At 46.3% G+C, this 71,695-nt stretch overlaps 1 protein-coding gene and 1 long non-coding RNA gene across 2 annotated transcripts; one reads left to right on the top strand and one right to left on the bottom strand.

Moving 5' to 3' along the window:
- Positions 1–38,043: 38,043 nt before the first annotated feature.
- CIMAP1C (ciliary microtubule associated protein 1C) lies at positions 38,044–52,781 on the bottom strand. The gene is made up of 5 exons (XM_081887774.1): positions 52,533–52,781; positions 44,112–44,281; positions 42,618–42,728; positions 41,866–41,979; positions 38,044–39,176 (listed from the first exon to the last, which is right to left on the bottom strand). Exons 1-5 carry the CDS (start codon positions 52,724–52,726, stop codon positions 38,692–38,694), a joined length of 1,074 nt encoding a protein of 357 aa, XP_081743900.1. The 5' UTR covers positions 52,727–52,781; the 3' UTR covers positions 38,044–38,691.
- Positions 41,059–44,342, top strand: LOC309356384. Its single transcript, XR_014162746.1, has 2 exons — positions 41,059–41,775; positions 44,107–44,342. It is a non-coding gene; the product is annotated as an uncharacterized lncRNA (long non-coding RNA).
- Positions 52,782–71,695: the final 18,914 nt, after the last annotated feature.

The raw sequence follows: 71,695 nt of genomic DNA, 5'->3' as shown, positions 1-71,695 counted from the left end.
TTGTTTAAACCTGCGGAGAGAGAGTAAAGAAAGATAAATTTCCACCGTCTCAAACCTGGGAACGGGGTGTCAGAGACAGAAACTTTTTGGGGAGCCCATCAACTGTGAATGGAATGTTCTTTGACAGATAGTTAAAGAAGAGAAACAAATTGATTCCAAAGTTACCTTTTGCATTTAAAAGAAACAAAAATTTGAAAAATGAAAGTAACTTTCTTTTGCTGGACTTGCCTTCAAAAGATGGATACAAATGGAAATTGTTCCCTCTAGAGGGAGCTTGTTAAATTGTTGCTGGAGTCGATCTGGGGATTTCACAGCTGTGGAGATTAGGATCGTGAGACCAGACTCTGACCTTGAACAAAAATGGATATAGAAGAAGCTTTGGTGCTTGCTTTTTGCAAGACAAACGCTTTGCTGGAGCAGATGCATGAGAAGATAAATTTGATGACTGTGGCAGTTCAAAATTTTGGACAAACAGTGAATACTTATATAGAAACCACTCAGGACCCAACCCAGGAACCTGTTTTGACAGGGCAAGTGCAAATGCAGAAGACAAAGGAGGAGGTTGCTGCTGAACCTCAAGCAACACAAATGGATAGAACCGAGGCCCTGCAGGAGCATAAGCCGCTGTTTTTGAAGATTGAACCTGGAGTGGGCCAGGGGGGGTCTGGAGTTGTGGGGGTCCTTAATTTTGGAGGGAATTTGAAACATGCATTTAAACATTTTCTGGACTACCCGGCTGACTGTGGGGAATGGGCTGATCTGTTGAGGGGAGATGGAGATATTTTTGGGTTGGAGTTTCCCCGAGACCTACTCCTCAATGAGAAAGGAAAGAAATTAAGAAAGAGACCAACAAAAGACAAGGCAAAGTGCTGGTATAAACAAGAAGAAGAACCGCAGAAGAGACATGGAAAAGACTTAAGAGCCTCGGACATAAGACTACCAGGTTGATGGACTAGATGGAATGGACAGTAAGGTCTGACATAACCCGGGACCAGGAAGAAGAGACGTTGGAAGAAGATTGGAAGAAAGCTTAAAAAAATTTTTTTGGGGGGGGAATTAGGGTAAGATTTACTTTGGGAATTAGGACAAATGGTGGAATGAAATCATTTGGCTTTAGTAGAAATGATTTTAGGAGTTATGTATAAATAAGTATTAAGTTCTAGGATTTAAGGTATTTTATCGTAAGATAAGGTTAAAATAAATTAAGGTAAATTGAATGACAGAATTTTGTGAAAAATGAAAAGGATATGCAGAGTTAATTGATAGGTTAGACTGTTAAGATAAATTATCCAATAAAAATTGAGTAAGATGGAATTTGCTGAAACAAATAACTAAACTAGAATACAAAAAGGGAGGTGTGAGGAGGTCGATGAAACAAGTAAATGAAAGACAAAGAGATGGAATATTAGATGTGTGTTTTATTTTTTATTTTTTCATTGTTATTGCTGTATTTTTCTTTTTCTTTTTTTCTTTTTTCTGTCTATTTTTTATATATTGTAATGTATATGTTGTTAATTTTTTTGCTGTTTGTTTTCTTTTTCTCTTTTTGTAATCTCTAAATTCTTAATAAACATCATTTTTTTAAAAAAAGACAAACTGGAACGTGTCCAGAGGAGGGCAACCAAAATGGTCAAAGGCCTGGAAACGATGCCTTATGAGGAACGGCTAAGGGAGCTGGGCATGTTTAGCCTGGAGAAGAGGAGGTTAAGGGGTGATATGATAGCCATGTTCAAATATATAAAAGGATGTCACATAGAGGAGGGAGAAAGGTTGTTTTCTGCTGCTCCAGAGAAGCGGACACGGAGCAATGGATCCAAACTACAAGAAAAAAGATTCCACATTAGGAAGAACTTCCTGACAGCAAGAGCTGTTCGACAGTGGAATTTGCTGCCAAGGAGTGTGGTGGAGTCTCCTTCTTTGGAGGTCTTAAAGCAGAGGCTTGACAACCATATGTCAGGAGTGCTCTGATGGTGTTTCCTGCTTGGCAGGGGGTTGGACACGATGGCCCTTGTGGTCTCTTCCAACTCTATGATTCTATTCTATGATTCTATCCCATGGTGACTGGGGCTGATGGGAGTTGGAGTCCAACAAGCTCTTGGGATGTTGGTTACCCTGGCCTAGGGGCATGCCCTTAAATCACACAAACAAGCAGCAATCTCCATTCTTTTAGCACTTATGGTCCTTATGTGGCCAAAACAGCACCATCTGTGCAAGATGGAGGGCTCAGCAAGCCTGGAGAAAACGGCAAGGTTTGAAGGTAGGATAGGATAGGATCCCTCAGAGGAGAACACTCCCCCCTCCCCAAATAGCCCAATGTGAACTTAGCATACTTAGTGGAAATTGAATACTGTTTGGGGTGGGGTAGAACGGAGTAGCTGGAACCCTGAGCTGCAACACTCCATGGTGCAACATTTTATTGCAGGTTGGACTTGCATTCATTCATTTACTTTCATTCCCCAGAGCACTGGTGACACATACGACTCCCCACTGCAGTGGGCACACTCCAATGCTAACTTCAAGAACCAAAGGTGCAGCTCAGCCTGTTAGTTGTCTTTCTGGTATCTCTAAGCATCCAGCCAGAGTGCCGGCCATCAAGAAGCAGTATGCGTCCATCAGTGCCAAGTATAAAGGTGAGCTGTGGGAATAGATAGGGCAAGAGAGAGAAGGAGATCAGGAATACAGAGGTACCCATATCTTTGCCAATCTGGATGTGTTCAGCAGCATTGTTGAAAGACCCTCTGGCATCTGGTTAGCCCCTGTGAGAACAGGATGCTGGACTCGGTGGCTGACTGGCTCGATCCTTCAGGGTTCCTTTTTTGTTCTTGTGGAAACCAAAGGAGGAAACTGATCTACGTTTCTCAGTCACCATCAGAACTTTCTTCCAAGAGTACTGCTAGCATGCGAGACAGTGCATATTTCCTTGTTAATAAATAATAATAAATAATAAATTTTATATATATCCTGCCCTCCCCAGCCGAAGCTGGGCTCAGGGCAGCTAACAACAATAAAATAATATAACATTCTAAAATCATTTCATTATAAAATTAATTCAAATCAAATTTATGGCAACCATTGGGCTAGAGTTCTGTGAAGATTGCCAAAGGAGGGAGTCAGGCTAATAATAATATTCCCCCCCCCTTTTGTTTTCCTTTTCCTGTGGCTGGTATGTCACCACTGCTGTTGTCCTACCAGGGTAACGCTTGTTTAAAGGGGATGAAGGAAGGGGGTTGGGAGATTACAGGCAGAGCATAGGGAGTTGAGTAAAATGGGAAATCTTCTCTGGCTTGAATTATAATCCGAGCCACAGAAGAATTCAGGTGCCTTGTAATGCTCACTTCCTATTGCAATGCAAATATCCTGGCCCAAGGCTAGCGAGATTTTACCAGAGGGAGAAGAAAAGTATGTTGTGGGACTTCCATCAGCCCCAGCCAGTCTGGTTCAATGGTCAGAGATGATGGGAGTTGCAGTGCAGCAACACCTGGAGAGCTGTAGCTCCACAACCCAATATATTATTCAATATATTATTCAACACAATATATTATTCCATTTTGCCCTTTTACTATTACCCAGTGTGGCAGCTCATAATCTGCAAATGCTAATGGTTCCGGAAATCTATGATTCTATGATTCTAATGCCGTAGAAGAAAGAACTGGGATTCAAAATGACCTTAACAGATTAGAGAACGGGGCCCGGGCTAACAAAATGAATTTCAATAGGTACAAATGTAAGGTTCTCCACTTAGGCAGGAAGAACCAGATGCATAAATGGGGGTCACATGGCTTACTAGCAGTAAATGTGAAAGGAGCTTAACATGTGTGATGCAGCTGCAAAAAAGAAAGAAAGCTAATGTCATCGTAGGCTTCATCAACAGTAGAGTGTCCCCATCAAGGGAAGTAATAGTCCCATTCTATTCTGCCTTGGTGAGACCACACCTGGAATACTGTGTCCCATTCTGGGCACCACAATTTAAGAAGGACATTGACAAGCTGGAAAGTGTGCAGAGGCGGGCAACCAAGATGATCAAGGGTCTGGAAACCAAGCCTTATGAGGAATGGTTGAAGGAGCTGGGTATTCTTAACCTAGAAAAGAGGAGACAGAGATTTCATAGCCATCTTCAAATATCTCAAGGGCTGTCTCATGGAAGATGGAGCAAGCTTGTTTTCTCCTACTCTGGAGGGTAGGACTCAAACCAATGCCTTCAAGTTACATTAAAGGAGATTCCAACTAAACATCAGGAAGAACTTTCTGACAGAAGAGCTGTTCAACACTGGAATGTTCTTCCTTGGCAGGTAGTGGACTCTTCTTCCTTGGAGGTTTTTAAATAGAGGTTGGATGGTCATCTGGATGGTCATCTGTCATGGATGCTTTAGCTGAGATTCCTGCATTGCAGGGGGTTGGACTAGAGGACCCTTGGGGCTCCCTTCCAACTCTCCAGTTCTGTGATTCTATGTCTGAACAGGCCAGTGTCAGTTGCAGATTTGGAGAATTCAAGTTTCAGTTGGTGTCAGGCTGCCAGGCGAGGCTTACCTTCCCCCTCTCTGTGGATAACAGCATGAAGCGAAAGCAGTCTTTTGCCACAGTAGAGAGGTTTATTGAACACAGCACAAACATTCAGCGTCCATTCTCATTGTGCAGGTGCTCCCAATTAAGTTCCTCCCACTTCCCTCTAGTTACTTCCGTCTCCCTGTCTCCTCACCACGTGATCCCTTCACCATTGAGCCTTCTGAGAGGCTGCCCTATCTGGAGGCATGGCTCTAGGGCTCATGGGAAGCACACTTTCCAGCTGTTGGCGCTTGCCGGGGTACCTTCCCTTGCGAGGAGATACTCAACCCCCTCTTCCCCCCATCTCGAGTCTAAAATCTCTGTGACCTCATTGATAGGCTCCCCCCTTGGTGACCCCCCCCTCTGTGGGCGTTTCCCTGAGCGGGTCTGGTGCCGTCCCTGGCGCCTGAAACCTGTGAGGTGCCTTGTAGGGCGTGAGCACTGATCTATGAAAGACCGGGTGCATTCTGGATCCCTCCGGAAGTGTCAACCGGAAGGCCACTGGATTGATCCGTGCCTCGACTTGGTAAGGCCCTAGCTGCTTATGTCCTAGCTTCTTCTTCGCTAATGATCTGGCCGGCACTGCCTGGGCTGCTAACCAAACCCAGTCTCCCACCTGTATGTCCTCCCCAACCCTTCTGTGTCTGTCAGCCTGCAGCTTGTATGCGTGTTTCGCTAGTTCTAACTGCCTTCGGAGCTGTTCGTGGACCTCCTGCAACTCCGACGCGAAGGCGTCCGCTGCCTGTGGCTCCCCCTCCTCTACTCTCTCTAATCCCGGGAAGGTTCTGGGATGCCTCCCATTGTTGGCGAAGAACGGTGTCATCCCCGTGGACACGTGCTTCGTGTTGTTGTAGGCGAACTCGGCGAGCGGCAGGTAGTCCACCCATGTCGCAGGCTGCTGATTCGCGTAGCATCTCAGGTACTGCTGCATGATGGCGTTGACCCTCTCCGCTTGTCCGTTGGTCTGCGGGTGTCTCGCCGACGCTAGGTTGATCTTGACGTTCAGGATGCCCATCAGCTTCTGCCAGAAGTTTGAGATGAACTGGCGCCCCCGGTCGGACAGGATAGACCGTGGTAGACCGTGAACCTTGAACACGTGGTCTATGAACAGCTTTGCGGTCTTTTCCGCTGTGGCCACCTTCGCGCACAGAATGAGGTGGGCCATTTTGGTGAACATGTCCACCACCACAAGAACTGCTGTTTTGCCCCACGAACTGGGTAGATCCGTGACAAAGTCCAGGGCCACCCTCTCCCACGGTTCGAGCGGGGTCTGCAGCGGTTCCAGCAGTCCCGCCGGCAGTCTGTGCACTGGCTTGGCCCTTTGGCATGTGTCGCACCTCGTGACGTAATCCGCGACTTCCCCCCGCATCTTGGGCCACCAAAAGTCTCTGGCTACTAATTCTACAGTCTTCTCCTTGCCAAAGTGCCCGGCGCTGGTTGCGTCGTGCAACTGCTGCAGTACCTTGGCGCGGAGGTCGTCTCCCAGTACATAGAGGGCCCCTTTGCGGATGAGCAGTCCGTCGCGTATCTGGAACTCGTCGTCCTTCGCTGTGCCACTGCGCACCTCCTCCATCTTGGCTCGTGCGAAGGAGTCCACCTGCAGCGCGCGACGTACGGCGTCCAGGTCCACAGTGGCTGAAGCGCACGCCCACGCTTTCGGTGCGAAAATGTGCTTGGCCACCGCCGGTGCTGCTTCCTCGAGATACTGCGGTTTCCTGGACAGTGCATCCGCCATGACATTGTTGCCTCCCGGGATGTACTCAATCCTGAAGTCGAAGTCCGCAAAGAACTCCGCCCAGCGTATGTGCCTCTGGTTCAGGAACCTTGCCGTGCGCCAGTACTCCAGGTTCTTATGGTCCGTGCGGACCTGCACTGTGTGTTTGGCTCCGACGAGGAAGTGCCGCCACGCCTTGAATGCTGCATGAATGGCCAGCAACTCCCTGTCCCAGATGGTGTAGTTCTGCTCCGACTTGCTGAGTTTCCTGGAGTAGAAAGCGCACGGCCTCCAGTCCCCTTGCGGATCTTGCTGCAACAGGACCGCTCCCACGGCTCTGTCTGAGGCGTCCGTTTCAACCCTCATCGGTTTGCTGGGGTTCACATGCAGTAGCTGCTCTTCGGACGCGAAGAGACGCTTGAGTTTCTGGAATGACTGCTCCTCCTGCTCCGTCCAGATGAACTTCTTCTTCTTGGAGCTGAGAGTGTCGGTAATGGCCGCCGTCTGCATAGCGAACCCCTTGATGAACTTGCGATAAAAGTTGGCAAAGCCGGCGAACCTCTGGACCTCCTTCCGATTACGCGGGCTCTTCCAGTCCAACACTGAGCGGACCTTGGCGCTGTCCATGGCGAGCCCCTTGTCGGACAACTTGTAGCCCAGGAAATCCACCTCCGTCATGTCGAACTGGCACTTCTCCAGTTTGGCGTAAAGTCTGTGCTCCCGCAGTCTCTGCAGAACTTCCTTGACGTCCCTCTCGTGAGCCTCCTGCGAGTCTGAGAATATCAGGATGTCGTCCAGGAAGCAGACGCACTTTTTGTAGAGGAGTCCCGCTAACACGTGATGCATGAAGGCTTGGAAACAGTGGGAGCCATTTTGTAATCCAAACGGCATAACTCTGTATTCATAGGTGCCCAGGGGCGTGAACATGGCCGTCTTCCACTCGTCGCCCTCCCGTATGCGAATAAGGTTGTACGCCCCTCGCAGATCCAACTTGGTGAAAACGCGTCCTTTTCTCACCGTCGCGAGCAGGTCGTCGATTTTGGGCATGGGGAAGGCCGTGGGCTTGGTTTTCGAATTTAAAATTCTATAATCAACCACAAGCCTCTTTTGGGGCGTGTCTTTTTTCTTCACGAAGAATACGGGACTGCCCCCCACTGCTTTGGACTCCCGGATGAAACCGCACTTCAAGTTGTGATCTATGAACTCCCTGAGTTCCTGCAGTTCGTCTTCAGACATGGAATATAGTTTCCCGGTCGGTAGCGTCGCCCCCGGCAGGAGGTCAATCTTGCAGTCATAGGACCTGTGGGGAGGTAGCTTGTCCGCTTCCTTCTCGCAGAAAACCTCCAAAAATGCTGCGTACTTGTGGGGCACTGCTTGCAGCGTGCCTAATCTTAGCTGCGGGTCATCCTCTTCCCCTTCCGGGCTAGTCAGGATGCAGTGTTCTGCGCAGTAGGAGGAGCCGAAAGTCAGTTGGCGCTGGTACCATGCCAATGCCGGGCTGTGCCTGTGCAGCCAACTCATGCCCAATACTACAGGCGTGTCCGACAGGTGGGTGACATTGAAGCTGATGACTTCCCTGTGATTTCCAATTTGCATCACCATCGGCGGCGTTTGCTTGACCACCTGCCCCCCCAGCAATTCTCTTCCATCGACCGTGACAACTTTCAGGGGCAGCGTGGTTGGCAGGAGCGCTATGCTGTGTTGCTTGATGAAATCCAGTCCTATAAAGTCTGCATTACTACCAGAGTCAATGGTAATGGGCACTTCCATAGTAAGTCCATCGGGTAGCTGGAGCGATGCAGTCAGTTGCACCACTGGTTTGGGCGGGAGTGGGTCTGTGGGCTGCAAAATCTCTGGGGACTGCTTCACTGACTTGTCTGGCTGGGCCCCAGTGCTTATGATTCCAGCCAGACTTCGTCGTTTCCCTGCTGTGGTTCTCTTTGCTGAGTTGCTTCTGTTACTGTTGCGGAGGCTGCAGTGTGCTTGTGGAGCCTCTGGGGACACTCTTTCGCCATGGGCTGAGCACTGTCGCAGATGTAACACTTCCTGTTCCCTCTAGGAGGCTTCGCTTTGACTGCTCCCGGTGTTAGGGCTCTGGTTGCTGACTGAGCCCTGGCGCCTCCTATCTCCATCGGTTCCTCTCCTCCTCCCAGCGGAGGCGTGGATTGAGCGCCCGCTGCGTCCCTGGGAAAGAAGGGAGGTGCTCTCGCCAGCGTGCGTCCCCAACGCCCTTCGTCTTTGCTCCATGGACGTTCTTCCAGACACACCCCAACCGTCAGCGCCCTCTGGACAACTTCCTGAGTGCTCTGGGGTCGTTCCCCCCTTGCAATTTCGTCTTTCACAGCTCCATTCAACCCTTCCCAGAAAAGGTCTCTGACTGCAGCTGAATCTTTCTCCCATCCCAGCGCATTGACCAATGCAAAAAAGCGGGAATGATACTGCCTTACAGTGGCTCTCCCTTGTTTCAGTCCATGTACCTCTTTTCTGGCGATATCTATGTCTATTGTTGATAAAAAACACGCATCCATCGCTTTAATGAAGGCATCCGCACTTTGGAGCGCGGGATCCTTATCTCTCCACAGATTGTGCAGCCACGCTTTAGCTTCTCCATGGAGATGAGTTAAAATAAAGCCCACTTTCTCCTGCTCATCTCTAAAGTCTTTCTCCAGCAACTGCAGCGCAAACACCACGTCTGCTCGGAAGTTAGGGTACTGCTGCAGACTCCCATCGAAATGAGACACCAGGCTGCCTCCTCTCTTTCCCAATCCCCTCTGGTTTGGGTCCCGGTAGCCCCTGCTTAGTCAGCATTTCTAACCTGGCTTGCAGATCCCTGCAGGTAGCAGCAGTATCTTCTTCCCTCTTCCTGGATGCTAGTATCTCCGCGTTAAGTTGTGTCACTGCATTTTGCAGGGCTACCATTCGTTCTTCGGTTGTCATCCTGTCCTGCTTTTGTGAGCTCGCGAAGCACCAATCTTCGCCCCTCGCTGCGTCCACTCACGTTGCGAGGTGTATTGGAGACGGAGCTTACTGTCAGAGCTGCCTCCAGGTCCCAGCTCACAGAGGACCAACGCTAGCCGGTTGTAATGTACAAAAGTCTTTATTGAAGTTCAGTTTCCATTTACAAGCCGCAGCGTGCAGCTCTACGTCTAGAACCTAGACCGGCGAAGCTCCGTCTGAGTCTCCGCCCCCTGTACACCAGTTTAAGACTCTAGCCTTACTCCACCTCTTCCGTTGTTCTTTCCTCCTCTGGGTCCTTCTGCCCCCCGGGGTCTCCTCCTTTCTGGACTCTTCTGACGCTGACCCCCCTGACTCTTGTCCCTCCTTCCGGCGGGCTTTAGGACCTGGCTCCCTATCCGGGCTACCTGCTGTGTCGCTCGCCTGTACATTTGAACTTGGCGCGCGCGCCCAGCCTCCAACCTTCCTCTCGACCGTTTCCGCGCTCTCCGATGGAGGCGTGGTCAATCCTGACTCATCTCCTCTTGCTGGTGGTGAGCAGCCTGATCCCGATACCTGGGACTCATCCCCCCCACTGCCCTCTGGTGGGGAAGCTGGTCCTGATTTCCAACTGCTGCTCTCTGAGTCCCCTCTGGCCCCTTCTTTCTGGGGTGTCCCCCTAGGCACCCCCTTGCTCTGGCCATGGGCGCCCCCTTCTGTGAATCTTCCGATTCGCTGGAGAGACTCAGGGAATTCCTTTGAATGAAGGATGGTTAAAAAATGATATTTTAAAACTAAGGATGCAGTGAAGGGGAGGTTTGGGGAAGTCACATTATGTGTTAGTTTGTCTTGTTCAGTTGTTTTTGTCTTGTGTGTTTTGTTATGTTTGTGAAAACTAATAAAAAATATTTTAAAAAAAAAGAGACTCAGGGAATTCCTCGGACCACTGTCATCGCTTACGCTCCCCTCGGATTCCTCCCCCTCGCTCTCCATTTCCTCCCTCTCCTGTGCCTCTGCTCCTGAGCCCCTGACATTAGCGTATTTAGTAATTTAGTATTTAGCAATGAGCATATTTTGTCATATTTGGACGCGGGTGGCGCTGTGGGTAAAACCTCAGTGCCTAGGACTTGCTGATCGTATGGTCGGCGGTTCGAATCCCCGCGGTGGGGTGAGCTCCCGTCTTTTGGTCCCAGCTCCTGCCCACCTAGCAGTTCGAAAGCACTCTTAAGTGCAAGTAGATAAATAGGGACCGCTTTATAGCGGGAAGGTAAACGGCGTTCCATGTGCTGCTCTGGTGCTGGTTTGCCAGAGCAGCTTCGTCATGCTGGCCACGTGACCCGGAAGTGTCTTCGGACAACGTTGGCTCCCGGCCTCTTGAGCGAGATGAGCGCGCAACCCTACAGTCGGAAATGACTGGCCCGTACGGGCAGGGGTACCTTTACCTTTATATTTTGTCTCCTCAAATAGTCTTGCCACTTGTAATGCTTTTATTGGGAGGAGGAATAAGGAATTGCACCTCCTCCCAGCTGCTTAGCCCAGCCATACTGAATTCTGTCTGTTGATCACACTCAAACACAACAAGGGACTAGGGATGGAGGAGAAATGTGATTAAATTTGCATTTGAAGGCAAACCTACTTAATTTGCACTTCCCAAAACAAAATGAGTACTGAAGTGCAGCCATTGTTTGAAATCCACACTTGTTGAATTTTGCAAGGTTTTCCTCCAATCAAGCCATGTGTCCAGAAATGCATGTATTAGGGAAATAACATACAAAAATGTATTACATTAATTTGTTTTACAAAAATACATTAGGCAAATTATACATACAAACTATGTGCATGTTATGAGAAATTTGCACTAAAAATGCTGGTGATTTTTTCTTTAAATTGCAAACTGATGTGGGAATGTGGCAAAATATTTTTAAGGTGACATGGAAATGAGGAGAGCTAAACTTAAGACATGGGTATAGCCAAGGAGGGGCAGATCCACAAATATTATTGAAAAGCATTGAAAGTACTCCATTATCTGAGGTTCTGCTCCCCCTCAGCAGAAGCCTGGCCCCCACAATGTCTTATTTATGGTGTATTTTTGTCTGTGACTTAAGAAACTGAAACTGAAAGATTCTACCATCCTTATAAGGGAAGTAACCTAGGAACTATCTCTCATTCAGTTCTGTACCTTGGGGGTTCCTTCTACTGGAACCTTCGCCAACCTGGGGCTGGAAGCTGCAGGAGGGGAGGAGAGGGCTCTTGAGCTTGGGTCCTGCTTATGGGTTTCCCTTTGGGGCATTCACTGTGGGAGCAGGATCCTGAATTAGATGGGTCATTGGCCTGGCCCAGCAGGTTTTTCTTAGTTTCCTATGTTCACATGCTGGTTTAAGAATAATCAATGTAGGTGATGTATTTTGGAGAGGTTCTGGCCCTGTCGGGTTCTTTTTAAGGGTGCTTTGTATGCTGCCATTCTTTCTGAAGGCACCTTGGTATCTCTGGTCCCAACCCATGCCCTCATGCCATAGACCTGGCTGTTCCTTTCTCTCCTTGCAGGCTGAAGAGAAGCAGAAGGCCTCAGCTGCATTTGCTCAGCTCCAGGCTGCCATGGAGATCCTGGGAATTGTGGTGGAGGAGCAGAAGGCCATCTGGCGAGTCTTGGCCGCCATCTACCACCTGGGTGCTGCAGGGGCTTGCAAAGGTAAGACCAATGGCTGGCAAAGGTGGCATTTTGGGCTGGGTGGTTCTACAAGGAGACTGCTGTGCTGGATCCATCTGCTGCAGCCTGAGAAAGGAGATGATGGAGATGTCCCTGTCTCTCATCTCTGCTTTGCAGGCTACATGGTGCAGCATTTCAGAAAATCAAGCCATCTGCTTGGGCTCATTTGTCTGAATTCCCTGCCCCCTTTTAGCCTATCCTTCTAGGAGCATTACAGAAAATCAATGGATCTCAGTTCAGCCTCTCTGCTTGAGACGCTGCTGTTTTCATATAATGCTGGTCTTGCACAAGGCCTGCTCTTGGAGATCCCTGGAGTGGGAGGAGAGCCAGAGAAAGTGCAAGACCCTCCAATATGTGTTCTGTCTGAGCCAGCAAGCAGAGTGTGCCACCCACTGCACAGTTGGCAAAATGTTAAGCCACTTGATATCTTACATAGAACCATAGAATTGTAAAGGGCTACCTCATGGAAACAAGCCTGTTTTTTGCTGCTCCAGAGAGTGGTACCCGAACCAACAGATTCAAATAACAAAAGAGGACATTCTGATTAAACTGGGAAGAACGTTCTGAAGATAAGAGCCATTTAACGGTGGAACAGACTCCTTGGAGGCTTTTAAACAGAGGTTGGATGGCCATCTGTCATGGATACTTCAGTTGAGATTCCTGCATTGCAGGGGGTTGGACTAGATGACCCTTGGGGAGGCCCTTCCAACTTTACAATGCTATGATTTCCTCAACACCCCTCAGCCTCCCGGGCTGCTCACACTTCTTGATCTGAATATGCCTCCCAGTAGGAGTTCCCTTATTGTGCCTTTCCCTGGGCTTTGAAGAGTGGTTGCCTAGGAAAGCTGCAGAATGCAAATCCCTGGGGTGATAATTTTAGAATGAGATAAGGGACTCTCACAGCCACACCTTGGCTCCCTTAAAATTAAAATGTGGGCTAAATATTCAGCACAACAGTAGTCCAAGAGGATAGCAAAATCATACAAGGATCATGAAAGTGTATTATCAGAGATGGCTACAAGCAATGCTTCTGTTCCAGAGGCAGAGTCATGTGCTGCCTATGCACTGGTGGAGGAAGAGGGGACGGGGGGAGCGCACCGCCCCCAGCAGCACAATCCCAGTGGGGTTCCAGCGTGGCTGCCCCCCCGCCCGCGCTGGGCACCCCACCCCCACTGGCGGCATACCGCGCCCCCAGGACGTGTGCCAACCCTGCCCCCGCCTGCTCTCTGCCCCCAGTGCCGGAGCATGAAGCTCTGCCACTGTGCCTATGCACTTGTTTATCCATCTGGCTCCATTTTGAATTTGCACCCTCAGCCTTCATTACCATTTTATTATGGTAATGAACAGAGTCGAGTCTGACACTGCTGGCTCCTCTATCAGCTCCTACCCATCAGTCTCCCAGGTGCCATCAACTCTGCCTGGCCTTGCAACTGTATTTTATTTTCTTCTGATTATGATTTGGTGTTGCTGTGTCTGAATTATAGCAAGAAGAATCTTCAGTGGAAGTCATGCTTGTGAAGACTTTATTTAAATGCAGAGAAAGTGAGAGTGGGGAGGGCATTAAGGAGGGAGAGGGTGGTGCTCTTCATACTTTTTTTTAAGATGTGCTCTAACCTAAAGGCAGCTCCTGGTGATTTATGTACTTTGGATTCTAAGCACTTTGGGACTGCGGTGTTGTGAAATCAGCTGGGGGGGGCATTTATATACATCTCTGTAGCATGTCACAGCACCATTAATCAACTATAATTATTTTAAAATTAGGAAAGTTCACTGCTTAGGATGATGTCCTTCACCTGCCAAATGCTTAATACCAGAGTTTCCTGTAGATAGTATGAAATATCCAGGAATTTTCTGAGGCTCTGGGTTCAGTTCTGGAATCAAGCCTTTGATACCCTGTCTAAGGCAACATCCCTCCCTTTTGACAGCAGTGGCTTGTTGATTTCTAAACAGAGGATCACTTCATTGCCCTGTAATGCTTCATTACAGATTTTTGAAGATTACTTGGGAATTGCAAAGAGTGTGATTGCATCCCCATGTTCCTGCTTTTTTATTGCTGCAATTGTCACATGATAGTTTGGTGATTACGGGTGACACACTGCATGGAGATTTCCCTTGCATTTTGAATAGTTGGAGCTTTGTTTCCAATAGTAAAATTACCACTAAAGTTCATGGGTTATTACTAAGGTGGTGGTTGCTGCTGTGGCTTCTGCTTCTTCTCCAGCTCATTGCACACAGCTCTTTACAGCAAAAGGGAAATGTCTTATTAGTGGCCATCAGTTGAATGCAACCTGCCCATTCTGTCCATGGCCAACGCTTAGGCCACATTCAAGTCATACCTTTAAAGCACTATGATACCTCTTTAAACAGTCATGTTTTCCCCAAAGGATTATGGGTGCTGAGCATTGTCAGGAGCCCCCTATACCCCTCCCAGAACTACAGTTCTCAGAGTTTCCTGGGAAGAGGGATTGATTATATAGCTACTCTGGGAACTGTAGCTCTGGGAGGGTAGGGGAGGAAGTTTCAGACATACGTAGGTGAGTTCATCTCTGTTATAATCTTTTCCAGCAAGGTCACATCAGGAAAAGTTTGATTCTCATGAAAGTAGCTTGACTAGGCCAGATACTTCCTAGTTTATATCTTCACCGTATTGCGGGCAATGGAAGGGTGTTGTCTCTGCAAACTAATGAAGTTCTATGAGGGGGATATGAATCTCCTGACAGCTCTCAGCATCCTCAACAAACTACAGCTCCCAGGAAGCCATGACTGTCTGGAGTGGTGTCATAGTGCTTTAAGTGTATGCTGTGGGCACAGGAGCTGAGTAGACCTTTGCTCCCCAAAATATGCCTTGTGATGGTGCCTTCTGGCAGCCAAGCAAGTACCTTGTTGCAGCTCTGAGCTTCCCATCAGGGTCCACTGCCATCTCCTGAGGTCCGGAGAGGGAGTATCAGGGATCAAGAGGGGGCTCAGAATGTGGTCGGGGCGGTTTTCGGTGGTGGTAAGAACAGCCAAGGTGGTTCAGGCTGCCTTGTGGGGCTTCTGAAGGTTCTTCCAGGTCCTCATTTGTTCTCTGTGGGGTTTCTTGCCTCTTTCATACAGGAGGTCTCCATGAGATCTGGACTAGGCAGAATCTTGGCCTGTTTGGAAGAACTGAATACCAGGCTGCTTCAAGACCAGCTATTTAGTGAGGCACATCCTGCTTCATTCAATCACTTTACAGGGCATCCACATGTCTGCACAAAATCTGACATTTTTCAGGGGTTTGGGAGTGGAAAAATAAATAGCTCTTGTCTTTCAGCAGCTCACTCTTTGCTCCAAAAAATGATTCTGTTGCCAAAGGGAATCAAAGGACACACAGATTTAAAAATGGATCAAAGCAAAATAGAAGTAGACTAAGAGAGAAAAGATGAATTAGTTCCTATAACTCCAGTCCTTTGCTCTTCCTGCATTCAGTGGTCCTGAATTGTCAGGGACTTTTTTTTATTAATGTATTTGTTGTTGTTTTTTGTTGTTTTTGTTTATTAAACTTATATCCCAAAGTTGCCCAAGGCAGCAAACGTGATAAAATGATAAAACCTCTTAAAAACAGACCATTCCAGTAGAGATGCAGACTGGGAAATATCTAATCTTAAAAGGCTTCAAGGAAGGTCTTCAACTGGTACCAAAAAGAGGTGGCACTTCTCCAGTCATAGAATCACAAAATTGTAGAGTCGTCTAGTCCAAGCTCCTGCTAAATGTAATATTCAAGGGAAGGGCATTCCAAAGGCCAGGTGCCACAAAACTAAAGGTCCGACTCCTGTATTTTGCAGAACAGACCTCTTAATAAGAGGGTATCTGCAGGAGGCCTTCTCCTGCAGAGCACAGTGATTGACAGTTGGGGGGGGTCTAAAACCCTAGGTGCCTAGGGTCAAAACGATCCCTTTGAGTAGTTGTCGAAGCCAGCCTAACTTGGGTAGCCAACCCCAAAGATCAAAGTCTGACAGTCCTTCATGTTGACTGTCACTGAGCCTCCCTGCCAATTTGTGTATGTTATTTAAGTGTCCAGTGATGTTCAAGGATTGGTCAGTCACATATGTGCAACATTCGGCGCCTATCAAAGCACAGGTCCCCCCTTGACTTGACAATAAAAAGTCTGTAGAAATCCTCGTTTGTAACCTACCTCAGAGAGTTCAGATAATTGCTGCTGCTGCTGCTTGCGTGAGTGTTGGGAAGACCGCTCCCTCTCCTGCCAACTCCATCCGGCCTAGGGGGCGGGGCCTGCACTCACTGCCACAGCATAAGAGGCCTGAGAGAGGCTTCCGGGACACGACTGCTGCTGCTGCTGCTGCTGCTGCTTGCGTGAGTGTTGGGAAGACCGCTCCCTCTCCTGCCAACTCCATCCGGCCTAGGGGGCGGGGCCTGCACTCACTGCCACAGCATAAGAGGCCTGAGGGAGGCTTCCGGGACACGACTGCTGCTGCTGCTGCTGCTGCTGCTTGCGTGAGTGTTGGGAAGACCGCTCCCTCTCTTGCCAACTCCATCCGGCCGAGGGGGCGGGGCCTGCACTACCACTACAGTTTAGAAGCCTGAGCAGCTACCGGCAGCAATGGACAGAATGGTTTTAAATGTTTTAATCGCTTTTAATTTGCAGCATTTTAAATGGTGGTTGTTGTTTTTTAGAATATTATATTATTCCATTATTTTATTTTTGCTTGGGGTGGGATAAGCACTGAGTCAGCACTATTGTTCCTTGCTTTGTTTTGTTTTGTTCTGTTTTGTTTTATTAATATTATTATTCTGTTAAATTATTATATAGTTTGTATTTTGCCTTTTAAGGGGAGGGGTCGTGGCTGCCTGGGAGTGGGCCTCAGCCAATAGATTGGGTGGGGCAGGTTCCACGGGGGGGATGTATTGGGACACCCGATCTCAGTGATCACGGGCAGGAGGAGGAGTTATGCTAAGACCAGACCATGTCATTACCGAGGAGGCAGGTTTAGTCGTTGTTTGAGGACTATCCCTGCCTCCAGGTCTGGTCCTGACCGGAAGGATACAGTAATCAGCAAGGGAAACCCACATGACCTGAAAGTGTTGCTGTGCAATGCCAGGTCAATGATGAATAAAACCACTGCCATCCACGACCTGGTTGTGGATGGAGGATTTGACCTGGCATGTGTGACAGAGACCTGGTTGGATGAAGCAGATGGGCCTGTCCTTGCCGCTGCTTGCCCACCAGGTTTCTCTTACGCACAGCAACCCAGGTCATGTGGGCGGGGAGGGGGGGTTGCAGTGATTTTTAGGAAGTCATTAGTCTGCACCAGGCGTCCTATTGGGAAGACCCAGTTTTCTGAGTGCATGTTCTGGAAGTTGGGCAATAGGGGCAGTACAGGATTCCTACTGGTGTACCGACCTCCCCGCTGCACCAAGGATTCCCTGCCCGAGCTGCTTCAGGTCATGGCGGATATGCTCCTGGAGACACCTAGCTTGGTTGTCCTGGGGGATTTTAACATCCATGCCGACACGACCTTACAAGGAGCCGCTCGGGACTTCGTGGAAAGCATGGCCTCCATGGGGCTGTCCCTGAATAAGTCTGGCCCAACTCATAGCCACGGACATGCCTTAGACTTGGTGTTTACCTCTACGGATGTTGGTGATCTGACATTAACTAAAAGTGAAACAAAAGAAGTGCCATGGTCAGATCACTTCCTGGTGCAACTGGACTTCTCCGCAACCCTTCCCCTCCGCAGGGAGGTGGGACCGATTCGGATGGTCCGCCCCCGCCACTTAATGGATCCAATTGGCTTCCAGAGAGTGGTAGGGGATGCTTTATCCCAAGTTGATGGCCTTTCAGCTGATTCCCTGGTGGCCCGCTGGAATGCAGAGTTAACCAGGGCAATTGACTGTCTGGCTCCGAAGCGCCCTCTCCGATTGCATGGAGCCCGGACAACCCCGTGGTTTTCCCCGGAGCTGAGGGTGATGAAACAATCGTTGAGACGGCTAGAGCGCCGGTGGCGGAAAACTCATTCTGAATCAGACCGGACACGGGTTAGAGCTCAACGTCGAGCCTACCAAGTGGCAATGGCGACGGCGAAGAGGGCCTTCTTCGCCGCCTCCATTGCATCTGCAGAAAACAGCAGCAGGAGACTTTTTCAGGTGGTTCGCAGTTTATCGGAACCACCTGTACCACCGGGGCCGGGTAGGGACCCCAAGATCTCCTGCAATGCTTTTGCAAAGTTTTTTGCAGATAAAATCGCTCAGATTCAGAAGGAGGTAGACTCCACCGTGGGAGCAGGGCCAGGGCGGGAGAGTGCTAGAGTTCTGTCTGGTCCTGTTATATGGGATCAATTCCAATCTGTTACCTCCGAGGATGTGGACAGGCTGCTTGGACGAGTGAAACCGACCACCTGTCTCCTTGATCCTTGCCCATCCTGGCTGATAAAAGCGAGCCGGGAAGCGCTGGGCGATGGGCTCTGCAGGGTGGTGAATGCTTCCCTCTGTGAGGGAGCCTTCCCAGACCCGCTGAAAGAGGCGGTCATTAAACCGCTTCTTAAAAAAACATCTTTAGACCCGGCCAATTTGGCCAACTATCGCCCAGTCTCAAATCTGCCATTCTTGGGCAAGGTGATCGAGCGGGTGGTTGCTGAACAACTCCAAGCACGCCTGGAGGAAACGGACCATTTGGATCCCTTCCAATCGGGATTCAGGCCTCACCATGGGACTGAAACTGCCTTGGTCGCGCTGGTTGATGATCTCCGGCGGGCTAGGGACAAAGGTGAGAGCTGTTTCCTAGTTCTGCTGGATCTCTCAGCGGCCTTTGACACCATCGACCATAACATCCTTCTGGACCGTCTAGAGGGGCTGGGAGCTGGGGGCACTGTCATACAGTGGTTCCGCTCCTTCCTCCTGGGCCGTGTCCAGAAAGTGGTGGTGGGGGGTGAGTGTTCAGACCCCTGGGCTCTCACTTGTGGGGTGCCTCAGGGTTCTGTCCTCTCCCCCATGCTTTTTAATATCTATATGAAGCCGCTGGGAGAGATCATCAGGGGGTTTGGACTGGGTGTTCATCAATATGCAGATGACACCCAGCTCTACCTCTCCTTTAAATCAGAACCAGTGAAGGCGGTGAAGGTCCTGTGTGAGTGCCTGGAGGCGGTTGGAGGTTGGATGGCGGCTAACAGATTGAGGTTGAATCCTGACAAGACAGAAGTACTGTTTTTGGGGGACAGGAGGCGGGCAGGTGTGGAGGATTCCCTGGTCCTGAATGGGGTAACTGTGCCCCTGAAGGACCAGGTGCGCAGCCTGGGAGTCATTTTGGACTCACAGCTGTCCATGGAGGCGCAGGTTAACTCTGTGTCCAGGGCAGCTGTCTACCAGCTCCACCTGGTACGCAGGCTAAGACCCTACCTCCCCGCGGACTGTCTCGCCAGAGTGGTGCATGCTCTAGTTATCTCACGCTTGGACTACTGCAACGCGCTCTACGTGGGGCTACCTTTGAAGGTGACCCGGAAACTGCAATTAATCCAGAATGCGGCAGCTAGACTGGTGACTGGGAGTGGCCGCCGGGACCACATAACACCGGTTCTGAGAGATCTGCACTGGCTCCCAGTACGTTTCCGAGCACGATTCAAAGTGTTGGTGCTGACCTTTAAAGCCCTAAACGGCCTCGGTCCTGTATACCTGAAGGAGCGTCTCCACCCCCATCGTTCAGCCCGGACACTGAGATCCAGTGCCGAGGGCCTTCTGGCGGTTCCGTCATTGCGAGAAGTGAGGCTACAGGGAACCAGACAGAGGGCCTTCTCGGTAGTGGCGCCCGCCCTGTGGAACGCCCTCCCATCAGATGTCAAAGAGATAAAGAATTACCTGACATTCAGAAAACATCTTAAGGCAGCCCTGTTCAGGGAAGTTTTTAATATGTAATGCTGTACTGTTTTTAACACTGATTGGGAGCCGCCCAGAGTGGCTGGGGAAACTCAGCCAGATGGGCGGGGTATAAATAATAAATTATTATTATTATTATATTATTATTATAGATACCAAAGAGTCTGTTATCTGAGTGGCTTCTTGCATGAACTTCAGGAGGATGTCGGTGAGTCTGAAAATGTCGACGTAGTTAGATCCAGCTCCGTAAGCAGGGAACAGTGCCCGACTCACAGTCTCTCCATTGGCAGCGATGTCAGAGAGATCTGACAGGTCCTTTTGTTCCCTTTTATTCCCCTGTCTCCTGGGTGGTTGATGCGGGGTGACCCTAATCCCAAGGACAATGTATCTGACAAAGCAGGACCCAGACATGTGTGGGCTTATCCAGGTGTATGCCCGGTGTCCGCACACCCAGAACAAGTCACGATTCCATTCTGCCAGATGCAAAGGTCTGCAATAGCATAAGGTCTGAGTGTTGTGGCTTCCAAGTGGGTGGGTGGCCGATTGCGTTGGCCCAGGCGAGGGTGAGGTTTGGAAAGGTCTGGGAATGTGTCGGGTTGGTGACAGTCACTTGTCCTGTGGCTAGAATCTTGAGGTTGACATTGCAGGTGCTAGTTCCGATAGAGGTCCCTTCTCCCGTGAAGCGGCAACAGAGGGGTCCCTTGGTGGGACCTGTGAGGTACAGATATTTGTGGGTAAGGTTTAAAGTGGTTAGGTTCCAGGAGGCAACATCTCCGGAACGGCATTGTTCCAGTGTTATGGCTACTGGAACTAGCGGAAGACTTTGCTGGAGGTGGCTGGGTGCGTGGGCACAGATCCAACAGTTCAAGTAAGGTAAAGGTAAAGGTACCCCTGCCCGTACGGGCCAGTCTTGACAGACTCTGGGGTTGTGCGCCCATCTCACTTAAGAGGCCAGGGGCCAGCGCTGTCCGGAGACACTTCCGGGTCACGTGGCCAGCGTGACATCGCTGCTCTGGCGAGCCAGAGCCGCACACGGAAACGCCGTTTACCTTCCCGCTGGTAAGCGGTCCCTATTTATCTACTTGCACACGGAGGTGCTTTCGAACTGCTAGGTTGGCAGGCGCTGGGACCGAGCAGCAGGAGCGCACGCCGCAGCAGGGATTCGAACCGCCGACCTTTTGATCGGCAAGTCCTAGGCGCTGAGGCTTTAACCCACAGCGCCACCTGCGTCCCTACAGTTCAAGTAGGGAGTTTCTTTAGCCCCACCTGGCTAAGAAGTTTGATGTAAGAGTTCTGCTCCCAGGACAAAAGGAGATCTTCTCCTGGGAAGGAGAGGTCTGTGCCAAGCTGCCGGGGCACGGAGCCAACCAGGTGTCAATGGTATCCAGGAGCCGTCTGTCCTTAGCAATCCTGCCACATCTCAAAGGACCGGCGTTGTCCCACACAGGGGTGTGGGAGGGGTGTATAGGATGGTGCCAACCCTCCAGGTACTCTGCCCCTCTCCAATCGTGAGTGAGTCCAAGGTTCCATAGGCAACAGAATTGCCTTAGGCGGAGTCCTTGCAGTTAGGGTTTTCGTGGCTCAGGGATCATAAAAAGGCATTGGAAACCAAAGATCAAATTTTCAGAAGGGTGGTGTGAGTCTGTGTACACGTGTGTAGCCCCTCTGGCTTCAATTTCGGTCCAATTCGGATTTCTAGAGATCTCTCCCTGGCCATAAAGTAGGTAAGTCCCATTGTTGCATCTCAGGCAGTAACAATAACAACAACAACAACAACAACAACAACAACAACAACAACAACAACAATAATAATGATAATTTTTATTTATACCCCGCCCTCCCCAGCCAAGGCTGGGCTCAGGGCGGCTTACAAGCAATAATAAAAACAAGTTGAATTATTACAACTTAAAAACAAACTTAAAAATACAACAATAAAATATTGAAACATTAAAATATTAAAATGTAGCCTCCTTGCAGGAGGAGAAGAAAAAGAAAAAAGAAAGAGAGGGAGGGAATCAAATTGGCTCCAAGCCAAAGGCCAGGCGGAACAACTCTGTCTTACAGGCCCTGCGGAAAGAAATCAGATCCTGCAGGGCCCTGGTTTCATGAGGCAGAGCGTTCCACCAGGCCGGAGCCAGAGTTGAAAAGGCCCTGGCTCTGGTTGAAGCCAATCTAACTTCCTTAGGGCCCAGGACCACTAGAGTGTTACTATTTATGGACCGTGGGGCATACCAGGAGAGGTGGTCCCGTAGGTACGAGGGTACTAGGCTGTGAAGGGCTTTAAAGGTCAAAAGCAGCACCTTAAATCTGACCCTGTATTCCACCGGGAGCCAGTGCAGCTTGAAAAGCACTGGGTGAATATGTCCCCATGGTACATATCAGTACCAATACTGATGGTTGAGAGTGAGGACGGCTGACCCTATAAGTTGGAGATTTTGGTCTCGTATAAAGAGTTCCCAGTACTGGTTATTGGTAAGTCTGGGTACTAATGAATGGTGCAACAGAGTCAGTGACTCAGGGAGACAGAAGTCAAAGTCCCCCATTCAGTCAGGGTTGGATTTCCCCCCAGATTCGATACTGTGAAAGTCCAAGAAATGGTAGTTTGTTTGTAATCCAGTGCAGTGGCTCAACGCGAAAGCGGAGATCCTGGTCAGGGAGGAGAGGATAAAAAGGGTGGGGAATATTCCATGTTCAGCAGCAGGGTGGTAAACAGGATGAAGGGAGGGCTGGGTTGGCGCTTGGAAACGAGGAGTTGAGCTATGAAGTGGTGAGCTGGCAGTGGAGCTGTCGGTTGAGCTGTCAAATGGAGCGCTGAAGGAAAGCGACGAAGCAATGAGCTGTCAGTGGAGCTGTCAGTTGAGCTGTCAAACATATTTGAGGTGTAGTTTGGTGGCGGTTGTGTCCGGGACAACTTCGGAGGTCCAGATGGGCTCAGAGGTGGTATCTGGTCCGGTCTGTTGGGCCTGATCCTGACCCCGATCTGGTCCAGTCTGTTGGTCCTCGTCCTCGTTGATGTAGGAGGTTGCGGCGGGTGGCGGGGCATCAAAGGTGTAGTCCTCTCCCTGGCTCTCCTGCGCCTCCTGGGGCAGTGGTGCTGCCTTGCACCTAGTGTGATGTAGTCAGGCGTTCTTTTCTCCCACCTTCACAGCAGTAGGCGAGGTTAGAAGTACTTGGTACAGGCCCTCCCAGGCAGGTTGAAGGGGCAGCTTCTGGTACACTTTAACTTGGGTGGCAGGAGTGTGCTGGGACGTTGATTGGTAGATTCTGTCCCTCTATGGCAGCATACTTGTGGAGATGTTGTAGCTGTTTTTGGAGCTGAATGACATAATTAGTAAGTTCTGCTTCCTCCATCTCAAGTTCTAAGAGGGGAAATAAAGTGTTATAAACAGGGGGAGGGGGTCTCCCAAACAGAAGTTCAAAGGGGGACAGTTTTAACGGTCCAGTGGGGGCACTCCGAATATTATGGAGAACTAGTGGGAGTGCATTTACCCATTTTAGTCTGGTGGTACTACAAAGTTTCCCTATCTGTACCTTTACCTCTTGATTCATGCTCTCTACTTGTCCTGATGAGGCTGGGTGGTAGGGTGTATGGAATTCCCACTTTATTCGAAGAGCTTGGGCCTCCTGTTGGACTACCTCTGCAGTAAAGTGGGTTCCCCTGTCACTGTCCAGTCGATGGAGTACTCCATACCGGGGAATGATATCTTGTAAAAGGGCCCTGGCGAGTACTGAAGCGGTTGCCTTCTTGCAAGGGAATCCCTCCACCCAGGAGGAGAATTTGTCCACTATGATTAGGGCATGTTTGAACCCCTGACACTGGGGTAAGTCGATGAAATCCAGCTGTAAACTCTCAAAGGGAACAAAAGCCCAAGGCCTGGCTCCTGGGGGTCTTTTAGGCTCCCATTTGGGGTTGAAGTTTTGGCATGTTATGCAATTCTTTGAGGCTGCTGTGGCTGCAGCCGCTATCCCTGGAGCATACCAGCACCTTTGGACATGGTCTAACCTTTCCCCAATGTGTCTGTTGGTGGAGGACCCTCACAAATTTTGGAGTCCAGGCTTTTGGCATGACAGTTCTGCCATCTGGGAGCCAGACACCATCTGTTTTGTTGGCGCCCATGGATTCCCACATTGTTTTTTCCTCTTCAGTGGCCGATTGGTACATTTGTTTGAAGTCAATGTCGGCAGGGAGTTGTATACCTTGGAACTCAGTCTCGTCCTCTGAGGTGCGTAGTGAGGCCATTTGGGCTGCCCTGTTGGCTTGCCTGTTACCTTTGGAGACTGAGTCCCTCCCCTTTGTATGTGTTCTGCAGTGGACGACAGCTATTGCTTTGGGCATGTGGATGGCTGTTAGTAACCTTTCCACTAGGGCGGCGTGGGAGAGCTGAGAACCAGCTGCGGTCAGGAAGCCTCTTTGGAGCCATATATGGCCAGTTGTGTGTACTAGTCCGAAGCAATATTTGCTGTCAGTGTAAATGGTTGTCCTTCTTCCTTCGCTAATCTCACAAGCCCTTATGAAGGCAATTAACTCTGCCACCTGGGCACTATATTGAGGGTTTATAGGGTTGGCTTCTAAGACTTCAAAGTCAGAGACTACGGCATATCCAGTCTTCCTTTCCCCATTTATGACTTTGGAACTGCCGTCTGTGTAGAGTATTAGATCAGGGTTTGCTAGAGGGAGGTGGTCTAAATCTTCTCGGGGTTTCTCAGCTTGGTGGACTATCTTTGTACAATCATGGTGCAGGGTGCCATCATCTGGGAGGGTGTAGGAGTGCAAATATCCAGAGATGTAGTGATCAGGTAGGATTGCTATGAGGAATTATAACAGATATAGGGTAAGCCATCTGTCAGCAATGAAAGCATTGCGTTGACTGGGTTTAAACTATTTTGATATGATTCTTGATCAATCTACACCCCTGCATCCCTGTTCTATTCCTCTCTTCTTCACATGTCACGTACACAGCAGTTGCTTCGCCAGGCAGGCATCCTGGGCCATAAAGATAGTGGGCAAGTTTCTTTGAAGCAGTTTCTTATATACTAATCTTAGGATGTTAATCTTAGGGCCAGGAAACAGATCTCACATGAAGGTGATAATGATCCTTCTTATCATATGTACTGATTGTTTATTACCTCCAGGGTTGCCAGATGCTCTTCTTTGTAGTTCTGTTCTTTTTTTACCCCAGAAATATTTGTGCTTAATTAGTTTTAGTAGTTTAACTTGTCCCCACGTGGGTTTGTGGAAATGCTCAGAAGAAATCTGATTGGTTCTTATGAACACTCTGTAAAAAGTTCTTTTGTGAATAAAACGGCCTGGGCCAGGGGCTGCACATGGACAGGCACAGAGAGAGAGAGACGATTTATACGCACCCTTCCCAGAGTCTTGCTGGTTCAAGCCTCTGTGTGTATTCTTATTAATCAGAGTTCAATCCTTCCTTTACTTTGCGAACGCAACAGGAGGGGTAGTAGGGTTGCTGGGTTTAGGGAGTTGACCCATTTAATAGTGACATTGGATGGAGTGAACAGGAGGGCTTCATAATGGTTTAGACATGGGTTTGAGAAGTGGTGGCAGCCCCTTAGAGTTAGAAGGGTTGAGACCGCGTGGGGAACATGGATTGTGATCTCATGTCCTAACACTGTCTCTTGAGCCTTTTGAAGGAGGAGCGCAGAGGCAGCAATGGCTCTCAAGCAACTCACTGCTCCCTTTGCAGTATTGAGTTGTAGACTGTAATATGCCACTGGCCTTTCTTGATCTCAGAAGGGCTGGGTAAGAACTCCTGAGGCTGCCCCCATTTGTTCATGAATGAATAGGTTGAAAGGGATGCGATAGTCCGGGAGGCCCAAGGCGGGGGAAGATCGTAATTCCCTCTTAAGGCGTTCAAAGGAGTTATAGGCTTCCTCTCCCCAAACAAGTTCATCAGGATGATCTTGGTGATCATAGCTGACTGGGGTTTAGTTATTTTGCTGTAGCCGGTAATCCAAGCTTGGCAGAAGCCTGCCATACCAAGGAAGCCCCGCAAAGGGGGATTTTGGTGACTGCCTCTATTCTGTCAGTTGCTAGGCTTCGGGTGCCTATCCCCAGGATATGTCTGAGGTATTTTACTTCCTGCTTTCAGTATTGCAGCTTCTTAGGGGACACCTTGTGTCCTTTATATGCTAACTCGAGAAGGAGGTGTTTTGTGTCTAATTTACACGCCCCCTCGCTGGTAGAACATATTAAAATGTCATCTACATAGAGCAGATAGGTAGACCAGACAGATGTACATCCTGTAAATCCTGGTGTAATATTGCAGAAAATATAGCGGGTGAATCCGGATAACCCTGGGGTAGTCTGGTCCAGGTTAGTTAACTAGGTCCCCAGGTGAAGGCGAAGAGGAATTGACTCTCAGGGGCTAGAGGGATACTGAAGAACGCAGAGCATAGATCTGCAGCGCTGTACCATGTAGTTCCTGTCAGGATTGCATTTAGAAGGGAATTTGGGTTGCCCACCACTGTCTCAGGTGCTGAACAAATTGTTCATTCACCCACAAATAGCAAAGCGAAATGTACTAAGCCTAAACAAAGCAAAACAGGTTGTTTTGGGTTCCATCTACATAGAAAGATGAATCTTGGATTTCAAGTCGTGTTCTTTGGTGTTAATGCACATTTACCCAGAAATCGCAAAGTGTATGTAATGAGACCAAAATAACAAAACACTGTCTTTTCGCTTCCATATGCGTAGAAATAAGACAAATAAGCTTTGATTGGGCTTATTTCAATTCGCATGGTGTTTTTTGTGTGTGCACCAGAATCACCCCCAACCAAAGCAAAAAGGTCTTTTGGCTTCCATCTACATAAAAAGAAGATGATAAAGCTCTGATTGGGCTTATTTCAAATTTGTGTTTTTGAGGTTAGAATGCACATTCACCCAAAAATCGCAGAGTGAAATATTTGTTATCAGCCCAAATCAAGCATAGGTGTTTTCGTTCCATCTCAATAGAAAGAGGACCAATAAGCTTTGATTGTTCTTTCAGTGTTCATTCACCCACAAATAGCAAAACAAAGTGTAATAAGGCTAAACAAAGCAAAACAGGTTGTTTTGGGTTCCATCTACATAGAAAGAAGAATCCTCTGTGGGCCTGAGGTGTTTGAGATCGCCTGAGCATTGATTGCGCCTGAAGCAGTCCAGGCAGCACTGTGGGACACGATTCAAGAGAAGCTCCTCAACCACTACGCGCCAAAGCCATCCAAGATTGCTGCCCGCCATGCATTCTACCACCGGAACCAGTCAATTAACAACTACACTGCCACCCTCTGACAGGCTGCAATGCACTGCAAGTTCTGAGACTTAGATGATGCCCTGATGGATCGAATTGTCTTCGGGGTCCGGGACATCCATCTGCAGCGGTGTCTCCTCGCCAAACCAGACCTCACGCTGCAGAAAGCCATTGAGGAGGCCGTGGCCTCGGAAGCTGCTGATCCTCAAGCCAGCAGCCCGCATCTTGCTAGGAAGCCAGTTCCAGTGCATCACAAAGAGGTCAGCAGTGAGGAGGCATCCTCACGTGAAGACGATGACGTGCACCAGACAAAGTGGGAGCACAGGAAGTTCCAACAGAAGTCCAAAGGTCAATCAGAATGTGCCGGCTGCGGAGGCAACCATTCCCGTGCCAATTGTCGATTCAGAGATGCCATCTGTCGGAAGTGTTCCAGAAGGGGCCACATTGCTAAGGTCTGCCAATCGGCTCCGTCCCTTCACCGACTCGCAAGTCCAAGTCTTCACTCCAGTCCGCCAAGGAAAGCTGTTTCGCTCTCACCAACCGCCACTGCCTGTCTGGAACCACTATTGGCCAAACTGACTCGCCTACGTGACGCAAGCTAAACATCACGGTGCTCATTGAAGGAGCTCCATGTGACATGGAGATTGACACTGGGTCTGCCCTGTCCATCGTGTCATGGAGCACCATCAAAAGACTGGTACCCAGAGTGTCTAAAAGGCAACTCGACTCTCACCGCGTACACCTGAGAGACTACCAGGGAAACGACATTCCCGTGGTAGGCGTTGGCCGGTTCCGGATCGCCTTCAAGGATTTTTCAGGCCTGCTCTGACTGGTGGTGGTCGAAGGTCAGCGGCCAAGCCTCCTAGGGCTGGACTGGTTTGATGGAAGTCACCGGCATCAACTGCATCTCTAACACAGAGACTGAGGGTCTGGTCAAAGACTTTGCTGAGGTTTTTGACGGCACTTGGCGCAATATACAGGTACGCCACAAGTCGCCCCCATCAAGCTAAAGCCACGCCGGGTTCCCTTTGCTCTCAAGGCTAAGGTGGACGAACAACTGGACAAGCTGATCGCCCAAGGAGTTTTGGAGCCAGTTGACCACGCCAAGTGGGAAACCCCCATCATCACGCCTGTCAAGCCAGACGGGTCGGTGAGAATCTGGGCTAACTACAAGTGCACGATCAACAGGGCACTTCAGCAGCACGCTTATCTGGTTCCTGTTGTCCAACACCTGCTGCATTCCCTGGGTGAGGGTAAGGTCTTTGCTAAGCTGGACCTTGCCCAAGCCTATCAACAATTGCCCATTGATGATGCCACTGCTGAAGCCCAGACGATCCAAGAAGGGGCATTCCGTTGTTGCCAGTTGCAGTTTGGGGTGAGTGTGGCTCCTGGCATCTTCCAAAGCCTTATGGAGCGTCTCCTGCAAGGGCTTCCGGGCATGGTACCGTATTTTGATGACGTCTTGGTGTCTGCAGACTCACACCAGCAGCTGTTCGAGCGCCTCCGCACCGTGCTGACCAGGTTCCAGGAGGCCGGGCTCAAGGTAAAGTGCCAGATCGCCGTTCCACAGGTGGAGTTCCTGGGCTATCTTATTGACGCCTCCGGCCTTCACCCGACCACATCCAAGATCCGCGCTATCCAGCAGGCCCCCATCCCAAAGAACAAGACGGAGTTGCAGGCGTTCCTGGGACTGCTGAACTTTTATAACATGTCCCTGCCCCACAACACCACGGTGGCTGAGCCTCTCCACCGACTCCTCAGCACGAAGACACGTTGGTCCTGGGGTCATCGGGAGATGGCGGCCTTCAACACGGTCAAGGCTCTCCTTTCATCGGACAGTGTGCTGGTACAGTACAGTGAAGCCAGGCCGCTGGTCCTTACCTGCGACGCCTCACCTTTTGGCATCGGCGCTGTCCTTAGTCACCGTTTTCCAGACGGAAGAGAAGCACCACTCGCCTACTTTTCCAGGACGCTATCTCTGACTGAACGGAATTACAGCCAGCTCGACAAGGAGGCACTGGCACTTGTGGCTGGAGTGAAGAGGTTCCATGAATACCTCTACGGCAGGACTTTCGACCTCATCACCGACCATGAGCCGCTCCTGGGCCTCCTCGCTGGTGATCGACCAACTCCACCTGTCCTCTCGCCACGCATGCTGCGATGGACTGTTTTCCTGGCTACCTACCATTACCAGCTCGTCCATCGCCCGGGGAAATCGATGGGCCATGCTGACGCCCTCAGCCATTGCCCTCTTCCAGCATTTGTGGAAGACCCAGCTCCTGCTTCATCGCTTCTCCTGACTGAGGATCTTCCGGCAGCGCCTGTATCGGCTGCCACTGTGGCCTCCGCATCTGCCGAGGATCACACCATCGGCTCATCGTGGCTGTCTGCTGTGGAGAGACCGCGTCGTGATTCCCCAAAGACTCTGTCAACGCATCCTTGAAGCTCTGCACGTTGGCCACCCGGGAATCATCAAAATGAAGGCGTTGGCTTGGTATTACGTCTGGTGGCCTAACATGGATGATGCCATCACTTCCTGGGTTTCCGCCTGTCAAGCATGCCAAGAATCGAGGCCCGCGCCACCGGCAGCTAAGGGACACACCTGGGAGACGCCCAAGACACCCTGGTCAAGGGTGCACATCGATCTGGTCGGCCCCTTTCGCGGCCGGACCTTTATGGTAGTGGTGGACGCCTATTCCAAATGGCTGGAGTTGGCCCTGATGCCCTCCAGGAAGTTATACGGGTGCTGCGAGGCCTCTTTGCAACGCATGGGTGTTCTGATGTCCTCATCTCTGACAACGGACCGCAGTTCACCTCAGGCACTTTTGAGCAATACCTTTTGGGACTGGGCATCCGCCATGCCCTAACAGCACCATTTCATCCATCCAGCAACGGGCAAGCAGAGAGAATGGTGCGCTCAGTAAAAGAGGCACTGGCACGCCTGGACCAGGGAGACTGGCATGAGCGGGTTGCTGAATACTTGTTTGTGCAACACATCAACACATCACCCCTCATGCAGCCACAGGGCGGAGTCCTGCTGAACTGCTTATGGGTCGCCACCTCAGGTCTCCGCTTGACCAGCTACACCCGAACTTTGCCGTGGCCAAACCCCCAGGCTGTGTCAACGCGCCACAATCATTTGTTCCAGGAAACCAGGTCTTTGCCCAGAACTTTGTGGGGGACATTCCTTGGGTGCCAGCCACAGTAGTGGGAGTCACTGGACCTCGCTCATACCAGGTGGCACTCGAAGACGGATGTTTGTGGCACCAGCACATAGACCAGCTTAGGCGCAGGGTTGGGGACTTGGACACTACCGCAGTGCACCCAACTACGCTCATGGCTCTGGAACAGACACTTAAATATGACATAATAGGCATCACTGAAACCTGGTGGGATAAGTCCCACGATTGGAATGTAATAATGGAGGGATACAATCTATTTCAGAGAAACAGACCAGACAAGAAAGGAGGAGGAGTGGCGTTATATGTCAGGGATGTGTATACCTGTGAAGAGATCCAAGATGTAGAACCTCAAAGCCAAAGTGAGAGCATTTGGGTCAAAATTAAGGGAGAGAAGAATAACAGTGACCTCGTTGTGGGAGTTTACTATAGATCCCCAAGCCAAACGGAGGACATAGATTATGCCTTCCTGGAACAGATGGCCAAGCATGCAAAAGGAAGGGAGATAGTAGTAATGGGGGACCTCAATTACCCGGATATTTGTTGGATGTCAAACTCAGCCAAGAGCATAAGGTCAAACAGATTCCTCACTGGCCTTGCAGACAACTTCATTGTCCAGAAAGTGGGAGAAGCAACAAGAAGAACAGCCATCTAAAATGGCTGTTCCTCTTGTTGCTTCTCCCACTCTTGTTGCTTCTCCCACTTTGGTTAGTGGGGTAGAAGTGGAAGGATCATTAGGCGCGAGTGATCATGCTCTTCTGAACTTTACTATACAGCAGAAAGGAGCAGCCAAGCATACTAGGACTCCATTTCTTGACTTTAAGAAAACCGACTTCATAAAACTTAGGGAAGTGCTGGGTGAGATCCCATGGACATTAATACTAAAAGGAAAGGGAGTTCATGATGGCTGGGAGTTTGTTAAGAGGAAGATAGTAAAAGCACAACTTCAGGCAATACCAATGAGAACGAAACATGGAAGGTGGCTATCTAAAGAACTTTTAACTGAGTTAAGATTAAAAAAGGATGTGTACAAAAAATGGAAAAGGGGGAAACCACCAAAGAGGAATTCAAACAAATAGCCAGCACGTGTAGACACAAAGTCAGAAAAGCTAAAGCACAGAATGAACTCAAGCTTGCTAGAGAGGTTAAAAGCAACAAAAAAAAAGCCTTTTATGGGTATGTTCGTAGCAAAAGGAAGAACAAAGAAACAGTGGGGTCACTCAGAGGAGAAGATGGTGAAATGCAAACGGGGGACACAGAAAGGGCTGAACTCCTCAATGCCTTCTTTGCCTCAGTCTTCTCCGATAAAGAAAACAATGCCTGACCTGAAGAATTTGGAGCAAATGATTCAGCAGAGGAAACAAAGCCCAGAATAACTAAGGAGATAGTACAAGAATACTTGGCTAGTCTAGATGTATTCAAGTCTCCAGGGCCAGATGAACTGCATCCAAGAGTATTAAAAGAACTGGCAGATGTGATCTCAGAACCACTGGCAGTCATCTTTGAGAATTCCTGGAGAACAGGCGAAGTCCCGGCAGACTGGAGGAGGGCAAATGTTGTCCCTATTTTCAAAAAGGGGAAAAGAGAGGACCCAAATAATTACCACCCAGTCAGTCTGACATCAATACCAGGGAAGATTCTGGAGCAGATCATTAAGCAAACAGTCTAAGATTATGTAACCCAAAATTGAAATGGATGGAAGTGCTGTTTTTGTTTCTTCTTTTTCTTTCTTTTTTTGTCTTTACTTTGTTTTTTTCTATATTTCTTTTCTTTTCTTTTTTTTTCTTTTTCCTCGTGTGTTGCGTCTGACGCACTGCGTTTTTTCTTTTATTTGTGTCTATGTATTTGTATTTGTATACTCATTTCTTATGGATGTAAGTTTTTATAGAGATTGCCTAATAAAACTGAATTTTAAAATTAAAAAAAAAAAGCAAACAGTCTGTGAGCACCTAGAAAGGAATGATGTGATCACCAATAGTCAGCATGGATTTCTGAAAAATAAGTCATGTCAGACTAACCTGATCTCGTTTTTTGACAGAATTACAAGCCTGGTAGATGAAGGGAACGCAGTGGATGTAGCCTACCTTGATTTCAGCAAGGCATTTGACAAGGTGCCCCATGATATTCTTGTAAAGAAGCTGGTAAAATGCGGTCTTGACTATGCTACCACTCAGTGGATTTGTAACTGGCTGACTGACCGAACCCAAAGGGTGCTCATCAATGGTTCCTCTTCATCCTGGAGAAGAGTGACTAGTGGGGTGCCACAGGGTTCTGTCTTGGGCCCGGTCTTATTCAACATCTTTATCAACGACTTGGATGATGGACTCAAGGGCATCCTGATCAAATTTGCAGATGACACCAAACTGGGAGGGGTGGCTAACACCCCAGAGTGTACTGCTTGAGAGCAGTACATGTGAAAAGGATCTAGGAGTCTTGGTTGACCACAAACCTGACATGAGCCAACAGTGTGATGCGGCAGCTAAAAAAGCCAATGCAATTCTGGGCTGCATCAATAGGAGTATAGCATCTAGATCAAGGGAAGTAATAGTGCCACTGTATTCTGCTCTGGTCAGACCTCACCTGGAGTACTGTGTCCAGTTCTGGGCACCACAGTTCAAGAAGGACACTGACAAACTGGAACGTGTCCAGAGGAGGGCAACCAAAATGGTCAAAGGCCTGGAAACGATGCCTTATGAGGAACAGCTAAGGGAGCTGGGCATGTTTAGCCTGGAGAGGAGGAGGTTAAGGGGTGATATGATAGCCATGTTCAAATATATAAAAGGATGTCACATAGAGGAGGGAGAAAGGTTGTTTTCTGCTGCTCCAGAGAAGCGGACACGGAGCAATGAATCCAAACTACAAGAAAGAAGATTCCACCTAAACATTAGGAAGAACTTCCTGACAGGAAGAGCTGTTTGACAGTGGAATTTGCTGCCAAGGAGTGTGGTGGAGTCTCCTTCTTTGGAGGTCTTTAAGCAGAGGCTTGACAACCATATGTCAGGAGTGCTCTGAGGGTGTTTCCTGCTTGGCAGGGGGTTGGACTCAATGGCCCTTGTGGTCTCTTCCAAATCTATGATTCTACGAGGCTCCACCTACAACTCTCTCGCAAACTGCAGGCGTGGAGCCGAACCAAGCCGCTTCAGAGGGTCTGACGGACTTCCCACAGACTCAGACCACTGCCGTGCCTGACATTCCACCAACTCCACTTGTGGAGGTTTCATCCACAGCAGCGGTCCCAGGGGACTTGGTTTCTAGGGTCGCTCCACAGCCTCAGCAAGCGGAAGAACTTCCTGACAGTAAGAGCTGTTCGACAGTGGAATTTGCTGCCAAGGAGTGTGGTGGAGTCTCCTTCTTTGGAGGTCTTTAAGCAGAGGCTTGACAATCATATGTCAGGAGTGCTCTGATGGTGTTTCCTGCTTGATAGGGGGTTGGACTCGATGGCCCTTGTGGTCTCTTCCAACTCTATGATTCTATGATTCTATGAGGTAGCCAAAATGACACCCTCTTTATGTGGTTGGGACTCTCACTCCCATCAGTCCCAGCCAGCATGGTCAATGGTCAGGTGTGATGGGAGTTGTGGTCTAATCTAATCTAATGAGTGAGTGAAGTCATCTCCCCAGCCATACACTGAAACCACTATTAATAGGACTTCAATAGTGCTGGGAACTGTAGTTCTGTGAGGTCTCCAAAAATCATATCACATAAAGGATAGATGCCATTTCCACACATCCGTTAATAGTGTGGTGTTTCCTGCTTGGCAGGGAGTTGGCTCGATGGCCCTTGTGGTCTCTTCCAACTCTATGATTCTATGATTGTATGATTCTAAGAATTGGGCAGCCCACTGGACCTGGGTACCGCTCCCTGGCAGTCTGGCAGAGTTTCCAAGCGCCCAACTTATTTAAAGGACTATGTTGTTGGACATGTAATACTGTTGGTCTAATGGAAGTATGTGAAATGTAACCAATATACTTTTGTGCCTAATTGAACCATTACGTGTAGTGCTGTATAAAAGGAAATCATTACGATTGTAACTAACGCCTTATCTCGGTGGGGAGGGGTGTTATGTACTGAAGTTCTCACCCTGGGCCAGCAGGGGGATACTGTAGATAGTTATGCAAATAAGGGATCAAAAGTGACGTTCAGTGATTGGATAGTTTTAGAAAGTTGTTACAATTATGTGTACTGGAGCTCTATATAAGCAGGCTGACTGAACCCTTCAGCTCAGTTCTGTTCTGGCCTCTGAATTAACAAGAGCTGTTTGAAGAATCGCTGTGTAGTCTGATATGTTTACCCACAACTTAACACTAACCATAACCCTAAACGAAACAAGACCCTAACGCTAAGCCTCTGCCTAACCCTGACCCTGACAACCCCTTCATCTTACCCTTACCTTCTAATTCTAACCCCTAACCTTTTCCCACTAACCCTAACCCCAACCATCTCCCCCCAACCCAAACCCTCTTCCCATAACCCTAACACCCTAACCCTAAACCATACACTCTAAGCCTAAGCTTCACCCTAACTCTAACCCTAATGCTACCCCCAACACTAACCCTAAACGAAACAGAACCCCCCAACCCAACCTTAACCCTAACCCTAAACAAAACAAGATTTCTGATTTCTGTGATTCTAATGGTATTGTGTCAATTTTATGTTATTGATAATTTCAAAAAGGAAGCAAATCACTTTTAACCAAGGAAACCCAGGAGGAGACACAAAAACAATGAAAAACTATCACCATAATGAGAAATTCACCACAAAACCTGAAAGAAGCAGAATAACCCAAAACAAAGAAGAAACATCAGAATCATTAAAACCAATTGAGGTGAAGCAGAGTCACCCTTAATAGAACAAACAACACCAAGAAAAGCAAAATCACTAGAAACATGACTTGCACACAATACATAGCAGATAAGTTTACACTGGTTTGGTTGTTTCTGGTGGAATTGCTTTTCAGTATTTAACTTGTTTCTTTGGGTTCTTTTCATGTAGTTTCTGTTTGAGGTGGTTTCCTTGGTTTGGGGTGGTTTACTTGCTTTTCAAAATTATCAGACATAAATATGACACTAATACCATCAGAAGGGCAAAAATTGGAAACCCACCCCAGAAATGACAAAACACCGGAGGATACACAAAAATGGTGAAAAACCATCGCCAAAATGCCAAATTCTCCACAAAACACAATAGAAGCAGAATAACCCAAACCACAGAAAAAACCGTCATAATCATTGAGGAGAAGCAGCAACACAAGGAAAATCAAAATAACTAGAAACATAACATGTACGCAATATTTGCATATCAGTTTATACTGGTTTGAGGGTTTCTAATGAATTTGCTTTTTTCTTTGGGTTCTTTTAAGTAGTTTGTTTGGGGTGGTTTCCTTGGTTTGGGGTGGTTTGCTTGCTTTTCGAAATTCTCAGACATAAATATGACACGATACCATCAGAAGCACAAAAATTGGAATCCCCTCCCAGTAATGACAAGACACCAGTTTAGGGGTTTCTAATAAATTTGCTTCTCAGTATTTTGCTTGGTGTTCACAGGACCACAAGGTGATTGCTGTTATGTGTCGCCCTCTAGTGGCACCTTTAAAGATATTTATGTATCGCCACTGCATCGAGGCCTCTATTGCACGTGAAAGTTATGCCATGAAGCACACCTTGCAATCAATTTTTATTGCCTGGGAATAGAGCTACTGCTGCTTACAGCGTCCCTGGGATCATTTCCCTCTCCTAAAATGATGTTAGCTGCGCTTTTTTCCCTCTCTTCCACCATGGAGTCCTACATGGAGGCACTTCCGCTAGTTATTTCCATCTCCTAAAATGGCGCCGGCGGCGCTGTCTGCCCTCTTCCAAAATGGACTCACTTCCGTGGTTATTTCCCTCTCCTAAAATGGTGCCGGCGGCGCTTTCTTCCCTCTTCTACTATTCCCTCACATCCGGAGCTCGAAGCAGGGACTGCCCACCCACCGAGCTCGGGGCACAGGCGCTGGGCTTGCTTCGATCTCCTCCCTGTCCCCGGGGGCTCTTTTCAAAAACCTCTTGCCCCAGCCCCAACGAGGTAATCGTCTCTTCCCGGTACAATGTATAATTTATTACCTTTCTTAAGATAGCTCCTTTTTAGGTCCCAAAATAATCTGCCAGATGGTCATGGCCAATAGGCTTTACCTTGATGCTGCTAATGACCTACCATGCTAAATTTTACCAAAGACTAAAGAAAAATGCATTTTAAGAACAGAGGCTAATTTGGAAGCTGTCTTACATATGGAAAGCTTTCCTTTTCCAGACTTTAGAAGTTTTACGCATGCACACATTTAAAAAAGGTGTTTGATGAATTAATGGTTAAAAAGATAAACATAAACATAAAGGTAAAGGGTCCAGTCCATTAGGTCCAGTCGTGGCCGACTCTGGGGTTGCGGCGCACATCTCGCTTTATTGGCTGAGGGAGCTGGCGTACAACTTCCGGGTCATGTGGCCAGCATGACTAAGCCGCTTCTGGCGAACCAGAGCAGCTCACAGAAACGCCGTTTACCTTCCTGCTGGAGTGGTACCTATTTATCTACTTGCACTTTGACGTGCTTTCAAACTGCTAGGTTGGCATACAGAGCTGTAAAAGCATTATTTTTAAAAAAGTGAACAGCCTATATTAAGTATGGGGAAAGGGTAAGGGTAATTTTCTGGTATTTTTAGCAGTCATTCAAATTACAGAACTAGGATTCTACGACAGCAGCTCATGCCACAGCTTTGGAATCCATTGTCATTTCTCAGAATATAGGAAGCTGCCTTATATCAGAACCATTAGTCCATCTAGATCAAAATTGCCAACACTGGCATAAGCTTACCAGGCAAAAATCATTCCCAGTCCCAAGAGGCCCAGGTGGCCTCAGTAGCACAGAGAGCCTTCCGCCAGCTTCAGTTTGTGGCCCAGCTACGCCCCTATCTGCACAGGGATAGCCTCACTTCTGTGGCCTATACTCTGGTACCCTCTAGGTTGATTTACTGCAACATGTTATACATAATTCTGTCTTTGAAGACGGTTTGGAAACTTCAGCTGGTGCATTGGCCAGGTTGCTCACCAGAACAAGATGGTTTGAGCATATAACACCAATCCTGGCACAGTTGCACTGACTACCAATTAGTTTCCGGGCCCAATGCAAAGTGCTAATGTTGAGCCTTACACGGCTCAGGACACTTAAGGGCCACTTCTCCCCATACAAACTGATCCAGACCTGCACCGTTCTAGTCTCTGAGGCCCTTCTCTATGCCACTCCTCCCAGAAAGATTTTGAGGGTGGCAACAAGGGAATGGACCTTTTCTGTGGTGGGTCCCTGATATGGAATGCTTTCCCCAGAGAAGCTCACCTCGTGCTAATATAAGAATTAGAGACCCAAGGGGTGTGTGTGTGTGTGTGTGTGTGTGTGTGTATAGTTCTTCATTGTTTCACTGTTAACTGCATTTCACCTCTTGGATAGAATGCAGAAAGGGAAATATTTGTTTTCTGTGTGAGGTTCATGTGACATGCATTTTACAACCTGATGTACAAGACTGATGTGAAGTGCCATAATTTCACCACCAGCAGACAACAAGACAAATAACATATTTGCTGGCAGGAGACAAACTGTAGCAGAACAGAAATGGTGCTGCATGCAGCAAATAAGAGGTTAGGATAGAAAACGATACCTAAGCAGCCCAGTCTCACTCTCCCTTTCATACATTGAATCACCTGGGTATGGAGCGGGAAGGGATGCACAGAGCTCATGAACATAATCAATGTAGCCTACATTTATCAATTGAGAGCATAATGAATGTGGTTTGATGATAGGCATGTTAGAAGGTACATTAGTCATCCCAAGCTGACAAAATCCAAAACTGCGATCTAAATTGGATTTATTTATTTATTTACTTACGCAAAGCAAGTAACATGCAAGCAAGTTACATAAATTCACTCTTTGGAAGGCTCTTCAATTGGTAAAACACAATATTAAAAACAGCTCTCTCATTTTGCATTTCATTCTCAGTGTAAATAGAATAGTAGCAAGAAAAATAAATATTTATGGAGCTTTGTAAAAAAAAGGTAATACTTATAAAATTATAAAACTGTTTCTTATATGAGCAAAAAGAGCATCTTAGCCTTCTTCCCAATAATCTTCTGCAACAGAAAGCGAATTAAGTGGCGGGGTGAGAAACACTTCACCCTATGCTAGCCAGTTCCTTAGAAATAAAAATAAAACACTAGTAATGCACACTGGAAGGAGGAAGAATAGAGAAAGGATTTTGCCAAGAACCAAGGCAGACCCCCTGTCTCACAAAGGAGGGCTTTCCTAAGTCAAGAGCTATCTAGTCCCCCTCCCCAATTACCTGACCCTGGCATAGCCCAAACGTGTTCAAAGTTCATCAGAATCTCTCCCTCTGAAACAAGTTATTTACACCTGCTTCCTGAGACTGTGTCACAATGGAATTATTTGGAGGTGGGTCTACCCAAAGGGGCAAGTCACCTCTGTGGCCTGTGAGTCCTCCCTCACTCTTTGAGTAAACAAACTGGAGGTGTGCTATGAGAATACTCAGAGTGACGAATCCCAAGACTGAACCGTGGGGCTCTGGGTTTGTCGGCGGTGACCAGCTCCGCATTGTAGTCAGGGGGTCCTGGCGTATAGTTCTTGCTGGAGGAAGCAAACCTTTGGGAGATGCTGTAGGATGGCTGGTGGCACAGGTAAACATCTGGTTCAGGTATGGTATACATTGCCGGGCCAGGCCCTCTCACCAGGTCTTTAGCATAGCCCCACACAGAGGCACTGGATGCCATTGAGAGGCAGGGAGCTGCAGGTTTGACAGGCAGCTTTGGACCCAGTGTCTGTGGAAGGGTGTATTGGTTGGGTGCTGGGTTTGGGCTGCTCACCCAGTAGTGCGTTCGAAGGCCCATAGTGTACGCTGGTGCATTCGACTCTTCAAGTGGGTGTATCTTCTCCACGTAATACTCATTTGGGGCAGGCGTACAAGATATAACTGCAAGCCAAGAGCAGATAGGTGACACCCCTCACTTAGTACTCCCCACTGTCGAGCATGTGGATAAACCTGTGGGTACATCATATTCTACAGGAGCACAGGAGGAGGCAGGAATGATGGATGTAAAATCTGACAGGTGAGAAACATTGAGGCTTAAAGAGAAGGAGCAATCTGCCATGCAGGGTTTGTTTGTTTTTTAAGTTGCTGTTTTACGTGCTAATGTTAGGAGTAAAAAAATAACCACTTATTGATCTATTAGTAGATCCTAGTCTACCATTGATGTTTCTCAAACGAAAGGGAAAAGCATTCCCCATGTATTTGCTTCAATACTCTGCTCCTCCTTGTAGATGACAAGCCTTGCATATTCTCTCTCTCTTTCTCTCTCTAAATTTGAGAATTCTATTTGTTCTTAAGTTGAATCATTTGTAAACTGTTGTGACTTTGAGGATGTTGGAGGAAGAGGCAGTATCCTCCTTGCCTTGACTGAAAATCCCCCTCACTTTTTAAAATCATGGCATTGTCCTCCAATCTCCTCTCCTAGCAGCCAACTAAGTGCATCACCTGTGGAGTTAAGAGTGCACTGCTATTAATCTCTTCCATGACATCTTCCCTTGCAATTCACTGTCATTTAGTGTTAATTCCATAGGTACCCTCCAGACTACTTCCTAGATTATGACTCTAAAGCAACATAACCCTCTTGTTTTCCCTTATGCTGTTTTTGGTGGCTCTCCTTTCTGTCCGTTGCCACATGCTCAACATCTTATGGTCCCTTGGCAACAGGAAGATGAGACTTCCAGCGTGATTGACCAGAATGTTGCAGCATGATTGCTGGCAGGAGTGAGACCTTGTCAGCATATAACACCTGTGCTCAAATATCTGCATTGGCTGCTGATTTGGGAGCCAGTGTGGTGTAGTGGTTAGGAGCGGTAGTCTCGTAATCTGGGGAACCGGGTTCGCGTCTCCGCTCCTCCACATGCAGCTGCTGGGTGACCTTGGGCTAGTCACACTTCCTTGAAGTCTCTCAGCCCCACTCACCTCACAGAGTGTTTGTTGTGGGGGAGGAAGGGAAAGGAGAATGTTAGCCGCTTTGAGACTCCTGAAGGGGAGTGAAAGGCGGGATATCAAATCCAAACTCTTCTTCTTCTTCTACCAGGCCAGGTTCAAGGTGTTACTATTAATATATAAAGCACATGGAAGAACCCTTTGCCTAGAGGACTGCCCTCTGTAAAGTAGGACACTTAGACACCCTAATGGTAAAAAGTGTTTTTCAACCCAGTTGACTTGGTGGAACATCAATCAGGAAAACTATATTTCCCCCAGTTCCTTGAATGCCCCTTTACCCAGAGCAGCCCCACTCGGTCAAGGCCAATAGCTGGAAAGCAATAGGGATCACACACACACACGGAATGAATGGAGGGATGGATGGGCGTCACAGACGCTTTTAAACTACACTTTGATATCAGCCCAGACAATCTCCCACATCAAACAGCCCACTTAGGTAAGGTCTCTGTACATAGCTGGTTTTTCTGTCTGGTTCTTGTCACCCCCGACTCAGAAATAATTTTTTTATCAAAGAGTGAATAAACTTTTACAGCCTAGGGATGACACTCCCATGCAGTCTACCTTCCAGGGCCTGCAAACCAGTGGGGCTGGGACAAACAGTGAGTGTGGCTGATAAAAAAAGAGGGTGAGGCCACCTGTCTCTTTTTCATACGCTTCTCTCGGTAGTGCCAGATCTAGGGCAGTGCAGGCTGTTCCCCTGCTCAGGGTGCTGAGCCAAAGGGGCATAAAATAATAATAATATTGGTAGTAGCAATAGTAGTGGTAATAATAATAATAATAAGGGGGCATAAAATAATAATAGTAATAATATTGGTAGTAGCAATAGTAGTAGTAGTAATAATAATAATAATAATAATAATAATAATAACTAATATTTATATTCATGTGGGTACCTACTGAGAAACCCCATTAAAAAGCAACTGTACCAAAAGGGATTACTGTGGAAATAAAATATATTGGGGGAAGTGCCAAATTTTGTCCTCACTTAGAAAACCATATTACCAAAGTCTACCCCTGCTCTCTGTCATTCATACACAAATCCACATGCATGCAGGTAAAAGGTAAATGTAAGGTAAAGGACCTCTGGACAGTTACTGTAAGTCCAGTCAAAGGCGTCTATGCGGTGTGGCGCTCATCTCGCTTCAGGCTGAAGGAGCAGACAGCTTTCTGGGTCATGTGGCCAGCATTCTGGTGCAACGGGACACTGTGATAGAAGCTAGAGTGCATGGAAACGCCGTTTAACTTCCCGCTGGAACAGTACCTTTTTATCCACTTGCACAAGTATGCTTTCAAGCTGCTAGATTGGCAGAAGCTGGAACAGAGCAACGGGAGCTCACCCTGTCTCAGGGATTCGAACCACCAACCTTCTGCTCGGCAAGCCCAAGAGACTCAGTGGTTTAAGACCACAGCTCCACACATAATGCTCCCACACATACATTTTCATGCATAAGACACCTGCTTATTCACTCACACTCATTCTTTTTCTTTCCCTCTCTTGCATGTTCAGGGATTGACCAACAAGCCTTCTTTGCACAAGGTGAGAAAGAAACATTTTCATCATAAAATTGCACAGATGCCACTCCAGCCCCATCTTGACCATCATAGTATCTCTCATCTTTCAACTTACATGGCCGCTTTCTCTCTTGCACCATGCGGAATGAAACTGGTCTCCATATCCCTAGACGGGAAATGCTTGGGTCCACATAGTAGCAGGGCCCAGGACTCTCCGTGATCGAGATCACTTGCAAAGGAAAGAAGAATTGTCTGCATGAGGCATGGTGTGGATTCTGAGCTATTTAACTTGGTTGCAATGATTGACTTCCTGTCTGATATCAATTAACGGCACCCACTAGCTAGATAGCAGTGAATATGTTAAGCTCCGCCCCCCTGCACATCCATTCCTGTTATCCTTCAACATGGCTTAAGTGTAGATCATCCTCTTCCCACTAAGGTCCGCAGCTGTACAACTGAGAACCCTGATTTTGGTGCAGCCATAATTTTACTATGAAGGGCCCTAAATCAGCAGTATAAGACCCTCCAGCCCTTGCTGACTACAACTCATATCATTCTTGACCATGCTGACTGGGGCTGATGGGAGTTGTAGTCAAGAAACAACTACATTAGCCACCTACATGCAGTGCCATTGATCCAGTTGGAATGGAAACTTTGGAAAGCCACCCAGCTCTTGATCATGGATCATCCAGGTCCCATCAACTGTGGCCCCGATAATTAGAGAGTCCCAAAAACACAGGTTGTCAATCCCTGTTCAAATGTTTTGCCAGCAAATTTAACAGTTGTTTAGCCAGCTTCACCCTGTGGGTCAGTTAATGCTGTTGGGAAAACCCAAATAACACAGAATCTAATTTGTCAGCATCTTACATCTTTCACTGGATTTCACACGCATTGTGTAGGCTGGCTCAGCATACTTGGTGAAGTCATGGTCCTTAATGCCAGTGAGAGGCTGCCTACCATACTTCCCAGGTCCTGGCCCTGCAAGAGAACCACAAGGAGGGAGGGGGATGAAATAATGGGAAGACAACCCGGAACCATTAGCATTTGCAGATTATGAGCTGCCACACTGGGTAATAGTAAAAGGGCAAAATGGAATAATATATTGAATAATATATTGGGTTGTGGAGCTACAGCTCTCCAGGTGTTGCTGCACTGCAACTCCCATCATCTCTGACCATTGAACCAGACTGGCTGGGGCTGATGGAAGTCCCACAACATACTTTTCTTCTCCCTCTGGTAAAATCTCGCTAGCCTTGGGCCAGGATATTTGCATTGCAATAGGAAGTGAGCATTACAAGGCACCTGAATTCTTCTGTGGCTCGGATTATAATTCAAGCCAGAGAAGATTTCCCATTTTACTCAACTCCCTATTCTCTTGGCGCTGTGGGTTAAAGCCTCAGTGCCTAGGACTTGCCGATCGCAAGATCGGCGGTTCGAATCCCTGCGGCGGGGTGCGCTCCCGCTGCTCGGTCCCAGCGCCTGCCAACCTAGCAGTTCGAAAGCACCTCCGGGTGCAAGTAGATAAATAGGGACCGCTTACCAGCGGGAAGGTAAACGGCGTTTTCGTGTGCGGCTCTGGCTCGCCAGAGCAGCGATGTCACGCTGGCCACGTGACCCGGAAGTGTCTCCGGACAGCGCTGGCCCCTGGCCTCTTAAGTGAGATGGGCGCACAACCCCAGAGTCTGTCAAGACTGGCCTGTACGGGCAGGGGTACCTTTACCTTTACCTTTACCCTTACCCTATTCTCTGCCTGTAATCTCCCAACCCCCTTCCTTCATCCCCTTTAAACAAGCGTTACCCTGGTAGGACAACAGCAGTGGTGACATACCAGCCACAGGAAAAGGAAAACAAAAGGGGGGGGGAATATTATTATTAGCCTGACTCCCTCCTTTGGCAATCTTCACAGAACTCTAGCCCAATGGTTGCCATAAATTTGATTTGAATTAATTTTATAATGAAATGATTTTAGAATGTTATATTATTTTATTGTTGTTAGCTGCCCTGAGCCCAGCTTCGGCTGGGGAGGGCAGGATATAAATAAAATTTATTATTTATTATTATTTATTAACAAGGAAATATGCACTGTCTCGCATGCTAGCAGTACTCTTGGAAGAAAGTTCTGATGGTGACTGAGAAACGTAGATCAGTTTCCTCCTTTGGTTTCCACAAGAACAAAAAAGGAACCCTGAAGGATCGAGCCAGTCAGCCACCGAGTCCAGCATCCTGTTCTCACAGGGGCTAACCAGATGCCAGAGGGTCTTTCAACAATGCTGCTGAACACATCCAGATTGGCAAAGATATGGGTACCTCTGTATTCCTGATCTCCTTCTCTCTCTTGCCCCATCTATTCCCACAGCTCACCTTTATACTTGGCACTGATGGACGCATACTGCTTCTTGATGGCCGGCACTCTGGCTGGATGCTTAGAGATACCAGAAAGACAACTAACAGGCTGAGCTGCACCTTTGGTTCTTGAAGTTAGCATTGGAGTGTGCCCACTGCAGTGGGGAGTCGTATGTGTCACCAGTGCTCTGGGGAATGAAAGTAAATGAATGAATGCAAGTCCAACCTGCAATAAAATGTTGCACCATGGTTTGTTGCAGCTCAGGGTTCCAGCTACTCCGTTCTACCCCACCCCAAACAGTATTCAATTTCCACTAAGTATGCTAAGTTCACATTGGGCTATTTGGGGAGGGGGGAGTGTTCTCCTCTGAGGGATCCTATCCTATCCTACCTTCAAACCTTGCCATTTTCTCCAGGCTTGCTGAGCCCTCCATCTTGCACAGATGGTGCTGTTTTGGCCACATAAGGACCATAAGTGCTAAAAGAATGGAGATTGCTGCTTGTTTGTGTGATTTAAGGGCATGCCCCTAGGCCAGGGTAACCAACATCCCAAGAGCTTGTTGGACTCCAACTCCCATCAGCCCCAGTCACCATGGGATAGAATCATAGAATAGAATCATAGAGTTGGAAGAGACCACAAGGGCCATCGTGTCCAACCCCCTGCCAAGCAGGAAACACCATCAGAGCACTCCTGACATATGGTTGTCAAGCCTCTGCTTTAAGACCTCCAAAGAAGGAGACTCCACCACACTCCTTGGCAGCAAATTCCACTGTCGAACAGCTCTTGCTGTCAGGAAGTTCTTCCTAATGTGGAATCTTTTTTCTTGTAGTTTGGATCCATTGCTCCGTGTCCGCTTCTCTGGAGCAGCAGAAAACAACCTTTCTCCCTCCTCTATGTGACATCCTTTTATATATTTGAACATGGCTATCATATCACCCCTTAACCTCCTCTTCTCCAGGCTAAACATGCCCAGCTCCCTTAGCCGTTCCTCATAAGGCATCGTTTCCAGGCCTTTGACCATTTTGGTTGCCCTCCTCTGGACACGTTCCAGTTTGTCTTTTTTTTAAAAAATGATGTTTATTAAGAATTTAGAGATTACAAAAAGAGAAAAAGAAAACAAACAGCAAAAAAATTAACAACATATACATTACAATATATAAAAAATAGATAGAAAAAAGAAAAAGAAAAATACAGCAATAACAATGAAAAAATAAAAAATAAAACACACATCTAATATTCCATCTCTTTGTCTTTCATTTACTTGTTTCATCGACCTCCTCACACCTCCCTTTTTGTATTCTAGTTTAGTTATTTGTTTCAGCAAATTCTTTCCATCTTTCACAAAATTCTGTCATTCAATTTACCTTAATTTATTTTAACCTTATCTTACGATTAGAACTTAATACTTATTTATACACAACTCCTAAAATCATTTCTACTAAAGCCAAATGATTTCATTCCACCATTTGTCCTAATTCCCAAAGTAAATTTTACCCTAATTCCCCCCCCCCAATTTTTTTTAAGCTTTCTTCCAATCTTCTTCCAACGTCTCTTCTTCCTGGTCCCGGGTTATGTCAGACCTTACTGTCCATTCCATCTAGTCCATCAACCTGGTAGTCTTATGTCCGAGGCTCTTAAGTCTTTTCCATGTCTCTTCTGCGGTTCTTCTTCTTGTTTATACCAGCACTTTGCCTTGTCTTTTGTTGGTCTCTTTCTTAATTTCTTTCCTTTCTCATTGAGGAGTAGGTCTCGGGGAAACTCCAACCCAAAAATATCTCCATCTCCCCTCAACAGATCAGCCCATTCCCCACAGTCCCATTCCCCACAGTCAGCCGGGTAGTCCAGAAAATGTTTAAATGCATGTTTCAAAGTCCCTCCAAAATTAAGGACCCCCACAACTCCAGACCCCCCCGGCCCACTCCAGGTTCAATCTTCAAACAGCGGCTTATGCTCCTGCAGGGCCTCGGTTCTATCCATTTGTGTTGCTTGAGGTTCAGCAGTAACCTCCTCCTTTGTCTTCTGCATTTGCACTTGCCCTGTCAAAACAGGTTCCTGGGTTGGGTCCTGAGTGGTTTCTATATAAGTATTCACTGTTTGTCCAAAATTTTGAACTGCCACAGTCATCAAATTTATCTTCTCATGCATCTGCTCCAGCAAAGCGTTTGTCTTGCAAAAAGCAAGCACCAAAGCTTCTTCTATATCCATTTTTGTTCAAGGTCAGAGTCTGGTCTCACGATCCTTATCTCCACAGCTGTGAAATCCCCAGATCGACTCCAGCAACAATTTAACAAGCTCCCTCTAGAGGGAACAATTTCCATTTGTATCCATCTTTTGAAGGCAAGTCCAGCAAAAGAAAGTTACTTTCATTTTTCAAATTTTTGTTTCTTTTAAATGCAAAAGGTAACTTTGGAATCAATTTGTTTCTCTTCTTTAACTATCTGTCAAAGAACATTCCATTCACAGTTGATGGGCTTCCCCAAAAGTTTCTGTCTCTGACACCCCGTTCCCAGGTTTGAGACAGTGGAAATTTATCTTTCTTTACTCTCTCTCCGCAGGCATAAACAATCAAAATTCCCCCTCTTTCCCCCTGCTTCCAAGAGGGGTTTGGTTGCTTAAAAATGAAGGAAATTTAGGTCTTTATATACAACTTTCCAGACTTTGGCTTGCACAATTTTTGCTTCAGTCTATATACAAAAAGCGGAAGGCGGACTTCCTGTTTAGACCTTCCCGCTTCAATGCCAAATTAAAGTGTTTCTTAATCCAATTTTCCGTTCTACTCACGGGTACTTGTTTAGAGTCCAATTGTCCACAGGAAAAGGTCAGCGCTCTCCGGCAACGGCTGTGCGGCTTCACTCCGTAAAAATAGTGGTCGATTCAAGACACCGCGCTGCTCACCCCAAGTCGCTTCGGATCCCCGAAAAAGGGGTTTCCCTGCAAGTAGGGGAGGCGCTCCTGGTGTCAGCCGAATCCCACGTTCCCAGGCTTCCTCCGCCTGGGATTTTTAAGGGGTCTCCGCCTTCACCGCGGCGGCAAGACCCGATTTTCATGGAGCGGGTTCCTCTGAGTCAGAGGACTTCCGCCATTGCCGATGGCGCTAACCCGGAGGTCTCGCGTTCCAGTTTTTCAGTGTCCTTCTTGAACTGTGGTGCCCAGAACTGGACACAGTACTCCAGGTGAGGTCTGACCAGAGCAGAATACAGTGGCACTATTACTTCCCTTGATCTAGATGCTGTACTCCTATTGATGCAGCCCAGAATTGCATTGGCTTTTTTAGCTGCCGTGTCACACTGTTGGCTCGTGTCAAGTTTGTGGTCAACCAAGATTCCTAGATCTCAAGCCAGGTGTCACCCATCTTGTATTTGTGCCTCTCATATTTTTTTTTTGCCCAAGTGCAATACTTTACATTTCTTCCTGTTAAAATTCATCTTGTTTGTTTTGGCCCAGTTCTCTAATCTGTCAAGGTTGTTTTGAAGTGTGATCCTGTCCTCTGGGGTGTTAGCCACCCCTCCCAGTTTGGTGTCATCTGCAAATTTGATCAGGATGCCCTTGAGTCCATCATCCAAGTCGTTGATAAAGATGTTGAATAAGACCGGGCCCAAGACATAACCCTGTGGCACCCCACTAGTCACTCTTCTCCAGGATGAAGAGGAACCATTGATGAACCCCCATTTTGGGTTCGGTCAGTCAGCCAGTTACAAATCCACTGAGTGGTAGCATAGTCAAGACCGCATTTTACCAGCTTCTTTACAAGAATATCATGGGGCACCTTGTCAAATGCCTTGCTGAAATCAAGGTAGACTACATCCACTGCGTTCCCTTCATCTACTAGGCTTGTAATTCTGTCAAAAAACGAGATCAGGTTAGTCTGACATGACTTATTTTTCAGAAATCCATGCTGACTATTGGTGATCACAGCATTCCTTTCTAGGTGCTCACAGACTGTTTGCTTAATGACCTGCTCCAGAATCTTCCCTGGACTGACTGGGCGGTAATTATTTGGGTCCTCTCTTTTCCCCTTTTCGAAAATAGGGACAACATTTGCCCTCCTCCAGTCTGCCGGGACTTCGCCTGTTCTCCAGGAATTCTCAAAGATGACTGCCAGTGGTTCTGAGATCACATCTGCCAGTTCTTTTAATACTCTTGGTTGCAGTTCATCTGGCCCTGGAGACTTGAATACATCTAAACAAGCCAAGTTTTCTTGTACCATCTCCTTAGTTATTCTGGGCTGTGTTTCCTCTGCTGAATCATTTGCTCCAGATTCTTCAGGTCGGGCATTGTTTTCTTTATCGGAGAAGACTGAGGCAAAGAAGGCATTGAGGAGTTCAGCCCTTTCTGTGTCCCCTGTTTGCATTTCACCATCTTCTCCTCTGAGTGACCCCACTGTTTCTTTGTTCTTCCTTTTGCTACGAACATACCCATAAAAGCCTTTTTTGTTGCTTTTAACTTCTCTAGCAAGCCTGAGTTCATTCTGTGCTTTAGCTTTTCTGACTTTGTGTCTACACGTGCTGGCTATTTGTTTGAATTCCTCTTTGGTGGTTTCCCCCCTTTTCCATTTTTTGTACACATCCTTTTTTAATCTTAACTCAGTTAAAAGTTCTTTAGATAGCCACCCTGGCTTCTTTAGGCGCCTTCCATGTTTCCGTCTCATTGGTATTGCCTGAAGTTGTGCTTTTACTATCTCCCTCTTAACAAACTCCCAGCCATCATGAACTCCCTTTCCTTTTAGTATTACTGTCTGTCAGAGCTGCCTCCAGGTCCCAGCTCACAGAGGACCAACGCTAGCCGGTAGTAATGTACAAAAGTCTTTATTGAGGTTCAGTTTCCATTTACAAGCCGCAGCGTGCAGCCCTACGTCTAGACACTAGATCGGCGAAGCCCTGTCTGAGTCTCCACCCCCTGTACACCAGTTTAAGACCCTAGTCTTACTCCACCTTTTCCGTTGCTCCTTTCTCCTCCGGGTCCTTCTGCCCCCCGGTGTCTCCTCCTTCCTGGACTCTTCTGACGCTGACCCCCCTGACTCATGTCCCTCCTTTCGGTGGGCTTTAGGACCTGGCTCCCTATCCGGGCTACCCACTGTGCCGCTCGCCTGTACATTTGAACTTGGCGCGCGCGCCCAGCTTCCAACTTTCCTCTCGACCGTTTCCTCGCTCTCCGATGGAGGCGTGGTCAATCCTGACTCATCTCCTCCCGCTGGCGGTGAGCAGCCTGATCCCGATACCTGGGACTCCTCCCCCCTACTGCTCTTTGGTGGGGAAGCTGGTCCCGATTTCCAGCTGCTGCTCTCTGAGTCCCCTCAGCCCCTTCTTCCTGGGGTGTCCCCCTTGCTCTGACCCTGGGAGCCCCTTTCTGTGAGTCTTCCGATTCGCTGGAAAGACTCAGAGACCTCGGACCACTGTCATCGCTTACGTTTCCTTCGGATTCCTCCCCCTCGCTCTCCGTTTCCTCCCTTTCCTTTGCCTCTGCTCCTGAACGCCTGACACTGTCCATGGGATCTCACCCAGCACTTCCCTAAGTTTTATGAAGTCGGCTTTCTTAAAGTCAAGAAATTGAGTCCTAGTATGCCTGGCTGCTCCTTTCTGCTGTATAGTAAAGTTCAGAAGAGCATGATCACTCGCGCCTAATGATGATGGGAGTTTTAGTCCAACAACAGACAGAGAAGAGCCCCTTTGCAGCCCCTGCACTGCAAGGGCTGAGGGAATGAGGGTGAATCCAGAGGTCTGGGTGCCTTTGTTTATTTAAACCAGGAATGGGAGGCTCAGCCCAGGAGCCACATGCCACCAACCAGACCTCTCTCTCTCTGACCATTAGCACTCTCTCCAGGTCACAAGCCTCCCTGCCCCTGCTTTGTGCCCTCTTCAAGTGCTTTAGCCTGGCTGGAAAGCCTCTTGCTTTCCTGGATGAAGATGGGGGCAGGGGTAGGTATAGAAACTTGGGGGGTTTGTGGAGCTGGATTATAGCCTAATGCACAAAGAGTCCCTCCTGTTGCTCCACCCACTTTTTGTCTCTAACCCCATTCAACACTGATACATGGCCCTCAGATGGTTATCAAATATGGCCCTTGCACTAAAAAAAAAACAAAGGTTATCCACCCCTGATTTTACTCTAAAAAAAAAAAAGGTTATCCCCCCAGCCTGCCTTTCAACAACAAGGTCCCCAAGGCAGCTCAGAACAATTTAAAATGAACAACATGGAATGAAATTGCAACCATAAAATATGCAACCATAAAATACAAGCAGCTCAAGCAACAGCAGCACGATCCCAAACAGTAGAAGGAAAACAATAGAGATGATTAATAGCAAAATAGTCATGTAGAAAACACACCAAAAGAAACATGCAAGGGGAACCAGCAGGCAGGAGTTGGGGAAATAGTTTCATGTGTGTTGATAGCATTAAGCAAAGCCCCAATAAACAGCGCTTAGTTTAACTATGGAACTCCCTCCCACAGGAGGCAGTGCTGACCACCAACATGGATGGCTTTTAAAGAGGACTGGATAAATTCACAGAGGAGGATGAAGCTTTCAATGACAACTAGTCAGGATGACTATGTCCTGCTTCTGAATACCAGTTGCTGGAAACATGGGAGGAGAGTGCTTGGATCCTGCTTGCAGGTTTCCCACAGGCATCTGGTTGGTCACTGTGAGAACAGAATGCTGAACTAGATGCCCTTTGGCCAGATCCAACAGATTCTTATGTTCTTACGTTCTTATTTGTTGGCAGCAAAGCACACTCACCATTAATGTGTGGAATTTGCTGCCACAAGACTTGTTGAACCTAGGATAACTCAGCTGGTGCAGCATGGGACTCTTAATCTCGGGGTCATGGGTTCGAGCACCATGTTGGGTAAAAGATTCCTGCATGGCAGGGGGTTGGACTAGATGGCACTCATGGGCCTTCCCAACTCTACAGTTCTGTGATTCTATGATGGACGAAAGGCTAGATAGGGATCTCCAACCTTTTCAGTAACATGTATTTGGGGACCCATTTCTTCATCATTGACCATATATTTGCATGGTGGAAGTATTGGTGGAAGTCCTGACCCACCAGCTGAAGACCTAGATGGCGTTGAAGGGGGAGTATTTATTTAGCTAGTTGTTTTCTTACATTTATATCCTGCTTATATTTGGCATGTAAGCTGCCGTCTGCCCTTTTCCAGCTACCAAAATACTGATTCCAGACATTCCAAGCATAAGTCTGACCTTTCTTCCCTGGAAAACCACAACTGTGTTGTCAGAGCTGCCCAAGGTCCCAGCTCACAGAGGACCAACGCCAGTTCTTGTTATATACAAAAGTCTTTATTAAGGTTCAGTTTCGATTCCAAAGCCGCGGCGCGCAGCTCTACGTCTCAACCCTAGACCGCTGAAGCTCCGTCTGAATCTCCTCCCCCCAGACACCAGTTCAAGACCCTAGCCTTGCTCCACCTCTTCCTTTGCTCCTTTCTCCTCTGGGTCCTTTTGCCCGCCGGGGTGTTGCCCTTTCTGGACTCTTCTGATGCTGAAGAGTCTCCGGATTCTTCCCCCTGCCTCCGGCGTGCTTTAGGACCTGGTTCCCAATCCTCGCTCCCAGCTGTCCCGCGCGCCTGTGCATTTGAACTTGGCGCGCGCGCCCAGCCGGCAACTTTCCTCCTGACCGTTACGCTGCTTCTGTCACTGCTTCCCCCTTCTGGGGGGCTCGCTGGATCTGACTTCCCCTCTATTTCCTCACTCACGACAGGGGCGTGGTCAGCCCTGCCTCATCTTCTCTTTCCCCTGGAGTGGAAACCGGTCCTGACACCTGGGACTCTTCCCCCCCGCTACGCTCTGGTGGGGAAACTGGTCCCGATCTCCAGCTGCTGCTTTGGGAGTCACCGCTGGTTCCTTGCTTCTGGTGCCTCCCTCCCGGGAACCCCCTTGCTCTGGCTATGGGTGCCCCCTTCTGTGAATCTTCCGACTCACTGGACAGACTCATGGAATCTCTTGCCCCACTGTCTTCCTCACCTACACTGCCCTCGGATTGTTCCCCTTCGCTCTCCGCTTCCTCCTTCCCCTGTGCCTCCACTCCTGAACCCCTGGCATGTGTCCACCCCAATCAGAGAGCCCTTCAGGATAGAGGCGCAGAATGAAGGGAGCACCACCTCCAGAGCATGAGACCAGGCCTGATCCCTCACCCTGAGCACTTTGGAGGGGGTGGGGAATAAAACTTAAATACATGGCACAAAAACAATGCCTTTTGTCATCTCCTTGTTAGTTAGTGGCATGGTCTGTGGGGCAGCATCTGGAGAATACAAACAATTTCTTCTGTGTCTTTCTAATTCTTTGGAGGGGCTGCAATGCCACATTTCTAAGAGAGGTGGCAAATGGCCTTTGCTTCCTAACCCTAATCATGCTAATACACAGCAAACAAAGGTCTTAGGATTTCAGTTACCAATCAAAGTAGTAATTGGTTGTGTCAGTCACCCATACCGCTGATGCTGCTTCTCTGGATGGAATGGAAATCTGGATGTAGATTTCAAATGAGTGGGGATGTTACTCAGCTTTCCAATTCCTCCTCTACCCCCTCCTTTTTGGAACATAAACAATGCCTCATGTTGCAATTCGCTCCCAGGTTGCCCAGGTGATGCTGATGCAAGTGTGGAACCAGACTTGTTTATTTCCATATTACCATGGTTCTGGCAGAATACTCTCCCTCCCTCCCTCCCTCCCTCCCTCCCTCCCTCCCTCCCTCCCTCCCTCCCTCCCTCTCTCTCTCTTTGTGTACTGCTAATACAAGTCCTCCTTCCTTGCAAGTTACCAGCCACGGGGGGGGGGGGGGGGAGAAAGAGAGAGAGCCACAACCCCCAAATACCACATTTCGTTTCATAAGACCCATGGGCATAGCTAAGGGGGGGGGGGACAGAGGGCAGCTGCTCCCTATCAAATAAAACAATAGAAATACTTAACTGACCAATCATGTCAGTTCTGCTCCGCTAACAAAAGTCCTCACTATGCCCATGCTAATACCATGTTCCCCATTCCTTTGCCTTCATATGATTCATTGATTTTTTGTTCTATTTTTTCGTTTTATTTGCAGCCTTTGTATTCTAACCTCCCCCCATTCCCAGGAGCTCAGAGAGGGGTGTTTGCGGAGGCTGCCTGGGCAACAATGACCACATCTCAGTTAAAATGAAACAAAAAGTCCAGAAAGCATAAAAAAATGAACCCCAAAGCAAAAGAGAATGTGTCTCAATATGAACAGAGGGATGGAGGGAAAATTCAGTTCCCTTAACATGAAACTGACCCAATTCACCCTTCCTTAAACAAGAGGCACACTGAAACACAGCTTTCTTTTGAAATTTGGACTTCTTGGAATTTTGCCACATGGTTCTCCAACAAAAAACAATGTGGACATACGTCAGGGAAAAGTGTGCATCAAAAATACATATATTTGTGGCAATAACAAACAGAAATGTGTTATTTTGGGGGAAATTGCTTGGAAAGAAATTAGGGGAAATGAGAACTAAAATTTTGTGTGTGTGTGTGTTTATTGGCTTATATAAACAAGAATAACATTATACAAGTTTTCTCATGTCATTTGTATGTCACAAAAATAGCATAATAATTGTGGAAAAATATCTACAACATATGTTTCATTATTAGTGATCAATGTATAAGTTCTTGAGAGCCAGTGTGGTGTAGTGGTTAAGAGTGGTAGTCTCGTAATCTGGGGAACCAGGTTCGCGTCTCCGCTCCTCCACATGCAGCTGCTGGGTGACCTTGGGCTCATCACACTTCTCTGAAGTCTCTCAGCCTCACTCACCTCACAGAGTGTTTGTTGTGGGGAAGGAAAGGAAAGGAGAATGTTAGCCGCTTTGAGACTCCTTAAAGGGAGTGAAAGGCGGGATATCAAATCCAAAACTCCTCTTATGATTTGGTTTAAACAATTAGGAAGAAAAAGAAAAAGAAAAAAGAGGGAGAGGGGGGGAGTGGCAAGCGGGGTGGGGTTGGGTGGTTATGCTTCTCTTATTCTACTTACCGTATTTTTCACTCTATAAGACACACTTTTCCCTTCCTAAAAAGTAAGGGGAAATGTGTGTGCGTCTTATGGAGCAAATGCAGGCAGGAGGCTCTGCTCAGTGCTCCCTTTAAAGAGCCGTGTGGAGCTTGTGTGGCTCTTGGGGGCTTTTCCCCGGGGAAAGAGCACTTCGCAGGCTCTTTAAAGGGAGCACGGGTCTTGGGGGAGCCTTAGCCATGCGCAGGTTCTCCCGGGCAACAGGAGCCTTCATCCCGCTGCCGGGGGCTGCATGTGGCTATCCCAGAAGCCAGGACAGCAAGCGGGAACACTGCAATCTCGCTTGCTGTCCTGGCTTCTGGGATTCAGAATATTTTTTTTCTTGTTTCCTCCTCAAAAAACTAGGTGCGTTTTATGGTCTGGTGCATCTTATAGAGCAAAAAAATACGGTAGTGTGTGTGAGGGGTTGTGTCAGCATTACTTGTATGAGTTCTCTTACTATTCACTTGCTGTATGGGGAATTATACTTAAAATTATATAGAACACAATAACTATACAGTGGTACCTTGGGTTACAGACGCTTCAGGTTACATACGCTTCAGGTTACAGACTCTGCTAACCCGGAAGTAGTACCTCGGGTTAAGAACTTTGCTTCAGGATGAGAACAGAAATTGCACGGCGGAAGTGGGAGGTCCCTTTAGCTAAAGTGGTACCTCAGGTTAAGAACAGTTTCCGGTTAAGAATGGACCTCCGGAATGAATTAAGTTCTTAACCCGAGGTACCACTGTATATGAAAATGAAAAATGGATATGTAGGTCAACATTTAATTACCCTAGAATCGTTTTATCCAATTCATCCGAGCAGAAGCAACAACCACTGGACATGCACCCCAGATGATCTTAGGATTCAACATGCTAATTTCCAGCAATATTCTCACACTTGCAATTGCCAGTAGTGTGGCACCTCTGTTTTTGGTTCAATATAACAATTTAAACATTGTATATTTGTTTATTAAGGGTTTTCCCCCAAAGCTAAGTACAACAAAATAAAATACAGATACAGAAGTATGCAAAGGAACACAAATGAAACACAAAAATTTACTTTGCTGGGGGCAGCATGGGAGAAAAAGAAAAATTGATGTCCTCAGAAGGCATGTAAAAGGTGAGTTTAGGTAAGTGCATCAGTTAGACAAGCCGTATGTTCTGAAAAACCATGGGTACAATTTAAAAAACCCACTTTTTTTTCTTACAACAGCCTTTCAAGATAGGCCAGTATCACTTTCCTAACATAGCAGTGAGGTGACTGAGACTGAGAGGGAAGGTTCTTGCATCAAGTCACAAAATACGTAAGAAGCTGCCTCGATACTCGCTCAGAATATCTGAATGGAATTAAATCTATCTATTCCGAACAATACGCTAGATTAATAATTAACAATACTTTAACGGAAAGAATTGAGATAACGAAGGGGACAAGACAGGGCTGCCTGCTATCGCCATTATTATTCATAACGACACTAGATGTTCTGCTGAAAAAAATAACTGAAACCAAAAGAGTAAAAGGTATAGAAATTGGTTTAAAAGAATACAAATATAAAGCTTTTGCAGATGATGTAGTGTTGACGTTGGAACAACTAATAAATAGTTCAATTGAGGCAATGGAAAAAATAGAAGAATATGGTCATCTTGCTGGATTTAAACTTAATAAAAGCAGAACGAAACTACTAACAAAAAACATGGATAGTAAAGAAATAGAAGAGTTACAAATGAAAACAGGACTAACAATTGCAAAAAAAGTAAAATACTTGGTGGTATGGCTAACAACAAAAAACATCAACTTATATAAAGATAATTATGAAAAGGTGTGGACAGAGATTAAACAAGGCCTGGAAATTTGGACCAGAATGAAATTATCGTTGATGGGCAGAATTGCTGCTATTAAAATGAATGTGCTCCCGAAACTGTTATTCTTATTCCAGACCATTCCTATTATATGTGGAACGAAACAATTTGACATCTGGCAAAAATGTATTTCTAAATATATCTGGCTGGGAAAGAAACCTAGGATCAAATATAAAATCCTGACTGATGAAAAAGAAAGAGGTGGATTCTCCCAGCCAGATCTAAAAATTTATTATGAAGCATCTCGTTTTTGTTGGTTGCGTGATTGGATAGCATTAGACAATGAGGAGGTACTAGATTTAGAGGGATTCGATAATAGATACGGGTGGCACGCCTACCTGTGGTACGGAAAGACAAAAGTTCACAGAGGGTTTCTGCACCACATCATTAGAAAATCCTTGTATGAGGTATGGACTAGACATAAAAATCTATTAGAACGTAAAACTCCGTGTTGGGTCTCACCATTAGAGGCATTTGCAGTAAAAAAGAAAAACATGGGAAAGGACCAATAGAGAGCTATTGGTGGAAGTGGATGGTAAATTAAAGTTAAAATCATTCAAAGAATTGAGAGGGAAATTAACCAATTGGTTACAATACCACCAATTACAAGATATCTTTAAGAAATACAATAAAAGCAATGGTTTTAGTAACATCCAATCAAAGATTAAGGCAGAACTGCTGGGTAGTAATAAGAAAATTATATCAAAAATGTATAAGGTACTACTAGAGTGCAAAACAAAGGATGAGGCGGTAAAGAGTGTGATGATAAGATGGGCACAGGATCTGGGGCATAATATTGATTTTGAGAGGTGGGAGGTAATGTGGAATAAAACAATCAAATTTAGGGCATGTGTGGAACTTAAAGAAAATTTAATGAAAATGATGTACTGTTGGTACATCACACCAAGTAAATTAGCCAAAATGTATAGAAGCCAAGATAAATTATGTTGGAAATGTAGGGAAGAAGAAGGGAATTTCCTACATATGTGATGGACTTGTACCAAAGTTAAAATCTTCTGGGATACTATTTATAATGAATTTTAAAAGTTCAATACCTATTTTAATTCATTATAAATAGTAAAAAGCCAGAAGCATTGTTATTAGGATTAATTGACGAGGAAATCCACCAAAAATATGTTAACCTATTCATGTACTCCACAACGGCGGCAAGAATCCTCCTGGCCCAAAGATGGAAACAGCAAGAGCTCCCCACTCTAGACGACTGGCAGATAAAGAAAACAATGCCTGACCTGAAGAATCTGGAGCAAATGATTCAGCAGAGGAAACACAGCCCAGAATAACTAAGGAGATAGTACAAGAATACTTGGCTAGTTTAGATATATTCAAGTCTCCAGGGCCAGATGAACTGCATCCAAGAGTATTAAAAGAACTGACAGATGTGATCTCAGAACCACTGGCAGTCATCTTTGAGAATTCCTGGAGAACAGGCGAAGTCCCGGCAGACTGGAGGAGGGCAAATGTCCCTATTTTCAAAAAGGGGAAAAGAGAGGGCCCAAATAATTACCGCCCAGTCAGTCTGACATCAATACCAGGGAAGCTTCTGGAGCAAATCATTAAGCAAACAGTCTGTGAGCACCTAGAAAGGAATGCTGTGATCACCAATAGTCAGCATGGATTTCTGAAAAATAAGTCATGTCAGACTAACCTGATCTCGTTTTTTGACAGAATTACAAGCCTGGTAGATGAAGGGAACGCAAGGTGCCCCATTATATTCTTGTAAAGAAGCTGGTAAAATGCGGTCTTGACTGTGCTACCACTTAGTGGATTTGCAACTGGCTGACTGACTGAACCCAAAGGGTGCTCATCAATGGCTCCTCTTCATCCTGGAGAAGAGTGACTAGTGGGGTGCCACAGGGTTATGTCTTGGGCCCGGTCTTATTCAACATCTTTATCAACGACTTGGATGATGGTCTCAAGGGTATCCTGATCAAATTTGCAGATGACACCAAACTGGGAGGGGTGGCTAACACCCCAGAGGACAGGATCACACTTCAAAACGATCTTGACAGATTAGAGAACTGGGCCAAAACAAACAAAATGAATTTTAACAGGGAGAAATGTAAAGTATTGCACTTGGGCAAAAAAAATGAGAGGCACAAATACAAGATGGGTGACACCTGGCTTGAGATCTAGGAATCTTGGTTGACCACAAACTTGACACGAGCCAACAGTGTGACATGGCAGCTAAAAAAGCCAATGCAATTCTGGGCTGCATCAATAGGAGTATAGCATCTAGATCAAGAAAAGTAATAGTGCCACTGTATTCTGCTCTGGTCAGACCTCACCTGGAGTACTGTGTCCAGTTCTGGGCATCACAGTTCAAGAAGGACACTGAAGTGTGCATGCACACGAAAGCTCATACCAAGAACTGACTTAGTTGGTCTTTAAGGTGCTACTGGAAGGAATTTTTTTTTGTTTTGACTATGGCAGACCAACACGGCTACCTATCTGTAACAAGAAGGACACTGACAAACTGGAACGTGTCCAGAGGAGGGCAACCAAAATGGTCAAAGGCCTGGAAACGATGCCTTATGAGGAACGGCTAAGGGAGCTGGTCATGTTTAGCCTGGAGAAGAGGAGGTTAAGGGGTGATATGATAGCCATGTTCAAATATATAAAAGGATGTCACATAGAGGAGGGAGAAAGGTTGTTTTCTGCTGCTCCAGAGAAGCGGACACAGAGCAATGGATCCAAACTACAAGAAAGAAGATTCCACCTAAACATTAGGAAGAACTTCCTGACAGTAAGAGCTGTTCGACAGTGGAATTTGCTGCCAAGGAGTGTGGTGGAGTCTCCTTCTTTGGAGGTCTTAAAGCAGAGGCTTGACAACCATATGTCAGGAGTGCTCTGATGGTGTTTCCTGCTTGGCAGGGGGTTGGACTCGATGGCCCTTGTGGTCTCTTCCAACTCTATGATTCTATGATTCTAATGCTGCAGAAGAAAGAACTGGGATTCAAAATGACCTTAACAGATTAGAGAACGGGGCCCGGGCTAACAAAATGAATTTCAATAGGTACAAATGTAAGGTTCTCCACTTAGGCAGGAAGAACCAGATGCATAAATGGGGGTCTCATGGCTTACTAGCAGTAAATGTGAAAGGAGCTTAACATGTGTGATGCAGCTGCAAAAAAGAAAGAAAGCTAATGTCATCGTAGGCTTCATCAACAGTAGAGTGTCCCCATCAAGGGAAGTAATAGTCCCATTCTATTCTGCCTTGGTGAGACCACACCTGGAATACTGTGTCCCATTCTGGGCACCACAATTTAAGAAGGACATTGACAAGCTGGAAAGTGTGCAGAGGCGGGCAACCAAGATGATCAAGGGTCTGGAAACCAAGCCTTATGAGGAATGGTTGAAGGAGCTGGGTATTCTTAACCTAGAAAAGAGGAGACAGAGATTTCATAGCCATCTTCAAATATCTCAAGGGCTGTCTCATGGAAGATGGAGCAAGCTTGTTTTCTCCTACTCTGGAGGGTAGGACTCAAACCAATGCCTTCAAGTTACATTAAAGGAGATTCCAACTAAACATCAGGAAGAACTTTCTGACAGAAGAGCTGTTCAACACTGGAATGTTCTTCCTTGGCAGGTAGTGGACTCTTCTTCCTTGGAGGTTTTTAAATAGAGGTTGGATGGTCATCTGGATGGTCATCTGTCATGGATGCTTTAGCTGAGATTCCTGCATTGCAGGGGGTTGGACTAGAGGACCCTTGGGGCTCCCTTCCAACTCTCCAGTTCTGTGATTCTATGTCTGAACAGGCCAGTGTCAGTTGCAGATTTGGAGAATTCAAGTTTCAGTTGGTGTCAGGCTGCCAGGCGAGGCTTACCTTCCCCCTCTCTGTGGATAACAGCATGAAGCGAAAGCAGTCTTTTGCCACAGTAGAGAGGTTTATTGAACACAGCACAAACATTCAGCGTCCATTCTCATTGTGCAGGTGCTCCCAATTAAGTTCCTCCCACTTCCCTCTAGTTACTTCCGTCTCCCTGTCTCCTCACCACATGATCCCTTCACCACTGAGCCTTCTGAGAGGCTGCCCTATCTAGAGGCGTGGCTCTAGGGCTCATGGGAAGCAAGAGCTGTTCGACAGTGGAATTTGCTGCCAAGGAGTGTGGTGGAGTCTCCTTCTTTGGAGGTCTTAAAGCAGAGGCTTGACAACCATATGTCAGGAGTGCTCTGATGGTGTTTCCTGCTTGGCAGGGGGTTGGACTTGATGGCCCTTGTGGTCTCTTCCAACTCTTAATGATTCTATGATTCTAAGATGGTAGAGTACGTGGAACTGGCAAAGTTGATGGAGAAAATTAAGAACCGACTCGTTGAAAGATTTCAAAGGGACTGAAGCAAATTTATAAATTATTTGAAAGAAAGTTGTAAACACCTAAAAACGTGAAATGTTTTGTAATATTTTACGTGAAATGTTTTGTAATGTGGAAAGAAGGAGCTAATTTACAAATGAAAGGATGATTGTTAAATGATTATATATGGTAAAGAAGTGATTATAGAAATGTGACAAATATGTTAAAATAATAGGAAAGTCAGAAAGACTGATGGAAAGAAGTCGATACTCGCTTGGAGTAGTAATGTAAGCTTGGGATATGTATTATAAAATGAAATGAAATATGGAAAACTCAATAAAAATCAGTTACAGATAGGTAGCCTTGTTGGTCTGCCATAGTCAAAACAAAAAAAATTCCTTCCAGTAGCACCTTAAAGACCAGCTAAGTTAGTTCTTGGTATGAGCTTTCGTGTGCATGTATCTGAAGAAGTGTGCATGCACACGAAAGCTCATACCAAGAACTAACTTAGTTGGTCTTTAAGGTGCTACTGGAAGGAATTTTTTTTGTTTTGTCAATAAAAATCATGATTTAAAAAAACACAACAACAGACTATCTGTCTGCATAGCCCTGAAGGGGTCTCAGGGAGTGACAATTCTTCCCTAGCTCTTATTTAATCAGAGATGCCAGGGAAGGGACCTGGGACCTTCTGCATGCCACTGAGCTACAATGTTTTCCCCTCAAATACATAAATATGTGGTGAAGAGATTTGTCATTTGAAGAGAGAATTTTCCATGTTTGTGTACTGATAATCTGATCAAGTGACCAGAGCCTGATTTCATGATGGCTCAAGATAGACTCAGCAGACCATTGGGGGTTGGGGTGTAGCATGAGGACACAGCCCAGGAAAGCCTGTTACTGTGGTTTCAGCTGACAATGACAGTCAAGGCCAAAGAAACAGATGCTCAGACTGATACGAAGTAATGTGACCATGGCATGTGTTGCCTCACCACTTGTATCATGTATCTCAGAAACAAAGGAAGCCGACACCATTCTATGTGGCCAAAGAATGGAAATGGAGATAAGCACAGCTGTGGTCACCTTGTCAAATATCAACGCAGCAGTCTGTTTGTCTTATGCCCGCTCTAGCTGTCAGCTGAAATGGCCTGTGCTGCTATTATGTCATCCTGGCCACCCTGAAAGGTTTTTTGTCATCATGAAATTTCTCCCCATAGGGCAGAGCCTGCTGTTAAGTAGAGGGAAGTGATCACCCAATGAGGCAGAATGTTGGAAGATTCAGGACACCTAAAAGAAGGTACTTTTTCATGCAGCACACACTTAAACTGTGGAACTCCTTCCCACAAGAGGCAATGATGGCCACCAGCATGGATGGCTTTAAAAGAGGATTAGGCAAATTCATGAAGGATGGCTGCTAGCCAGGATGGCTCTGCTCTGCCTCCACAGTCCTTCTCAATTACCGGTGCTGGAGACACGGGAGGGGAGGGGCTTCTTGTGCTTGAATCCTGCTTGTGGGTTTCCCACAGGCATCTGGTTGGCCACTGTGAGAATGGAATGCTGGACTAGATGGACCTGATCTTACATTTTTATGGCTGTTCCAGGTGGCAAATGCTGTGTGTCAGGCAGAGGCGGGGCTAGCTGTTCCAGCACCCAGAGTGGTGCACATCTGTGCACCCAGGGGTGGGAGGAGCCGCCCATGGAGGCAGCGCGGTGAGCGTCCCATGGGGCAGGGCAGTGAGCACAGGGGCGCCACCACCCATGGTGAGCGTCCCAGGGGGGTGACACAGCAATGTATGACACCCGGGGCAGAGAGCCCGTGGAGTTAGGCAGTGGCAACTGGATGTTGGAGAATGGAGGTTTGCATCCCAGATGGCCTAAGCTAGCCTGCTGCCCTCAAACGTAGTAGAGGGCAGTGGAAGAAAGATTCAGCTACCTGTCTGTTCAGCTGTCTCTGTACATGGACTAGGGGTGGGGTGGGCCTTTATCAAATCCTTTAGGTCAGGCAGCAGTATATCTTGGACCAGTTCCACTGGAAGGGCAATACCCTAGAAATTAATAAATGGTAAGATTTTGAATATTGGGCATTTAAAGAAGATTGAAGGCCAGTGGAAAAATGCAGGCTAAGCTTTATTTCCAAGCCAAGACCTCACCTGGAATAAAAGTGTTAACATGACCAGACTCTCCACGTGTCCCTATTTTTCAGGGACAGTCCCAGACTTACAGAAGCCATCCCAGTTTTTGATTTGATCCTGGAATGTCCCATTTTTCCTTAGGACGTGACATTTTTCATTGCAGAAATGGTGAAGGGTATGGAGTTAGGCAACCCTTGAGCCAAGGAAATAAGTAACTAGACAACCTTTAAAAGACATCTGAAGGCATCCCTGTGTAAGGTTTTTTTCAAAATGTTTAATGTTTATGTTTTTAAATAAGACAACCCAGTCAGATGAGTGAGGTATAAATAACATATTATATATTATATTATATTGCATTGCATTGCATTATTATTATATTATATTATATTATTATATCATATTATATTATTATTTATTGTTATTACACAAAAGAACATCCCTGTTTTCATCAGAGAAATGTTGGAGGGTATGCATGATGAATGGTGTTGATGGCCCATCTAAGAGGATGAATATTGGGCCTGGACAGACAGAGGTTGCCATTTGTAAAAGGAAAATTCCTGGACTCACTTGGATTGCCAAACAAAGACAAGAAAACAGGAGCAAAACAGCAGCCAGTAGGGTTTCATCTTTATTCAAAAGTGTTGCTATAGGACTCCCACCCAACCGCATGGGAGAAGCAGGAAGAAGTCCTAAACAAAGGAAGGTTTTTACTTTTATCAGGTTCCAAAAGTTACTAGTAACACCCCTAAAACTACATCACACTTACATCCTAAGTACATCACACTTTGGGAGGATCTGGGTGCAGTAACCTGAGCATCAGGGCTTGCCCCCACCCTTCCCTTGACCTGCACCATGCACCCATCAAGTGATACGTTTCCCTGTTTCCCAGCCAAGTTAATCACACCCTTTTGCCTTGATCTGAGTTTGCTATTATTTCTGAAATGGCTACCTGTCTGGCACCCAGGTGTCAGGATGCCAGAGGGGCTGCTGAGTACATGGGTTCATGTTTTAGGGATTATGACCCCCAAGCTCTCCCCTTGGTAGCCATTTCCTTCCTGAATAGAGCAACGTTGGAATGGCGTAAATCTGACACTGGAGTGATGTTATATGAATTTCTGAAGTTTTCCCATTGAGGACAAATATTTATCAGTGAATTGTTACAGGCTGTTTGAATAGAGCTAGGAAAAAATTGTGTGATGAAGCATTTTGTGGGGACATTTGTATGTTGTGTGCTGGAGGGAGTAACTCCCTCCCCAACCTTTATAAAAAGCTGGGTAACACCACGGTGATGGGAAGGTGTTTGAGGTGACAGGAAATATTATGCTAATAATGCTAAAAACAAATATTGCACAGAATTTCAGCAAAATGCTACAGAACAAGCTCTCTTTCAAAGCAAAATAAGTTGTTGCATTCAAATGGCACTTCTTGCAATGCCTGCTGGTGACCACTGCAAGAATAAAAGTACACACGGACACACCCAAAAAATCCCTTTTATGGCAATCTAAGTGTGTGGCTCATGTAACTGGCTAGCTCTCAAAATAGTTTGCATTTGTAGCAGCTCTGAAAACTGTGTGGCCCAGAGACACTTCTACAGGCAACAGCCTCGCATGGCAGCCAAGCCACACCTCTCCAAATTCAGTTGCCGCTTCACAGGACTTTTCAGGAGTAAAGGGGAGGAGGAGGAGGAGGAGGAGGAGGAGGCCATGCCAGATAAATTGAGGGAGAGCCTTGAGAACTGGACTGTGGCACAATTTATGTGGCAGGGGCAGGGGAACCAAGCCAGGTGGCTGCCCAACATGTTTCACATAGTTTGGTTCTTTTTCAGGGTCTTGTTTATTCCTCCTATTTAAACCCAGAAACGAAGGAAGTAGGCTTATTGAGTCAGGCCTGTTGGTCCATTCTAGCTCAGGTTTAGTGACAGGGTTTCTCCCAAATCCTACCTGAGGATTCAGCAGTATTATTTTTCACATCTCACATCTGCCTTAAATGTACTAGGAAGCCCTTGCAAAGCTTCTCTCTCTCTCTCCCTTCCCCCAAATGTGGGGATAAAAATATTGCTCTACTTTATAGGGCTGCTGTGGTCTTAACATAATTCAGCACAGTGCTTTGGACACCTGAAAACAACATTTAGATGCTTAATAATAAACAAATGCATAAATTGAAACAATCAATACCATTCTGTTATTTTTAGTAGTGGTAGTAACAGTAGTATTGGCACATCTCTGTTCTAATGACTCAGGTTATAAATGACTCAGCTTATAAATAACTGCAAAGCGTTATTTTTTACACATGCAAACACCCTGGAATTGCTGAAAGAATCAGCTACTAGTCTCGTTCCACTAGTCCAGCTGAGTTTTATTTTCTTTATTTTACAAAATGTCAAAAGGAAGAAAAGAGATGGACTCTGGAGTCCAAAGTATCTAGAAGGTAGCATGTTGGAAAAAGCAATTGTATGGCAGTAGTTTGTGTAATTATTCAGCATGGAGGATGCTTTTTAAAAAATAAATAAAAAATAAATCCCACCCATTTAGAAAGGGGGTGGTAAGATCGACAAATACCAAGAATCCCCAAGCCCTGCAAAGTGAGGGTTGCCGAATATCTTCAATCTCTTGCAGCCAAAATAGGGATGTTTGACTTGGAGGGCTGGTTGCCAACATCCTTTTTAAGGGTGGGGCAAAGTGGGGAGACCTCCAATGAATCACTTTCAGTTGAGCATAAATCCGCCACCATTGCCTCTTCCCCCACATCGGTCCAGATGTTGAGTCAGAAAGAAAAACAAAGCTGCAGCTTAGGCAAGGCAAAGAAATCCACTGTCTGGAGAGAGAGAAACAAACTTCTTGAGAGCTGCCTTCCCTTCTGGAGGGCTGGCTGCTGCCTTTAAATGAAGACCATACAGGGCTTGGTTAAGAGGAGAGCTGGATGCAACAGGTGTTGTTTATTCATTTCCATGTATGTATGTAGCAGGAAACCCCCCCCAATCATTCAGTTTCTACAAACTTCACATTGTTACCGGAAAAATCAGAGGGCTCCCTTGGACAAAACAAAGACACCAACCAGGATAACTTGGAGCAAAACAGCAGCCTGTAGGCTTGGCCTTTATTGAACTGTTGCAACAGGGTGTTCCCCTCACTTGCAAGAGAGAGGAAAGACCCAGAAGAATAGTGTGCAAGGTCTTATAAAAACTTTTGAAATTCCCCTCCTCTAGGTCAAGCCCATCATGTATGCATGATGTTTCTGGGGGTGGGCTTGACCTACAGGATGGGAATTTCAAAAGTTTTTATAAGGCCTTGCACACCATTTTTCTGTGTCTTTTCTCTCTCCTGCAAGTGAGGGGAGCACCCTGTTGCAACAGTTCAATAAAGGCCAAGCCTACAGGCTGCTGATTTGCTCCAATTTACTCTAGTTGGTGTCTTTACTTTTTGTCCAAGGGAGCCCTTGGATTTTTCTGGTAACACCTAGCATTTCACTAGCCTAGCCTCATGGCCAATTGCTAGCACTGGGTGGGTGGGTGGCTGAGCCCAGGGAGGCAGGTGGAAACAGTTAAGCTGCTGTTGCTTTGAATGTGCCTATGTCTTCTGTTATAGCACAGCAGAGGTGCCTATGTTTTCTGCTATAGCACAGCAGAGACACCTGGCTTGAGAGCAGTACATGTGAAAAGGATCTAGGAGTCTTGGTTGACCACAAACTTGACATGAGCCAACAGTGTGACGCGGCAGCTAAAAAAGCCAATGCAATTCTGGGCTGCATCAATAGGAGTATAGCATCTAGATCAAGGGAAGTAATAGTGCCACTGTATTCTGCTCTGGTCAGACCTCACCTGGAGTACTGTGTCCAGTTCTGGGCACCACAGTTCAAGAAGGACACTGACAAACTGGAATGTGTCCAGAGGAGGGCAACCAAAATGGTCAAAGGCCTGGAAACGATGCCTTATGAGGAACGGCTAAGGGAGCTGGTCATGTTTAGCCTGGAGAAGAGGAGGTTAAGGGGTGATATGATAGCCATGTTCAAATATATAAAAGGATGTCACATAGAGGAGGGAGAAAGGTTGTTTTCTGCTGCTCCAGAGAAGCGGACACGGAGCAATGGATCCAAACTACAAGAAAGAAGATTCCACCTAAACATTAGGAAGAACTTCCTGACAGGAAGAGCTGTTTGACAGTGGAATTTGCTGCCAAGGAGTGTGGTGGAGTCTCCTTCTTTGGAGGTCTTTAAGCAGAGGCTTGACAATCATATGTCAGGAGTGCTCTGATGGTGTTTCCTGCTTGATAGGGGGTTGGACTCGATGGCCCTTGTGGTCTCTTCCAACTCTATGATTCTATGATTCTATGAGGTAGCCAAAATGACACCCTCTTTATGTGGTTGGGACTCTCACTCCCATCAGTCCCAGCCAGCATGGTCAATGGTCAGGTGTGATGGGAGTTGTGGTCTAATCTAATCTAATGAGTGAGTGAAGTCATCTCCCCAGCCATACACTGAAACCACTATCAATAGTGCTGGGAACTGTAGTTCTGTGAGGTCTCCAAAAATCATATCACATAAAGGATAGACGCCATTTCCACACATCCGTTAAAAACATTCCTACTGTCTGTCCGTTGATACACAGGCTTGCGAATCTTTATCTCAGAGGGCTCTGCCAGGTCAAGATGACGTTCCGATAACCATACATTCACATTCCAATGACCCTGGTCCTCCTCCCTCTCGTCCACCTTAAGCAAGCCTGTCTTCACGAAACTCCATTTTTTAAATATAATTAATTTTTATTCAATTTCCAATATGCATTCCATCCATGTTTAACATCCACTTCGAACATATACATCTTTTTTACTTCCCTCAGCCTGTCTGACAATTTTCCATATTATCACAATTACTCACATTTCTTAAATTTATATTGCGCTTTAACAATCTTAATCTCATCATATCTTTTAAGCAACATTTCTATCAATCATTTTCACAGAGCTTCTTGAAATCCAACAAGCGTTAATTGCTCCTCACATTTTTGATATACTCTGTAAATTTATTCCAGTCCTCGGTGAATCTCTGATCGCGTTGGTTCCAAATTTCCCCCGTTAATTCATCCATTTCTGCATATTCCATCAGTTTCATTCTCCATTCTTCCCTCGTCGGCATTTCTTCCTGTTTCCATTTCTGGGCCATCAAAATTCTAGCTGCTGTCACATCCTTCTTTTTAATTTCATTCCCTAATATTCCTAATAAAAATGCTTCTGGTTTCTTAACAAAAGTAAATTTCAACATTTTCTTCATCTCATTATAAATCATTTCCCAGAAACCTTTTACTTTCTTACACTCCCACCACATGTGATAAAATGTTCCTTCTTTTTCCTGACATTTCCAACATTTATTACTGACTTTATACATCTTACCAAGTTTCACTGGTGTTACATACCATCTATACATCATTTTCATAACATTTTCTTTTATTGTAGTGCATGCAGTGAATTTCATTCATTCTTTCCACAATTTTATCCACTCATCAAATTGTATATTATAACCAAAATCTTTGGCCCACTGAATTATAACTGATTTTACTTCTTTGTCCTTTGTATGCCACTCAAGTAAAAATTTATACATTTTTGATAAAATTGTAACATCACTATTCAAGATTTCTTGATGAAACCTAGATTTCTTTTCCTGAAAACCTCTTTCTGACATCTCTTTTTTGAACATTGCATTCAACTGAAAATAGTGCAACCAATCATTCACATTTTAACTTCTTCATATGGTTTCAATTTCCATTTATTACCTTCTTTGATTATCAAATTCTCATATGTAATCCATCTCCCTGTCATATTGATCTTTTTCACACTCATTATTTCCAATGGTGATAGCCAATATGGAGTTTTAAACTCTAATAAATTTTTATACCTATTCCAGACTTCAATCAACGATCCTCTAAAGATGTGGTTTTCAAAACCTTTATGCACTCTATTCTTTTCACACCATAAATACACGTGCCAACCGAATCTATTATCATAACCTTCTAAATCCAACAATTCTGTGTTTTCTAACTTTATCCATTCTTTCACCCAGCAAAGACACGAAGCTTCATAATATAACTTTAAATCTGGCAGGGCAAAGCCTCCTCTATCTTTTGCATCTGTTAATATCTTAAATTTTATTCTTGGCTTCTTGCCCTGCCAGATATATCTTGACGTTATTCTTTGCCATTCTTTAAATATTGTCACACCTTTAATTATTGGAATTGTTTGAAACAGAAACATTTTCGGTAGCACGCTCATCTTTATCGTTGCAATTCTTCCCCATAATGATAGTTTCATTCTTCCCCACATATCTAGGTCACGATTAATTTTATTCCATATTGGTACATGATTGTTTTGAAACAGGTCAATACTCCTGGGAGTTAACGTAATCCCTAAATACTTAACTTTCTTAACCACATTCATCTGTTTGTTGCTGTATTCTTTCTATTGTCTCTTGATCCATATTCTTAGCAATTATTTTAGTTTTTTTCCTATTTAACTTAAAGCCGGACACCTGACCAAAATGTTCTATCTCTTCTAACACCTCTTTGACACTCTGCATAGGATCTTCTATAGTTATAACCAAGTCATCGGCAAAGGCTTTAACCTTGTATTCATTACAACCAACTGTCACACCTTTTATTTTGTCATTATTTCTTAGTGTTCTTAGGAAGACTTCTAGGACCGAAATGAATGATAATGGAGATAAAGGACACCCTTGTCTTATACCCTTAGTTATGGCAATATTTTCTGTTATAACATTGTTAACAATTAATTTTGCTCTCTGCTCCGAATATATTGCCTTTATACCACTCAGAAAAGATTGACCCATATCCATATATTCCAAATTCTTTAACATAAATTCCCAAGAAATATTATCAAAGGCCTTCTCGGCATCCACAAATATCAACATCGCTTGTTTATCCTTCCTGTTTGACAGATACTCTATTATATTGATTATATTTCTTATGTTATCTTTCATCTGCCTACCAAGAAGGAAACCTGTTTGATCCTTATGAATCATTTCCTTTAATACCTTTTTCATCCTATTTGCTAAAACATTTGCAAACATTTTATAGTCATTATTCAATAATGAAATTGGCCCGTAATTTTTACCTGTGTTTGGGAATAAATGTTATATATGCTTCTTTCCAGGTCTCAGGTATTTCTCCTTCTTTCAATATGTTATTCATTACTTCTTTCAATGGTACAAGTAGAGTGTGTTTCATTTCTTTATAATATCTTGCACTGAATCCATCTGGTCCCGGCGACTTCCCACTCTTCAAATCCTTTATTGCCATTTGAATTTCTTCTAATTCTATTGGTTCATTCAGTTTAATTTTATTACTCTTTGATATTTTTTGCACCTTTTTCTTCATTAAATACTCCTCCATTGTCTTTATGTTGAGTTTATCTTTTCTTTTATATAGATCTCGGTAAAAGTCCACAAAACCTTTCCTTGTTCCTTTCGGATTCTCAATCTCTTGATCTTCTATTTTGATTTTATTAATTATGTTCTGTTCTTTCCTTTTTTTAATTTGCCAAGCTAGCCATTTCCCTGATTTATTTGCAATTTCAAAATTCTTTTGTTTCATTCTTCTTATATTCCATTCTACTTCTTTATTGATTATCATCACAAATTGTGTCTGGAGCATTTTTATACTTTGCTTGACCTTTTCATCCTTAGGTCTTATAGTTAATTTTCTTTCATTCTCCATTATTTGTCTTAAAATTTCTTTTTTCCCTTTTTCTCTCATTCTATTTTTTATTGCATTTTGTTGAATGAAGAATCCTCTCATAACAGCTTTGCTTGCATCCCAAACCATACTCATCTTTGTTCCTTTGTTAACATTATTTACAAAATAGTCCACTAAACATTTAGATGTCCACTATCTTCTGATCATCTAAAAGACTTTCATTTAGTCTCCACCGAAAAGATTTTTCTTCTTCATTCCCTCTTAAATTAGCTTTAACCGCATTGTGATCTGATAGAACTTTAGGTTGAATCTCAGTCTTTATTATTCTTGTGGTTATTTCACTAGAAACCCATATCTGATCAGTTTGTGACATTGATTGATTTACTTCTGAATGAAAAGTAAATTGTTTTTCTAATGGGTGTCTCAGTCTCCATATATCCACCAAGTTACAATTTTCCACCATGTCAAAAAAGGTTTTTGGTAATTTCCCTTCCTTCGTTTTTCCTTTAGCCCGAAGTCTATCCATCTCCATTGATACCACACCATTCACATCACCCATTATTATTACTTTTTGATCCAAATGTTCAAATAATTTTTCCTCCAGACCTTTAAAAAATTCTGCTTTACTGCCATTCGGTGCATATACTCCAATAATTATCAGTTTTTCACCTTGCCAGTTGACTTACACTGCTATGATCCTGCCTTCTTCATCCTTAAATAATTGTTGTACCTCTAATTTGTTTTTTATGTACAATACCACCCCTCTCTTTTTGCTTTTATCCGATGAAATAAATTTATTTCCTAATTTTTTAATTAAAATTTTCCTGTGCATTTTTTTAACATGAGTCATGTGCTGGTCCCGGGGGGAAGGTACTGCTACCGTAGTCAGAATTCACAAGATGTGAGGCGAGGTCCGAAACAGGGAGCCGGGCAGGGACAGGAACTCACGGAGATCAGAAGCAGGAAGCCAGGCGGGGAACAAGAACACTGGAAGGTCAGAAGCAGGAGGCCGGGCAGGGAACAGGAACACTGGAAGGTCCAAAGCTGGGAGCCGGGCGGGAACAGGAACGCTGGAAGGTCGGAAGCAGGAAGCCGGGCGAGGAACAAGAACACCGGAGGAACAGGACTGGATGCTGGCTGAAACAGCTCTTCAATGACGACGTTGCTCCCGCAACCTGGGACCTGGCTGACTGACCTTTATCTTCTCTAAGGCCAGGGGCGGTCCCGGCCCCCAGGAGCCCCGCTTCTCCTGGCCTTAAGGCGAGCACTCCTCCTGGGAGAAACCAGTTCCCTTCGCCTCTCTGCCCTAAGCCTCTGCAGTTCAGGAGAGGCTGAAGGGTTACTGGGCCCCAGGGGAGGCTCACCTGTAGGCACTGAGTCCTCAAGCAGCTCTGGGGCCAGAATGGTTTCACCTGGTGCCTGCTCCTGAGGATCTGACACAGGTGCAGGCTCCTCAGAATCTAGGCCTTGCCCCAGTTCAGCCGGCCCTGGAGGCGGGGACTCCTGTGCAGGCTGGGATTCCTCTGGTTCAGCCTCTGAATCGGAATCCCAGGCCATCACAAGTCTCTTGTAAACAAATAATATCCAAATTCTTTTGTTTTAAA

Source organism: Podarcis melisellensis (genome assembly GCF_964234715.1).
Source record: "Podarcis melisellensis genome assembly, chromosome: 14".
Classification (NCBI taxonomy): Eukaryota; Metazoa; Chordata; class Lepidosauria; order Squamata; family Lacertidae; genus Podarcis; species Podarcis melisellensis.
This window is presented reverse-complemented; position numbering and strand designations above follow the sequence as displayed.

Coding starts and splice junctions, on each gene's coding strand:
- CIMAP1C (XM_081887774.1), bottom strand. CDS start 52,726: ATGGAAATAAACAAGTCTGGTTCCACACTTGCATCAGCATCACCTGGG. Junction 42,729..44,111: donor CATCAGTGCCAAGTATAAAG/GTGAGCTGTGGG, acceptor GTTCTCTTGCAG/GGCCAGGACCTGGGAAGTAT. Junction 41,980..42,617: donor TGTGAAATCCAGTGAAAGAT/GTAAGATGCTGA, acceptor TTCCTTTGCAAG/TGATCTCGATCACGGAGAGT.